This window comes from Gossypium arboreum, chromosome 11, assembly GCF_025698485.1.
Source record: "Gossypium arboreum isolate Shixiya-1 chromosome 11, ASM2569848v2, whole genome shotgun sequence".
Taxonomy (NCBI): domain Eukaryota; kingdom Viridiplantae; phylum Streptophyta; class Magnoliopsida; order Malvales; family Malvaceae; genus Gossypium; species Gossypium arboreum.
Genome location: NC_069080.1, coordinates 21147412 through 21217404, shown reverse-complemented (window position 1 = coordinate 21217404; position 69993 = coordinate 21147412). Strand labels below are relative to the sequence as shown.

Below are 69993 nucleotides of genomic sequence, written 5' to 3'. Positions count from 1 at the left end.
ACCGGACCAACAGGCCCATTCTGTCACTTAAACACGTAACCAAATACAATAGCACAACCTTATCACAGACCCTAACCACAATACCCAAAACTTCTAGCCCCAAAATTTAGAGTGTTAAAACTCACCCCTCTTTAAAGAAATTTTATCCCAAAATTTCCAACTAACAGAATAGTGGTATATCACAAGCTACACCACCATGCTCTCGCTTCACACTCTAGCCCGAACCAAATCAAACCTAAAACTTCATACACTAATCTAGAACACTTAACCACTGAAGCATGTGCACAGTTGTCCTATCACACACAACTTCATTACACTAATCTAAACATTAAAACATTCACAATTATACCTATCTTAAAATCATCGAGGGCACTCTCAGATTCGATGTTTGGTAGACTCGCATCGAAAACATGCTCCTGCTTTTTTTCAGCAATTGTCCGGATGATATTTCTTACAGTCCTCACAAAATAGAATACTCGCACCATTATTAACACCCTCCGCCAAACCTTTATTGCCACTCCAATACGTTCTAACACGCTTTGCAAAACAAGGCTCAAACCTTGGAGGATTGTGATCTCTTTTCTTTCTATAATCCACATACCTAGCTTAAAGCATTTCACTAATCCTCTCTAATCTAGCCTCAAACACTTCCTCTAACACCTTTCTCACCACTTGAGTCAACACCTCTATACTAACTCTCGGGTTATCGCTGCCCGAAGCTAGTAGGACTATATTGACTTCTGACTCTTGAACAAACTCACGTCCCAGAGGAGTAGACGACTCCTTGCATTCTTACTTACATTCAGAATCCATATCAGTCTTGTCGCTAACTTAGATTATCTACATTTTTAGAGAACAAACACAGAATAAATACAAAATCCTACATTTTCAATCTTATAGTTTCGAATTTCTACCTGGACCAGCATCGGAGTCTCAGGCAGTTCATTTTCGTAAAACTTTTCCCAAAACACAAATTATTTCAGCTTTCTGTGGTAAAGTTTCTCAAAAATTTCTTTTTAATACAACCACGTGCGCATACGAACACGTAGAAGCACAGGCCGAGTTTTTGCAAACCTAACTCTGATACTACTAAATGTAACACTCTAAACTAGGCCTAAAAGTTTAGACCGGATTCCGGATGTCACATTGATCACTGAAGTGATCGTGGGTAAATTTTTACAAAACAATTAAAATGTCGATTCGTAATATTTAATTGTTTAAAGTCCAATCAGTAAAATTACAATCAAGGTAGTATATAAAAGCGGAATAGAAATGAATAAAACTTAAATCAGAATTTGTACCACAGTTTTATAAAAACCTTACATTTCAAAACTGAATAACAAAATAGAAACTGAAAACACAAACTAATAGTTTATTTCCCACTAAGACTGTCTGAGACCTCCGCATATCAAGTCCAGCATCAAAGTTCTAAAATGTACCTGAAAAGGAAACACTAAGAGGGGGTGAGCCACTTGAGCTCAGTACGAGTCCGAATCAAGACTAAAAACAAATCACAAAAATCAATTCAATATTGCATCAAATTTACAGATATTCACTAATTCAGAAAGAAACTTGGAACTAAAGTCCCAATAGAACACAGCACTCGAGCACACCAGTTCACAAATAGACAGACAAAGTACAGTCAAATAGTCAAGCACCCAAAACATATAAATAGATGCGTATGAAATATAAAACACACCCATCCAGCTGACATACCTCTCCGTCCCCCGATCACACCTCATAAATGTTGTTTAACCTCAACCAATCGAAACATACCATATAGGACCCCGTTGGTCCGTTCAACTCTACACACCATATATGTGGACCAAGCCATTCAGATATTAATAGTAGCAGAGCTAACGTATATGTTTGACAAAGGTGCAATGCAAGAATCCAACATACAGCTTCATTGTAGTTATCTTGCCGATCGTAATATAGTACGCAGCAAACTAACGCACATATAGTACAGTACGATAAATCGCCATACTAATATATTACAGTAAAACTGCCAGATCATATTAGAATCAGACTCTCTTCACTTCGCAATCCCACCTAAAACATTATGCAAGTGTATGTATGTATACATTAACACAGAAAACAAAGAGCACGTCCACAGACAGTTAAACAGGAACATATATGTACATACACCTAGCTAATCGGGTTCAGAGTCAGATATCTCACACAACAATTACAGATATCACATAAGCTGCAGCCCAAATCAAAGTCTTAATTACCCTTTCTAAGGCTTAGCCAAGGGTTGAAACACACAGATACATTTTCGAATTGTAAAATACACATAAACTAAAATTTGGCATCTTAAGACCACACACCCGTGTGCTATGGCCATGTGGAAATGCCTAGGTCGTGTAGGAGGTTAAACGCATGTATGAGAAGGGGCACACGGCCGTGTGGTTAAGGCACACGCCCATGTGAAGAAGGGCACACAACCGTGTGACTGAGGCATACGCCTATGTGGACCAGGGATATGGCCGTAGGAACAAGCCGTGTAACTCTCTGTCCAATTGCAGTAAATTTGAGTACAGGGCTGACACAGCCGTGTGAGGGTCTCACATGCTCGTGTGCCCACCAAACACGGTCGCGTGTCCAAAACACACGCCTATGTGGGATCCTTAATTCCCCAAATTAACCACATGATCGTGTAGTACAAAATCACTCGAACCCTAATTTCCAAACACACACGTCCGTGTGCCCAAGGGACATAGCCATGTAAAAATCGACTAATTTCCCCAAATCGGCCACATGGCAGTATGGCCAAGCCATGTGACAATCAAATCAACCCGAAAACCCTAATTCCCAAAAGCACACGGCAGTGTGTATCGACACACACCCATGTGGTCACGAAACCATTCTAAAACAGCCCCAAAAATGTACTATCAACCACGAATCATTTCCCAACCCTCGATAGATAAAAAATAAACCAAAACATGCAACTTCTAAGCATAAGACAGCGAACACTCACGCACATGATGTTAACTTTTCATAAAGTCAAAATAGAATTTGTAAATAAGATAGAAAAAGATACGAAATCCACTCCTATTTTGTGATCTACGATGCTCCAACACTGACTTTGACGACGAAGAAGTGACTCTCCAAAATTCCCCAGCAACCCGTTTTGAAGAATAAAGACAATGGTGAGCCAAAAGGAAGAAAACAAAGAAAAGGGGAAGAACTAAAAAGGTCCAGTAAAAAAAAAAGAATTTCTAAATATCAAATAATAATAATTAACAAAAAGAAATAATATAATTGGTTATAAATTTTAACTTAAAAACCAACTACCATTTAACAAAACAAAATCTAAAATTTTTCCCGCAAAACACACTTATGAGAACTCGAACCCAAAACATTAAGTTACTCTAACACTCACTCAACGACCAGACCAACAGACTTATTCTGTCGCTTAAACGCGCAACCAAACACAATAGGGCAACCTTCTCACAGACTCCAACCACAAAACCCAAAACTTCTAGCCCCAAAATTAGGGGCGTAACAATATAGGTGGAGAAAATAAATATTTGACATATAAATATTATATATAAAGAATAATATATCAAAAAATTAGTTGATGTTTTTAAAGAATAATTACATATTTATTATTTAATTTTATAAATAAAAGAGTTATTGATTAATAAAACTTGAAAACAATATATTTATTAATTATAAACATTAATTAAAAATAAAAAACTTTAAACAACATGAAATAAAGTACATATTAAAACGCTTATAAGAGGAATTAAACTCGGGACTCAATGATGAAATGACGATTAGCTAACCAAAAGACAGAGGCAAATTTAGGGGGTTGGCAGGGGCCCCGGCACCCTTTAAAATGGAAAATTATTATTTTGGCCCTTTAAAAAATTTTAAAATTTTAAATTAATAAAGGTAAAATTGCACTTTGCCCCCTTAAAATTATGAAAATTTAATTTAATCCTTTAAAATTATAAAGATATTGACTATTAAAATTAAAATTTAACTTTGTCCCCCCTAAAAAAATTTTCTGGCTTCGCCCCTACCAAAAGAGCTAATGTATTAAAATATTAATTAAAAAAGTTTGAAACAGCATGAAATAAAACATACAAATGTGAGTCGGAGACGAATCGAACCTAGAACTCAAGGACAAAAACACCAATATTTAACTATCTAACCAAAAAAGCTAAGTTATCAATTTTCAGTAAAAATGCAGCTTGTACGCCGTGTTTTCAATTTTCTCTCTCCATAAACTACCTATTCTCATAAATATAAAAATGACATATATATATATATATATATATATATATATATATATAAAATTACTCTATTTATGTTTACACTTTAAGGAGTAGATTTGAGTTTAGATTTTTTTTTTTGAAGTAAAAAATTAATATTTCCAATAGTATGTTAGGTCAAATTTCCACAATTCCTTGACGATTTTGAAGGTTGATGGCTACTTTATTATTCATCCTAGTACCCTTTTATCTAATAGTGCCCTTTTATTGAAGAATTCTCCGATTGAAGGTTATGGTGAAAATTTTGTAAATTTGGTTAACAAAATATATTTTAAAAAAAAATTCATTTGATTATTTAATATGAATGATTTTCATTTTTTTTTAACAAACGATCTGTTAATAACATCAACTTTATCGAAAAATTTAGTATGATTGTAGTAGTTAGTGACAGTAGGATGGTAGGTGGGCTCATCGGGAAGGGTGGCATCATGGTCGTGATTTGTGATTGGATTCCCTCTTCTTAAAGAGAATTCAAATGTTGATAATGCCACTATTAAAATTTTCATGTTGCAAATAATCTTGTAAAAAAATATTTTAAACTAATTATAGAGAGGTCTCTAGGGTTAACGAATTTTTTAACAACAATTACCAATTTGAATAATTATCTTTTTAGAATGATTAAATTAACAAAAAATTAGAATGGTAAAAATAAAAAAACAATGCTATTTTAAGGTGACTTACGATGTAATTTACTCTAACAAATAATATTTAGAGAGTTAATTAGAGAGTTACCTTAAAATAATATTTAAATGCACTTAATTTGAAATTTAAAAATAAAAAAATATCAAAACAAACATCTATCTACTCTAATAATATAGACCTTTTGCACCAATTTGATTTATAAATGGAAGAAAAAATTATATATGAAAGATTTAATTATTAATTTATTAAGTGGAGTTGAATCAATAAACATTTATTTATGCACTTACTAATTTTGGGTTGAATCAATAAACATTTGGTTTATTTTTAATTGTTTTGTTTAACTATTTTATAAATATTTAAATATTTTAAATAAAAATATGAAAATATAAAAGTATTATTATAATATTATTTATTATTTTCTTAAAAATAGTTTTTAAATTTCTTTTTATCTTATAATACCAACTCAATTAATGTATAGATAGATTATAAGTCATTGAATATCTATATATACTATTATTAAATGTCGAACTGAGTTGATGGGCATAAATTTAGTCATTAAATTATCAAACATTTTTTTCTAATAAAAAATTTACTCAAAAAAATTTTCTTGATTTGGTGTCAAGAGTTAACCACATACCAACTTAGTTGAATAATAATAAAATATCATTACTTGAGAAGGTTAGTTGTATTATTTTAAGTGTGCTTTTATCATTTTATCCCTTATATAAAAATAGAAAAATACATAATAAAATTTGTACTTGACCTCTAAAGTTTTTAATATTTATACTTTACCATTCTAAAAAAAATTAAGGATAAGAACTCAACTCTTATTCAATAACCTCGTGTCCGTCAGAGAATCTGTTGAAGATGTTGAATACCCTAACCGAATCATATTACTTGTTTTTGTAAAAAAATGCTACACTTTTGTAGGCGATAAACAACTAGCATCAATAAGAACAAAACTTTTTCATGACCCATTTAGAATTTTGATTTCGTTCTACCAGGACATAGAAGGAGCAATAACTAAAACTTCAGCAGCATTGTTCAAACTTGGCCTAGTATTGATCTTATTGTTAAATGGTGTTTTTGAAAAGTCAAATTTTAATAAAAATTGTAAATGAATTTAATTTATTATTTTTAAGTGTTTAAGATTGATATTAAAATGGAGATATTTAAATTAGTTGATATTATGATATAAAAATATTGTTGTTAAATATTTTTAAGTAATTGATATTAGGTGAAAATTTTAAAATTATTTTGAATATTATAAAATTTAATAGTATAAAATTTTAGTTTTTAGATAAATAATTTTTTAAGTGGTCAGTAATATTTTTTAAAAAATTAGTAGGGAGTAAAATTTGGAAACTGGAAAGTGTGCCTTGTTCAATAACATTGCAGCTGAAAGGCAAGCTGCTGCTTCAATCAATCGATTGTAACTATATATACTTTTCAAAATGATAAATCGAATTATAATATAGTTTTCAAATTATCCAAAAATATATACACACATAATCATTATATTATGATATTGGAAAAAGATTAGAAATTTCATATTAAGCTGATAAAAATTTAAATTATAATTTTGAAAGGGTTAACTTTTTTTTTTTTTGGGGGGAGGGGGGGGGAGGGGAGTACAAAATGAGAAGAAACATAAAGACTAAGCTTTTAAGTAAAGGTTAACTAAATTCTTTAAATATAAAAGGCATAATAACTTTTTTAACTCTCTAACTTTATAAAATAAAGTTATTGTAGTCCCCATTTACTTTTTGATCTCTTTTAACCTTTGTACTTATATTTTTTTGTCAAATCACTTTAAAATAGATGAAAAAGTAAATTTTTTTTTTAACTTTGCTGATGTGGTATACACATGAATTACCACATGAATTACATGTCAACATTTAATTATTTTTAAAAATTTTAAAAATTATAAAATATTTTTAAAAGTTAAGAATTATTTAAAAGGTATAAAATTATAAAGATATTTTAATATTTTTAAAATTTCAAAAATTAATTAAATGTTGATATGTCATTTATCTGACAATCCACGTATATGCCATGTCAGCAAAGTTAACAAACATTAACTTTTTCACCTATTTTTGGTTGATTTGAGAAAAAAATGCAAATGCAAATGCAAAGGCTCTCTAAAAATAAATGGAAGGCTAAAATGATTTTTTTTTATAAAGTTGAAGGACCAAAAAAATCATTACACCAATATAAAAATTTGATAAACAGCCTGCCTTAATCAAGACCATGCAAGTGTTCTACAATCATAAATTCAAATCCTAATGAATAGGCTCTTGAGAATAGACTTGTTTATGGGTCGAGCCACCTAAAAAGTGAGAAGGTTTGGGCAAAAATATAGGGCTATAAAATGGGCTTGGACAATAAATAAGACCCGTTTTCTTCACGGGCTAGGCCTCGAGTAAGCTTTTTTTGACTCAGGCCTGACCAGAATTTGCAAATAAAAAATTTGTTACTATTTTTTTATTATTTTGATATCATTTCACTATTATATTGCTATTATTTTATTGTTATTATTTGGATATTGTATAAATCTTATTTTATTATTAATTTTACTACTATTTTAGAGGCATTTGGTTGTTAAGTTACAGATCTTAGTGTTATCTAAGTATATTTTAAAAAAAATTCATTTGTTGGGAAACACTTATTTTAATATTTTTATTGTATTTGATGTATTATATTTTAAATTTATTTTATATAAAAATAATATAAATAATTTTAATATAAGCGAGTCAAGTCGGACACGGATTTTATTATTTTTATCTGGATTGGGATTGAGCATAATTTTAAATCAATTTTTAAGGTCGGATCTAAAAATAAACTTAATTTTTTTACCCAACCCAACGGACAATTCTAGTAGAGAACAATGCACTGTATTTTACTTGTATATTTTCTTTAATTGGCTATATATTGTGTAAGTTTAAACTTTGCTGATTATTTTGCAATTTATTGATTAGTACCCAGTAAACATAAAAATAAAAACAAAAAGAATATCGTATTAATTTATATCGTACTATATTTTTTCCACCAAAACTAATACCTGCTAACCATACCACCTACTGCTATTAAATATTGCCTTTGATTTTATGAGCATAAAGAAAAGGTTTGAGGAGTGAGAGTCTGTTGTCTCATATACTACAAATTATGAACACAGATTTATGCAACCATAAATATTTTTTCATATTATTCAAACAAAATATTTTTCCATTATTCATAATAATTGAAAATGACACACAAACACAATATACTAGCATAGCAAGAAAAAGTAGTAAATCAGTGGCAATCTCTGTTGTATAGTGAACAATTTGGAGGTTTCTTTCTGCCTGAATTACTATCAGGAACGCAACGTTTGCCAGTATTACGGTCGCAGGCAGCTTGAGAACGGACAAGGGCTCTGGTAGTTGGACGTTTACTGCCGGCGAAGTTGATTGCTGCACTTGCTTCAAATACCATTTTGCTCACTTCTGAAGCCATCAACAACTCCATCGTCTCCATGTCGTCTGAAAGCTGCAGGCACTCCTCCTTATTTAAAGAACCACCGCACCACCGGCTGCCGATGTTCTTGTTCTTCTTAACCGCGTCGGCCGCACAGTGTCGGTCGGTGCTCAATAGCAGCATCACCATCAGGATTGCTAAATTGAAACCTCCCAAAATTCTCCTACAGTCTCCCATATTTCCCAGAAATCTCTAATCATAAAAATTCTCAGCGTTTGAAGTTCATATATATATATACAACCAATTCTGATCCACAGAGCAGCTAAGCAGGGCCAAGTTAAAAATAATCTACACATTCTGACTTTGCTTTCTTTTAGAATTGCGTAACAAAATTTTAAGTAAAAATGTAATCTTTCTTACTATTGCACCAACTTAATTAATTTTTTCCAAACCAAGCACTTAATTAATAAATCAAGATTTTAAAGCAATATGTTAAGAAAATTTAGTTTCTCAAAAATAAAATAAATTAGTTAAATCTGAGTATAGAGATTGTCCTTATCAAAGTGCACATGGGCAAAGAGCAAAGGTTTTAATTTCGTTGGAACAAAAGTTGAGAGTGCCAGCTAGCAAAAGAAAATGTATATAGTAAGTGTGGTAACCTAATTCTAAGTACAATCATTCTTTATAGAACACACTAATAGTAAATGCATTGTAATTCAAATTGATGCCAAAACTCATTTAGTGTCATCAGACTTCTTTTTGCTACAAATTAGGCTCTCTCTTTTTTTTATTAGTTTTTTTACTAAAAGTTATAAAATAATTATTTAATTATTTAATTTTTTTATTTTGTCACCTTTCAATAAATGGCTAACAAAAGATGACGTGATAACTTTTAAAATTTTCATAATATCAACTTTATACTTAACATTTATTCATTGTGTTAATTTAATCTTGACTCTAAAAAATTAACTTTCAACGTTTACACATTATGTAATTTGATCTTATTTTTCAATTTTGCTTTTCAATCAAAAAATCCAAGATGATAATTTTATGCAATAACATTCTTAAAAATTAATCATCAATATTTATACATTGCCATAATAGGTTTTTTTTCTAATAATAATAAAAATCGATCTGGAACGTCTTTTTGTTTATGTGGTCATGTTCACTCTTGTGTGTTGTATGATTTTGATATTGTATAAAAAATAAGGAGTGATATTTGATACATAAGTTCAATGCATTATAAACAGTGGCGAAGTCAAATTTTTTTAGGAGATTGGAATTAAATTGTACATTTTACAATTTTAATGACTTATATCTTCATAATTTTTAAAAATTAAATTAAATTTTTATCATTTTAGGGATTAAAATGTAATTTTACAATTATTAATTAAAATTTCAATAAATTATAAAGAGGTTTAAATAAATATTTTTCATTTTAAAGGAGTCAGGGCCCTTACTAGCCTCTTGACTTCACCATTGATTATAAGTGAATAATAACATGACCTATCATCATTAAATTAAATAAAAATATGAAAAACTTGTAAATAAATACTAATAATTCATTATAAATAAATTTTAATAATTTAAATTTAAAAATTAAAAGTTGAAGATATCTTAATATTTATTTATTTAAACAGAAGTGTGAAATGGTGAGATAGTATAGTTAGGATTTGCAGTTCTGGGTTTGTTTTATTGAGAAGTGTGTAGGATAAGCAAGAATAATACTCAAGCTATTGGAGGTTGTCGCATTATTCTTCAATCTTAGGCTGTAGAATGTCATTTTTGACCCTCGTAGGTCTGACAAACCATGTGTTGCCTCTTGTTAATAGGTAAAGTAAATTACAAAACAATCGACGAAGGTGAAACTTATAGCATAGGAAGAAAATATACAGTGCATTGTTCCCAAAGGCCTATACATTAGAATTTGATGAGAGTACTCCTGCTTGTCACATATACTACAAATTATGAAAAGACATTAACGAAACCAGAAATATTTATGCATATATTGAAAGAGAGATTTCTCCATCATCCTTATTCATATATATGTATATATCTGGATAAATTGAAACACAAAATACCAGCATAGCAAGAAAAAGTAGTAAATCAGTGGCAATCTTTGCTGTATAGTGAACAATTTGGAGGTACCTTTGTGCCTGTATTACTAGCAGGAAGGCAAGACTTGCCAGTATTACGGCCGCAGGCAGCTTGAGAAGGGTCAAGGGCTCTGGTAGTTGGATTTTTACTATTGGCGAAGTTGGTTGCTGCACTTGCTTCAAATACCATTTTGCTTGCTTCTGAATCCATCAACAACTCCATCGTTTCTATGTCGTCCGAAAGCTGCAGGCACTCCTTATTTGAAGAATCATCGCACCAGCGGCTGCTGATGCTCTTATTCTTCTTAACCGCGTCCGCAGCACAGTATTGATTGGTGCTCACTAGCATTACCATTATCATCAGCACCCGCATTGCTAAACTCATACCTCCCATCATTCTCCTGCTATGCATCTCCCACGACACTCTTTATCTTAATATATGCAGAACCAATTCTAACCCACTGACCATAATATACAATATTTTATATATAAATGAAAAAGAAATATTGTCTACTGGTGCATTCAATAATTGATCACGGGTGTAGATAATTTCTGTATTTTACTATTTTATTCCTATCTAGTTGTTTCTTAATTATTCTGAAGTAGGGCAAATTTAAATTATAATAAAAAGAAAAGAAAAGAAAAGAGTGAAGTTAATTTTATAATTTTAACTCAAAACGAATATAAACACCAACCAAGATTCAGGCCACATTCTAGCACACATATTTTACTTGAACATATAATATAATTATTGGTGAATGTATTTCGCAGGTTTCTTTAATATCGGGATTAAATTAAATTAGTTCCTCTATTATTTATTAGATCAAATTAGTTTATGTGATATTATAATATCAAATAAGATTAAATATTATGCTTATTGAATAAAGTTAAATTTTAATAGAGTTAACATTTACTATTTAAAAATGTTAACTTTGTTCTAATTAAATTTTATCTGATTATTTTTAATAGTACATGAACTAATTTAATCTAATCATTATAATAGAGGATTTTGCAGTAGTTTTATCTATAATTATTTGTTCAGGCACTGTTTCGTTAATTATGTTGGTACTATTCTTTCGTTATTTTAGAAAAGATGGGAAGAAGTAAAAGAGAAAACTATATTTAAAAATAGAAACAAAATAAGTGATTTTAATTATATAACATAATCAATTATCCCTATTTAACAAAAAAAAATAGAGTGACTAAAATAAAAATATCCCTATTTAGAGTGACTAACAGTGAAATTTACCCAATTATTTTTTACAATAACAAATAAAACATACCCAATTATTTTTACAATAACAAATAAAACATAATACAATTTTCTATCATAACTTTCTCCATGACAATGTCTAACGTCAACTATTGGAGATCTAATTTCAAATTCATTTTAAATTTTATAATTATTATTCTTTCACATAATTTTTTTAATTGTTCAAAAATTCAATTAATATTTTTAGCAATTTAATTTTTAAGTATGTTTGATAAGCCACGATGAAATTTATTGGATAGTAATTTTTTCACAAAAAGTATAAAAATAATAGGGACCTACTTATCACCTAATAGAGAATAAATTCAATTATTTTGATTTTATTCTATTTCATTAAGATTAAATATCATTTATCAAATAGTCTAACTATAATCAATATTTAATTTTATGTAATACACCAAACATATTTTTAACTTAAATTCAACACTTAATTTTTCAATACTTAATTTGTCAATTTATCAAACATAACCTAAATTAATTAAAGACAATATTTTAAAGACTTTTTAATAAATTAATTGATAAATGATAGTATTTGATATATATATATATATATATATATATATATATATTTTAGATCAAATTATGGCTACTATTTTTAAATTTAGGAATTAGTATTTATACTATAATTTGACATAAAGTTCTTCTACATAACATTTGGAAATAATTGACGACTTAATTATTTTGATTAAAATATTGAAGTCATTTTTTCTTAAAATACTCATCTTAATCTATCATTCCAAGCATCTTTTTTTTTGTGGGTTAGAAAGATTTAAAAAAATTATATCATCATTTTAACTGAAATAGTCAAGAATGTTAACTATTTAGATTAACGAATGTCATAATAAAAATAGAGGACCAAATTCTGTTACTAAATTAAATAATGATATTATAAAATTAAGTTATTAAATTATGTCAAAATTAAAGTATACAAATTAAATTTTAAATTTAAACAAAATATAAGGATGAAATTGAAATTTAATCACTCTTATAATGTAAAGAAATATAGGAATTCATTATGTTGTCATGTAAAAAAGAAACAATAGACAGGTTCCTTTTATATATATAGTAGTATAGATAGTTAAATAAATTAGAATAAATTTTAATAGGCACAGCTAGCAAAAGAAGTATATATTCTTTTGAAAATTTATGGTAAATGACTCCAAATTCCAACCATAATAATACATTATAGAAGAGACATTGTTCTATTAATACTGTAGAAGAGACGAACTTAAACATACTGCTAATTAAATTGATGCGAAAATTATAACAATAGCAAAGCACAAGACAAAAATAAAATAATGGAAAATGACAATAAATTATGTCATATGGCATGGAACACAACCCTTCTGGTCCTCATTCTCAGCAAGGGAGTTGTATCGCTCACTTTCTGCAATGACCCAAAATTCACGAGCATCGAAAAAAGTATATTATAGGGCTTCCGTCTCAGTAAACCGAACCTGTAAATAACTATTAGAAATACCTATGAGTCTAGTAGTGTGTCTAATTAGGTTTTAATTAGGTGAATTTAGTTTAATTAACAGTAATTAGGAAAATGGACTAAATTGAATAAGGGGCAAAAGTTGAATTATAGAATAATAAAAAGAAAGGGGGACCAAAATGGCAAATATGCCATTTGATATAATTGTGGTGGTTGATATAATTGTGGTGGCAATTAGATTGAAAAATTGAGATTTTTCTTAGGTATATATATTATATATTATTATTAATTGATTATATTATAATTATATTATATTATGAAACAAATTAAATAATTACAAATGTATAGTAATAAAAATATACATGTGTAAAAATTATATTTGTACAATTGTAATTTAAATACATAATTTACTTATAATTTAAGTATAAAAATATTTTATGATTATTAATTATATTAAAAGATTTTTATATGATAAATAAATAAATTCATGACAAGTGGATGGTGATGATGATATACAAATATAACAATGTATAAATGTACATTTGTAACATATATATTTGTGTATTAAATAGATACTTATTATATTTATTATTATTTAATTGATATTATATTATTAAATTAACGAATAAATTAATAAGTTGACAAATGTAAGGTGATAGTAAAATATGTGTGATAAACCATGTACATACAATTGTAATATTTTTTATTTAATTACTTTTTATTTAAGTAAATAGATATTTATTATTTATTAATATTATATTATTATATTATGAAATAGATTAGATCAAGATAAATGTAGGGTGGAGATAATGTACAATTTTAACATATATATTTGCTATCAAATAGATATTTATAAATTAAGTAATTAATATATATATTAAGTTACAATTATAAAGTAAATAAGAAAAAGAAACAAATAAAGGAAATAAAACATAGAAAGAAACAGAGAAAGCCATTCGAAAGAGGGAAAGGAAAGAAAGAAAGAAAAGGAAAGGAAAAACTAAGGTTTTAAAGCTTGAAGTTTAATTTGGTAAGTTAATTAAGTTATTTTCTCTTAAATTTGATGTTTTAGAAGCTTTAGAACAAAGTTTTGATGAAATTAAATTGAGGTTTTGGAAGTTTTAAAGTTTTTGAATATAGTTCATGTTGAACAAAATAGCGAATTAGGGATTTAATTGAATGAGTTTCAAGTTAGAATTGATAAAGGGATTAAATTGTAAAAGAAACTATAAGTTTTGTGATAAAGGGATTAAATTGAAAGAAATTTTAAATTAGGGTTTTATTATGAATGTTGAATACTTGAGTTTCATATGGCAAGAAATTAAGTAGAAAAGAAGTATGAATTAAGTTAGAAAAGTAAGTAAACTTAGTTAGGATTAAATTGAGAATAAGTAGGAATTGAATAAAATTCAATTATTTATTATAATTTAATGCTGTAATTAATAGTGAAAATTATTATTATTTTCGTAGCTAGCAAAGAACCTGAGGCATCGGTACCGAAAGGAAAGGAAAAAGTTGTCGAGGAATAATCGAACAAATCCAAGGTTGTATTACTATAATTCAAATTATTTATTTATTCATTAAATGTTAAATTAAATTATGTATTTGGTAGGTAAATTATGAGGTAATTTTTGTTATGGAATTGAATGATAATTGAAATGTTTAAATAAATTTTAGTATTGGATTATGATTGAATTGTTGAATTGAAAGAGAATTTGGGATTTAAAGTGAAGTTGAATTGAATGAGAAATATGTGTTAGCATTGAATTGTATTTTGATTGGTGAATGGAAAGTGTATTTGATTTTGAAAGTGAATTTTTGAAATGAAAGTGAAATTGTGATTTAAGTGGAATTGATGTCAATATTGATTGAAACAAAGAAAGTGAATTAAATATCCTATTAACTAGTCGGGCTGAGTCAGATATAGTTGGCATGCCATAGGATTGGAAGTGTTCAGGGATACTTCGACCTCGAGTCGATGAGACACTGAGTGTCACTATTGTACTTCGAATAGATTCGATGAGGTACTGGGTACTACTTTACTTCGGCTAGGCCGATGAGACACTGGGTGTCAACTTTGCTTCAAACTATCCGATGAGGCACTGGGTGCCATCCTGGTGTGTTTGGTTGGATTCATATATCCGCCAAAGTCTGGGTTTGTTAATAGGGTGAAAAACTGAAATGAGAAATTTAAATTGTAGATTGAAATTGAGATTGGAAATGGAAGGCATGAACTGAACGTTGATGGAGTGAAGAAAATTGAAGTCTATGATATTTGATTAAAACTGATAAATAATTGTTGTGTTACTATTATTAACGAATGAAGTTTAAGAATGAGTTAATATTTGAGAAAATTCAATTGTTATATGTTTAATATTTATATCTCATTATTGTTATTATAGTTTGAACTATAGTAATACCACTGAGTATTTCTATACTCAGTGTACGGTTATTTTCCGTGCACAGGTCAGTAGGAGTCAAAATCTGGTCTAGCATCCGAACTAATCCCGATCTCAGCAACCTTGGTGATGTTTATTTTATTTTGGTATATGTGGCATGTACCTAGGTTGTATTTTGAGTTAATGTGGTTTTGGATTGTAAGGATAATATGTGATGATTTAAATTGGTAAATAAAAGATTAAATAAATGAAATGGTATATATAACATTATGTTTGAATTGATAATTGAATAGAACTTTTAATTTAATTTGAATAATGATATGAATGATCATATAGTAAATTCTATTAATCTTGTTATGTTTTAGATGTTTACGGGTATTAATTGAATTGGTTATATCATTAGTATTGGATTGGTTTCGGTTTGAAATTGCAAGGAAGGCTAGATGTATATAAAGGAGGTAATATTGAGTTAAAAAAGATTTAAAATTTACGAAAATTCTCCGAGCACCTGGATAAGTCCCGGTCCACTTCTAATATGTGTTTTGGGCCTCGAGGGTCCATTATAGGGACTTAAGGATTAAATTTATACTTTGTATGTTAATTATTTGTGAGTTATTCGTAATTTGTTCGATATGTCCGGTAATACTTCGTAATCCTATTCCAGTGACGGTATAGGGTAGGGGGTGTTACACTTTCTTTTGAAAGACATGGATTTCTCACATCTATGGATAGTTCACATTCTTGGCAAACATCTTTAACAAGTAATTAGTGAATATTCCTCTTGTGTGAACATATTTTTAAAGGCTATTAGATTTCACTTTAGCATGATAACTTCGTACTGTCATAATAAAATGGGTTTTATTGTGCACGTCTTTCACATATGAGTTTGGCTCCAATTTATTACTTTTTCATCGATATATATCAAATATATGTTTAATCACCATTCATAAGTTGATTTTCACATTTAATAAATGGGCCTTGCACATTTGAAAGGTGATGGTCATTGTATTGACTATTAATGAATGAAAAAATAATAGAGTGGATCTTAATCTTTCACATACTCCCGGTGACAACTCTGTTGGGATCCAGTGTCCTTAGTGTAGTATTTTTGTCTATATGTATTTATATTTTTTGAATGAATTGGTTTAATAAAATATCTATCAGTTTCATTAATATATTCGTAAATTGTCCTTAACTGTTTTTTGCTCACAAAGTAAAATGCAAGTAAATATTGATTCATTGATTATCTATCATTTAACTAATACTAAGAGGTATTATGTGGTCGGATTGTACTACGAAAATACAACTTATATTAGTAAATAATCTAAATACTCATTTAGTCTAATCAAAATTGAACAAACCAATTGAAAGATTAATATGTCGTCTATCAAGTCCAATTGAGGAGATACCTTGTCTTGGGTATTGGAATAGATAACGTCTAGAAAATAGATACATAGATGAGATGAACTAGGTTGATAGTACATTGGATAGAACCCATGTAGAATAGATCCTAGATCTTTATGGATCTATTCACCTATGACTTTCATAGTGTAACATATTTAATCTTGAGTTGATGATGGATTATGTATGTGTAACTCATATACTTTGATGCAAATGAAAGATTGAATTCAAATAGATAAAGAACTAAAAGCTAGTGCGTTAGGTATACGACTTTTGCAATATGTAGCATCATTCACAACAACGGATTTCATAACTCAATTAAAAGGTAAATGATATCCTCTCATCAGCATTACATAATAAACGAAAAGTAATGTGACCACATATTATTTGTGTTGGGTAAATGATTTAATCACTATTTATTAGAAACTGATTTTCCAAGAAGGAAGATATAATGATTATAATGAGATAAATTAAGATTATATTGGGAGAACAAAATTATTTCAAAAAGATTAAGGATATCCTGTAAGAATAACACACTTATGACAAGGACATTGGACGAGCACTCAATGAGTACTTTTGTAATGATATATAATAAGGGAAGGCTCAATCACGATACTTTACTGAAATGTACTCGTGATTAAATAATGTTGTAATTAATAAGCGAAAAGTTAAAACTTAATTACAAATTTTTATCATTTTGGGATCAAAGTGTAATTTTATTATTATTAATTTAAAATTTAATAAATTATAAAGGAGTTTAAATAAAGATTTTTCCATTTTAGGGGTCAAGGCCACCAATAGCTTTTTCACTTTGTCATTGATTATAAGTGAATAATAACATGACATATCACCATTTAATTAAATAAAAAATATAAAAAACTTGTAAATAAATACTAATAATTCGTTTAAACATTATAACTATTATAAATAAATTTTAATAATTTAAATTTAAAAATTAAAAGTTGAAGATATCTTAATATTTATCTATTTAAACAAGGTGATCAGTATAGTGTTATATGACAGAGTAGTTGAGTGTGAAATGGTGAGATAGTATAGTTAGGATTTGCTGTTCTGGTTTTGTTTTATTGGGAAATATGTAGGGTAAGCAAGATTAATACTCAAGCTATTGGAGGTTGTCTCATTATACTTCAATCTTAGGCTGTAGAATGTCATTTTTGACCCCTCGTAGGTCTGACAAATCATGTGTTGCCTCTTGTTAATAGGTAAAGTAAATTACAAAACAATCTACAAAGGTGAAACTTATAACATAGGAAGAAAATATGCAGTGTATTGTTCCCAAGAGCCTATACATTAGAAATTGAGGAGAGTCCTCCTGCTTGTCACATATACTACAAATTATGAAAAGAGATTAATGAAACCAGAAATATTTATGCATATATTGAAAGAGATGTTTCTCCATCATCCTTATTTATATATATATCTTGAGAAATTGAAACATAATATACCAGCATAGCAAGAAAAAGTTGTAAATCAGGGGCAATGTCTGGTGTATTTTGAACAATTTGGAGGTACCTTTGTGCCTGGATTACTAGCAGGAAGGCAAGACTTGCAAGTATTACGGCCGCAGGCAGCTTGAGAAGGGTCAAGGGCTCTGGTAGTTGGATTTTTACTGTTGGCGAAGTTGATTGCTGCACTTGCTTCAAATACCATTTTGCTTGCTTCTGAATCCATCGTCAACTCCATCGTTTCTATGTCGTCCGAAAGCTGCAGGCACTCCTTATTTGAAGAATCATCGCACCAGCGGCTGCTGATGCTCTTATTCTTCTTAACCGCGTCGGCCGCACAGTGTCGGTTGGTGCTCAATAGCATCATCACCATCAGGATTGCTAAATTGAAACCTCCCAAGATTCTGCTACCATCTCCCATACTTGACGAAAATCTCTAATCATAGAAATTCACACCCTTTGAAGTTCATATACATGGAACCAATTCTTATACAGTGAGCAGATAAGTAGGACCAAGTTAAACATAAGCTACATATTCTGAGTGTGCTTTTTCTATTACAATTGCTTAACATAGCTAACAAAATTTATTAATAAAGTTACGACTAAATGAAAGTTAGTGCAAATTTTGTAATAAATTATCCAAATAGAATTGATTTTGTTTATCCAAATCCAAAATTGAATCTCTTTATTATAATTTTAGAAACTTAATTTTTTCATGCATTCTAAAATTTATATTCAATTGTACCGAAAAAAGATTTAATTAACGTTAGTGTCAGTTTTCTTGCACTGGAAATGCTGAAATAAGCATTAGTATATAGCAAGTGTGGTGAATATGACTCCTAATTACAAGCACAATCATTGTTCATGGAAGAGACCAAATTAAATGCACACTGATGCGAAAACTAAATTAGTGTCATAAGAATTTCTTTTTTACAAATTATGACAATTACAGGAACCAACCTTAGTTTTGGTTAGCTAGTAAGATTCAGTATTGTGTTGTATGCTTTGCCAAAATTTTTCTCTTTATACTGTATTCAATCAAACTGATGTTTTTTTTTTTTTCGTTCAATCATTAATCGATTATTTGCATAATGCAAAATTTAGTTCTCCAATATTAATAGATTCTATTAATTTATCCCTTTCTAAAAAAAGAACTTTTAAAATAATGAAAATTTATAAAAATATGAAAAGCTGAATATAATAAGATTTCTTAATCTTTCTCTTCAGTGAAACAAATGAGATCTACAGGAAATGGCTAGATTGATCGGATTCGGATCACATTTCAAAAGCATTTGGATTGAAGTATGATGCATGGCCATGGAAAGAAAAGCAAAGACATGATGCGAAATCCCATAAATTATTAATGTAATGAAGTTATATATGTATAGTAGATTTATGTTTCTAAGTAATGGTGTTTGGAGGGCAGGAAAATTATTGATCTGCTATAGATGAACTCGACCTGGTAGCCCAATTCCTTTCATTTGATTTACGTTTGGAGTTTCATGACTTTAAATGGGCTCATGGGTTAGAAATTATTTGTAATTTAAAATACTAGTAGGTATAATATTTTATTATTTAGAAAAGTTTAATATATTGATCAAATAGTTGTGTTATTTAATTCTATGAAACAACATCTCATTAAAAGATATATCCATATAAAAGGGTAGTTCATTAAAATTATAATTTTTTACTAAAAATAACAATACATATCAATTAAAGTCTAATGGTTAAATATTTTAAAAATTTGACTCCTACTCTTTTATTAGTTCGGTATGGTAATTCTTTAATAAAAATTTTATAATTTTTTATATTTTTATAATTTTATGATTTTTTAAATTCTAAATTGATTTTTAATTTGTTACTAATTTCTAAAATTTCTAAAATTAAAAAATTTTAATTTCAAAAATTCTAATTTGCTTTCAATTAAAAAGTAGGTGTCAAATTGAATAAATGTGTGAAGATTGAGAGCTAAATTTGTTATTATACATTATATACAAATACCAAATTTTAACGGATGAGCTATTTTGCTCACTCATCTAACGTACATGGGCTAATTTACCCATTTTTTCAATATCGAGGTTAAAATGCAATCCAATATATAGTTCAGAGGGTTTTGTGGTACTTTTACACAAAGAAATTGCAAGATAAGTCCCTTAGTGTTTTCCTATTATTTTTGTAAGGCCTGCCTCCTATTTTAATTACAACCTACGCCCTTCCGATTTTATATTTATTTTAAAATTTGACATTCCAGCATAATTAATTGTAACATTTGACCCTACATGTTTTTAAGATAATTTTCAAAGGTTTTTGTTAAATATGACTCCTATTTTCAGTCAAATTTGAAAAACAATCTTTCAGTTAAACTTTGTTTACTTGTTTCAATCAAACACTGATTAGTTTAGATTATTTTGTTATTATTTGACCTATGAATTTAGCCTATAAATAGGCTCTTTTACAACATTATAAAAATACGCCCATTAGAGATTAGAACTCATAACACATTTAGAGAATTTTGTGTTTACGTTTTGAGGGTTCTTTGTTTTCGGGTTTTTGGGGTTTAGTATTTATCTCCATCTTTTGTACTCTTCGTTCTTTTGCCATTATAGTAAAATTATCTTTACCCGTGATTTTTTATCCTCTTTGGAGGGATTTTTCTACGTTAAATTTGTGTGTTTAATTTCTCAATTTATTCCGCTATTTTTTTTATTCGGTGCTTAATCAGGTCGATCCTAACAAGTGGTATCAGAGCTAGTTCAATTTTCATAGATCAATCCATTTAAAGATGGCAGCAACAAGTTTTGAAATTGAGAAGTTCGATAGTGAGACAAATTTCAATCTGTGGCAAGTTCGGATGATGGCAATTCTAGTTCAATTCAGTTTGAAAAAGGTTGTTACTGGGAAGAAGCCTGAGAATCTAAATAAAACAGAATGGGAATAGTTTGATGAAAATACTTTATCTGCAATCCAGTTGTGCTTCGCGAATACGGTATTGTAGGAGGTATTGATGGAGAAGACCTCATCTGCCTTGTGGAAAAGGTTAAAAACCCTTTATGCGACTAAGTCTCTGGCTAACCGTTTAGTGTTGAAACAACGTCTATTTATGTTTCGCATGAACGAATGTGAGCTTCTTAGAGATCACATCAGTCAACTCATTACTCTTTTAAATGATTTAAAGAACGTTGAGGATCATATTGATGATGAAGATCAAGCTATGCTATTATTGTGCTCTTTACCTCCTTCATACAAGTCTTTCAAGGAGACCCTGATTTATGGCAGAGACAAACTCTCGTTTGAATATGTGAAGGGTCATTTGTTGAGTAGAGACAAACTCGATAATGAGCTTCATTTGGATAGCAAGACAGATAGGCAAGCTTCCATTTTGGTAGCATCAAAGAAATGAGACAAAATGTGTCGCTATTGTAAAAAGTTAGGTCATATCAAAGTAGATTGTTATAAACTGCGAAATAAAAAAGCTGCTGAGAGTAACGAGGAATATGTAGCTAGTGCTAATTTTGCCAATGAAATGGTGATGATTTTTGTTAGTGTCAACAAGCGATAACTCCAAGCTCACGTCCGAGTGGATCCTAGATTCAGGATGTTTTTTCCACATGTGTCCCAATAGAGAATGGTTCTCCACATACAGTTCGGTTGAAGGTAGAGTTGTGCACATGGGAAACGATTCATCTAGTAAGGTAATTGGTATTGGTACTGTTAAAATTAAGATGCACGATGGGACGATTAAAACACTCTCAGATGTCAGGTATGTACCTGATTTACGAAAGAATCTTATTTCATTGAGTATTTTAGACTTGAAAGGATACAAAATCAACATCGAGTCGAGCGGTATTAAAGTATCTCGTGGAGTTCTTGTTTTGTTAAAATGTAAAAGAACCAACAGTCTTTATATTCTAAAAGGTTCTACAGTGACCGGTGAAATCGAATGTCCCTCGTCCGTTACGGAGTTAAAGTCAACTCGTTTGGAGCAGAGGTAACTTGGTCATAGCAGGGAAAAAGGTATGACCGTTTCGTTGAAGAGAGATTCTCTTTTGGATGCAAGTTTTGAAAAGTTAGGGCACTGTGTTCGTGAAAATCAAACCCGGGTTAGTTTTGATTTGACAGTGTACAAGTCGAAGGCTAGAAGTCTTCCAGTTTCTAAGCACAAATTCGACTCAGTTAATTCCCTGCATAGTTCAAGATAGGCTCGTGGTGGGCTTTGGCAAAGACGGCGTTGTGAAAATTTGAGTCAAGGTGGAGATTTGTCAGATATGACTCCTATTTTCAGTCAAATTTAAAAAATAATCTTTCAGTTAAATTCTGTTTACTTGTTTCAATCAAACACTGATTAGTTTAGATTATTTTATTATTATTTTACCTATGAATTTAGCCTATAAATAGGCTCTTTTACAACCTTAGAAAAATACACCCATTAGAGATTAAAACTCATAACACATTTAGAGAATTTTATGTTTACGTTTTGAGGGTTCTTTGTTTTTGAGTTTTTGGGGTTTAGTCTTTATCTCCGTCTTTTGTACTCTTCGTTCTTTTGCCATTATAGTAAAATTATATTTGTCCATGGTTTTTTTATCCTCTTTGGAGGGGTTTTTCCACGTTAAATTTGTGTGTACAATTTCTCAATTTATTCCGCTATTTTTCTTGTTCGTTGCTTAATCGGGTCGATCCTAACAGTTTTCATTTTTAAACTTATAAGTTTAGTCCTCCAAGGTTTTAAATGTTTTAGAATTTTGAAATCATGGCTTTATTATTTGCCCAATAAGTTTTTTTGTCTCCACATTTACTATAAATTTTGAAATTTATCTTTTTTTTCTTCTCATTATTCACTATTTTAAAACAACTTTGAAGTTTTTCCAAAATTTTACATCAACTTACTTTTAATGTAATGATCCGAAAGTTAATAGTGTCGGAAATGGAAATTTCAAAATTCCATTTCCGTAAATTGAGCCTATAAATATTATAATTAATATTTACAAGGCTAGTATTAAATTGTATTAAAGTTTGGTCCTTTAATTTTTATGAATTGATAATTAATTAAGGTGTAAAGACTAAATTGTAAAACTTTATCGCTATAAATTTTTAATTAGCCAAAGTATCAAATTGATACTTAAACCAATTGCTATTAGTAGATAGTGTAAAAAGATGGTGGAATCCACCATGTTAGATTAATGGCTTAGTTAATTAAGAAAACTATGTTTTAATTAATTAAAATAAGATTATTTAACATAAATCAAAGTCTAAAAGATAACTTTAAAGCTTGTAATCTTTATTTTTTTCTCCTTCATCACCGAATCTATAAAGAAACAAAGGAGAAAAACCAAGCTAGGGTTCCAAGCATGCGGTCAAAATTGGATAGGTAATTTAAGTCATTTTTCTTGTAATTTTTATGTTTTTTAGGTCACGTGAGCTTGATTTAACTAGTCCATGTATCAATTTATAAAATTATTCAAGTTTTTGAAAGTTTCCATTGTTGATTTCTTGAGGATTTTGGTGTTAAATTGATAGATTTTAAGCTTAGATGTGAAAAAGGATTAGATTATAAAGTTCAATCCTTAGTTTTGTAAAAAAAGACTAAATTGAATAAATTGTAAAATTGATAGTAGAAATAAGAAATAGGAGGTCCTTAATGATAAATTGTGAAATTGGATTTTAATCCATGGGTTTAAATTGAAAGTTTTGCTTCTCCCATATTTAAGGACTAAATTGAATAAATTGTAAAACTTGTATAAATCAGTGATTGATTGTGAATTGGTCAGAAATAGATAGTACTATATGTTTTGTGATTATTCATAACTAACGTTGACCCAAATCCATCGAGAGGGAAAGGAAAAATCCAATGTGATCGACGAGTAGCTCGAAATTCTGGTTTGTATTTCTATGATCCAGTTCAATTTAATTCTTGTTTGTTAATGTTAAATTGCATGATTTAGTTATAAAGTAAATATATAATAATTGTATAAGTTAAATGAAGATGATTGATATGGTATATCGAGATAGAGGACTAATGAATAGAATAGAAAGTTGTGTGGCTTACTTGATATATGAAATTGAGTTGAGATTTGTTATATACAGTATTGGAATGGTGAATTGATAATGAAATCGGGATTGAAAGAATATGAATTAAACTTATAATGAAAATGGATATTGGCTACTTTTTAAATGTACAGGCTATTCTTCGATTTATCCAATGATGCACTATGTGTACCAATATAATTGCTTCGGTATATCCAATGATGCACTATATGTGTCAGCATAATTACTTTGGTATATTCGATGATGCACTATGTGTGCCAGTATATTGTTCTGATTTATCTGATAATGTACTACGTGTATCAGTATAATTATTTCGGCTTGTCCAATGATGCACTGTGAGTGTATTTCCTTTGGTTTATTCGATGATGCACTACAATGCCAAATTAGGATGCAAATTGGTTAATTCATATATCCATCTTGAAATCCGAGTAAGGTTAATAGTATTATATAAACATAATTTGGCTAGGCTATATGGTAGATTGGAATGAAATTTGAACGATCTGGTACAATTTCTCATATATGAATTGTGACATTTGATAACATGTAAAAGACCATGCAGATTGGCTAGAAACGAGCCTTGAGGGTCGATTGAGTATGTACAAGCCAATAGACTCGAAAATGATTGAATTGATGAGATGAAATTGAACATGTAAATTAATGAATGTGTAAGTATATATATACGTGAGTATATGTTTATTGTAACGCCCCTAGTTTCATAAGCATGGTATGTTATCTAATGTTAAATAATTTAAGTTAGATCATTGGATAGTTATTGTAATTATATGTGGGAGATTTGGTTTTTGAATATTGTCTTGCGCACGTCTGAATTATTTTTGTTTCAGCTAAATCTGATGGTTAAATTCTATTATTTATTTTAATTGATTTAAATCTTATCAAAATTCTTTTTATTTCTCAACTTAGTAACCACCCATTTCTTCTTTTCTTGCTTTCACGTCTGCTTTTGTTATTTTCATCATCTTCCTCTGCAATTTTTTTCTTTTTTCTTTTCTTTCTTTTTCTTCTTGAATATTTGGGATCTCTTTCAACAGTTTCTTGATTTATTCTCTGGGTGCGTTTCCTTTTTGGTTCAATGTGGGGGTTTAGTGTTGGATTTGTTGCAATTTTGGTTCATCAAAAGTGTAAATTCGACTATTATTTTTCTAATTTTCTAGGGTGTTTTTCAATGGGGTTTGAGTTTAAGTTTGAGTATTTGCATTATTTAATATCGTGTTAAGTATTTTCCATGGTTTTTGGATAGGTGAAAGTTTTGGGAATCAAGTTTCTCCAACGAAATAAGACTCGTCTGGGACACTATTTTTGAGTGGTAAGAGTTCGATTATGATTTTTAGGACTGAAATTTTGGCAAATCATATGTTAATTTTGATCGATTTTAATGGTTAAGTGATGTGATGTGTTAAACGAACGTAGGGTTCGTGAGTTTTGGACGTGTGGGAGATTGATTTGGATATCAGGTGTCTGAATGCAACTTAAAAATCGCTTTGAAACTCGATAAAATCGCAAAACAGAGGCTGTTACGAAACTGCCCAGTTTCTACATGGCCGTGTGGTAGGCCGTGTGAGGTACACGATCGTGTGCAATTCTATAAACCGTGTAGGTGGCACAGGCTAGGCTTTTGGGCCGTGTAGGCCACACGATCATGTGGGCTTTTTTGGCCAATTTTAGGGACCAGATAGGGGTCGTTTAGAGGATTTGATATTTGGGTTTGAGGATATTATAAGAGTCAAAAAAACCGTAAGTTTAGCATGTAAGCTTGTATGTGTATCATTAAAAACATGATAAACATTGTATGATGAAATTTAACTATAAGATATGTTATGCATAAATGAATTTTGTACGTAAGCATGTCATCTGTTTATGATTATATTATGTATAAAATATATGTATGTTTTGTTTATGTATAGGGTAGGATATGATATATTGGACGAAGTGTATATAGTAGTATTTACTACAAATATGGTAGCTAAACCGCAAAATTATGTGTAAGGCAGCCCAACTGCAATTATAAGGTGGCATACCGCCACATCATGGTGTCATTAGATGGACGGGCTTATGTAGTCCAACATGGTGTGATTCGTTGGATTGTGTTGGTGTGTAGCGAATAGGGGTAAGATATATTACGTATGATATGTTTAGTATGATATAGCATGAAATGCCACCGTATGTGAAGTTATAATGTGATAAGATATGAATAAGCTGAAATTTATGCGATATGTGATATACTGTATATATATCATTGATGTATGATCTTTGAACTTTGGGCCAAAATGCACACTGGGCTATTAGCTCACGTTTTTGTTTGTTTCAGGTGATCCCCTAGCTTAGCTTTGGACTGCGTCACTAGAGACTCGGATTTCACGATTTTAATATACTATATTATGGTTTTATTCTATGTGTTTAAATCGAACATTTCGGACTCTATTGTGGTTTATTAATTTTTGGACATTTTATGTTTGTTTAGTTCACAAGGTTTAAAATGGATAGTTTAAATAAAGCTCAAGTGATAAATAATTCTTCCTAAAGAGACCAAAACGAAACTTTAAGTTTTCAAGTAATTGTTGCTGCAAACTAAGTTTGAGTGATAATACTCTAGAACGACATATTTTATGTGCTAATTGCATGTTTATTTTGAGTATGATTCTACTAATTTGGGTTATTTTATGGTCTTTTATCTTTTAGGGATTAAATTGAAGGCAAAAGTAGATTTAAAGGCGAAAAGCGTGAATTTGGAAATAAGTGGGCCAACATGCGAAGTAGGAGAGAAGTGGTGCCGAAAATGCAAAGTGTGGAAGACTTTTGGGGCAAAAATACAAAAGAAGAGATTTTATAGCACAAGACTCTATTTAATGTTTAATTATATTAGGATAATTATTAAAGATAATTATTTAGATTTAAATTTAAGATTTATTTTTATTTATCTTTAATTATCTTTTAGAATTTAATTAGGAATAGGCTAGGTTTCTTAGTACTATAAATAGGGGATGAAGTGATACAAATTTTGTCCATCTTTTACTGTAAACACTCTCTCCCCTATAAATTTAGTCTTTTTTGTTCTTTCCATATTTTCTTTCAATAAAAATTCCCTTTCCATTATTTTTTGTTTTTCCCCAAAAATCATGAGCCACTAAATCTGATCTAGCCGAAGGTTTTCGAAATTCTCCAAAAAGGTTCATGAGGCTTAAAATCCGCACTTAGCCTTCTCAACAGGGTCTTCATCGCTTCTCCACATTACGAGGCTGACGCTTCCATCCATGTCCCTTAATAGGTGATTTTTTCAACTTGTGCAATGAATGGCCGCTTTGTACATTTTGGAAAGGTTGTACAGTCGGTCCATTGGCTTTCTGCATCAGAGGTTGATGAGTCCAAGAGACAAAATGGCGTGGTATCGTCATTGGGAAGTGATGATCTAGCAGAAGATAGTCCCACAAAAGCGATTATTGGCTAGAGTAAGGTTCTGCCAAATCATAAGTCTAAATCCTTGAAGCTGGTGGTCGTAAGCATCCTCTTCCACTATAAATGGCTTATTCTGCTTGAAAAGGGTCACTTAAAAGTCAAGGATCGAACTCAAGGCGAATCGAGACAACCGGAGGCTAGAAATCCACCATAAGAAATCTTTTTCTCAACTTTATTTTTATTTTAATTTCTGAAAGTTCAATTCAACTTTTAATTTCGTTTTTATTTTATTTCACTTCCAGATCAAAACTTTAAAATTTTATTTTTTTTATTTTTTTCAGGAACGCAGGTTTTTTTGGGCAAGATTCTGTCCAGGATTTCGAGAAACATGCATTTGTGCAATCCGATCCCTGAGGATTTGACCCTACTTCCCCTTTACTATTCTTTTTCATTGTTTAATAGGGAATCATATATTTTTTGTGCTCTTAACGACCGCATCATTCATTAAAAATAACTTTAGCGGGCTACATTTATAAGCGAATTTAACTTGATCTTTTGACATGTTTAAAATGTTTTTTTTTCAAAAAGCAAGACAATGAAGTTTTAACCTGGTTGAATTGGTTCTTCAAAACAACAGTACTTTCTTTTATCTAGTTATGTAACCTCCTCCATAAACCGACCGTAATGTCTAGGCCGGGTTTGGGGTGTTACATTTATAAATGGTGATATTAAATGATCAAGTATGTATAAAGTGAAGTCTGTATGGAAAATGGTTAGATAGGTGCAAGAAAGTAAGATATGAAATAACCAAATGAATTGATCACTAAGTCTATGTTACAATTTGGTATACGAATTAGTTGAACAATAGACTTGAATTGATTATTTACATTTGAAAAATATTTATGTTATATTGATTTGAAGTATAGAAATACCATTGAGTTTTATAGCTCAGTGTATGATTTGTTTTTCCGTGTATAGGTTAGGTCCTAAACGAGATTCCCAAGTACTGACTTCAGCATCCAATCAAGATCCCGAACTCGAAAATGTTTGTATAAATCTATTTTGTTGGTTATAAAACATGTACCTAGGTTGAGTCAAATTTAGTATATAAAGTTATTTGTATATACACTTATGGTTTAACGGTTAATGTTAGAATTTGGTTGAATGTATATGGCTTGTAATGGAATTAAAGGTAGTTTGAATTGGTATGAAATGTTGCAAATAAATATATATGAAGTTGGTGAAATAGGTAAGTATGTAAATGATTTAAATGGTTTGCAACAGGTAAATGGCTTGTAGGTGGTAATGTATTGGCTTAATATTGTATAAGGTATTGAGTTGCAGTAATTGAGGCTATATAGTTGCAAATATTGGTTGGTTAAAGTTTGAATCTGTTTAGAAACTTGGTTGGAAAATTACAGGTTGACAATCATTATAAAATTATAGAAACAATATGTGACGTTGTGACGAGAAAATGCTTATAATGTCCTGGCGAGATGAGGAACCCCGTCGTCTAGACAAAATCAAACAGTTTGTCACATCGAGATGAGGAACTCCCTCACGTCGTTATGTCAATCCTGTATTTTGAAACTTTTGCAATTTTGTCCTGATTCTATCTCGAGTTAACCTTAAAGCTTCCATAAACTTGTATAAGACCCGAGAATGTTTACTTATCATATTGTTTGCTTATGATGTTTGTATTTGAATGTTAAATGGTTTGAATTGTGTTGATTATAACATTAGTTGCTTTAGCAACGAATGTGGCACATTGTAGCTCGGACCCGACAATGGAGTCGGATATAAGGTGTTACATTTTAAATGCTTTTGCAAACCTATAATATTTTTAAAATCTAAAATGTAGAAAAATAATTATTAAAAATTAAAATTGAAATATCATTTTATCAATAATATTAAAACTAAATTGTTTTAACAAATATTTGGAATAAAATTTTTATATAATTTTTTGGAACTTCTTAAAAATTTTAAAACTATTTTTATGTTTTTAAAATTGTTTTCTATTTAATGCTCAAAAATAAAAAATATATATATTATAAAAGATTAATTTATAAAAAAATTTATACATTTTAAAAGTTTAAATCAGTTTTAAAAATTTAAAAGCTCAAAATAAATATCTTTATCAAATTTTAAATAGATTACATAAGTTAAAAATAAATTTGTATGATTATGACTGTTAAATATTTTAATTGTTATTTAAATAATAACAATTTTATAAAATCATCAGCAACTCAAGTATTGCAGGGAAAAGAATGTGTGTGTGTATATATACTGAATAATTTATGGAAATTATCTTAGTTGGCTGCGTAAAATATTGACAAGTGGCCCTTTCTCTAATTAACATGTGTGTATTCAAAGCATTTAATATATTTGATTAAAGCATTTAATTTTTATTTATTTACTTTGAAATTTTAATTCAAGTAGAATTTGTAAATTATTAAATTTCTTTCTTAAAGTTACCAAATAAGTATAGTAAATACAACTAATCCTATATGTATACATTTATGGAAATTATCTTAAAATATTGACAAGTAAAGCATTTAATATATTTGGTCTTAAATGTCAATCATTTAATTTAATTTTATTTTTTATTTTAAAATTTTAATTCAAGTAATCTTTATAAATTATAAAATTTCATTTTTAAAGTTACCAAATAAGTTTACTTGATTTACGTATAGTGAATATAATTAATCATGTCATGAAAACTTAATTTAGTGGCATGTGATATATCTTTCGTGATGATATATATTTATTTTCATTATATAAAATTTATTTACCTAAACTTTTTAATATTATTTATATATTATATTTAAACTTTTAAAGATTGCGTAATATCCAAAATTTGTTCTTTTTACGTTCACTATATATTTTTAAATAATAAAATCATTATCACTTTTAATCTATTAATGTTTTTAATTTGTGTTGAACGAATTTTATTTTTAAATCATTTTCACATTTAATATAATGTAAAGTTTTTATATTCAATGATTAACCTTACAATTATACATAATAAACCATTGTAATTTTTAAGATTATTTATTAAGTTATTACTAAATTAAATACACTATTAAGATTGAAATAGATATTTAAAATAATAAATATTGTTATAATAAATTATTTGGTGGTCACAAGTATTTAGATTTATTAATTAATAATTAAAATTAAGTTACAAATTATATATAATGATATTACCAATAAAGAAAATGGATTTAGGTTTTCTTTGGTTTGTAAACTTTGATTTATCAATGAATAAATATTTTAAAGCAATTGAGATAAATTATTTATTTGTAAAATTTAATTTAAATATGAAAATCCCATGCATACAACCAATTTCTTTTTCTTTTTGACATAAAGTTAAGATAGAGACATAACCCTTACAATCTAAAAATATAAATATTAAAAAATACATCCATAAGTCGAAAGTGCATTCCATCCAGCTTTTTGATTTGATTCCAAAACAAAAACTAGGTGTTTAGTGTGGAATAATTACCTTTTTCTTTAAAGGTAATGGTCCCTTTGCCTTGTATATCTATCACTTTAATTGATTGAAGTTTGAGTGGCAATGAGAATATGGAATTCTCCATGTGAGTTAGGTAATTGCCAAATATAAGCCTTCCATTAAGGACACGATGGAGACCTACAAAATAAGGACCAAAGGTAAACAGATTACATCAATTGGTCCATTGTAACAATAATGTTATGTATAGTGCTAAACACACTAAGTTATACTAAATTATAGATAAATGTAACAATTTTTTAAATGTTGATATAATAATTAAATTTAACTTAAAATCGTAAAATTGAAGTGTTAAGTATTATAATATTTTGAATTCAAATTTTATTAAATGTAGATATTTTTTTAAAATTTTGTATGAAGATAAAATTACTTTTGGTAACTTTAGAATTGAGTTGGAACATGGATTGGTCGTCCTCACCATTTCCAACAACAGGATGAAATTTGTATATGGTCAATGCTTTCATGGCTGTATTTTTCTTGAATTTGTGTTCTTTTTGGACATAAAATTTTCTGTTGAATCATAAAGGACTGAGATTTGTTCTCAATATATATACGTGAAGTTTTTTTTTTTTTTAATTTGATTTAGTTGAAATATGTTTTTGTTAAAGTTGTGTGACTCAAATACTTGTTAAAATAAAATATAAGAGACAAAATAGTGGGATCTGTGAGAGCGGAGGCTGAGGGCCGAAGGTATTTTAACCTTATTGCATTACTTCTATTAGATTTTGATTAGAATATGATTTTACAAACCTATAAATAGACATAATCTATACTCCTCTTGTATCATTTGAACTCGACATAGTAGATTTTCTTCTCATCTGTTCGTGATTTTTTTCCCGACATGGTTTCCACATAGAATTCTGTGTGTTCTATTTTCTTTCTTTTTTTGCGATTTATTATCATTATCGACGTTCAACTTTCACAGTTTTATTGTTAAATTTGAAAGTAATATTTAAATTAAATTTAGAAGTGAAATTAATAATATTCAGAATATCAATATCAAAGAATATAAAAAAATTGAAAAAATGTAATAAATAAAACAAAGTAATATCCAAATTAGCTGAGGAAATGAGGAAATAGATATTAAAAATAGCAGTGAAAATAAAAAGTCAGAGAAATGGAGGGTATTTTTTTCAGAAAATAAAAGAAATAAAGAAAAAGGGAATGAAGACAAAAGGGGTTAACTAACTTGAGGTCCCTCTCATTATTTGGATTTTTTAATAAAAAAGTGACACACGACATTTTATAATTGGGTCACGTATTGCGACAAATCAAGAGTTAACACTGTCACTTTAGAGATATCAAATTGATTAACAACGTAAAAGTACAAATACAACATTAAAAGATTAATCAAAATTCAAGGAACAAATATATCATTATCTCTAAAAATTAAAGAATAATATTTAATATATGATTAAGTTATGAATTTCATGCGCTATCCATGTATAATAAAATGTTAAATTTTCACCCAAAAAATGATAATGCATCATTAATTAAAATAAAAAGCAATAAATGAATTACAAATAAATATCAATAACTTAACATAATTGTATTAATTAATAACTATTACAATATGTTTAATTCACCTTGTAATAGGCCAATTTTGGCCTAGCCCAATCTATAGAATAAAACTCAAAATAAATAAAATATCCAAGTCCAAAACAAATTTAAAACCCAAATCCTAAAACTAACCGAAATTAACCCCAGGCCCAAACTAAACCCTAACCCACAAAACCTAAAACATTTTCAGCTAGAAGAAACCCTAGGTCTGCCTAATGCTAGCCGCCGCCTCCACCTCCATGTCAACACGCCTGTACACCACCAAGTGCTAGCAAACACCTCCGTACCTGCAAAAACAGACAGCAACAACAGAAGATAGCAGCACAAAAGAACAAAAAGAACAAAAAAGAAAAGGGTTGTAATGGTTCGGCTATAAAGCCATGAACCTTTCGTTGTATTTTTTTTACATACACGAAATATATACAAATATCAAAGAATCAAAAAAAAATTCTAAAGGTTTTTCTTTCATCTTGTTATATTCTCTTTTTTCTTTCTATTTCACTCTGTTGTTGTTTCATTTTTTTTTTTACAAAACAAAGAGTAATAAACGAAAGTATAAAAAGGGAGGGCGAACTAACCTGACTCTTCGAATCTCGATGCCATGGGTTGCCGAGGTTCGTCGTTTCTGATGAAAAACGACGCCTTTAGGCTTGGAAGCTGAAAAAAATAAAAATAAAAATAGTTTTTTTTTTATTTTTCGGCCCCTGTGTACGGCGGCCGCCACGGTGGACCGACAACCGGAGCTAGCCCGGCCATGGGGGTTGAGGGAGAGAGTTGAGAGCTCTTTCTTTTGTTTTTTTCTGAAGAAGAGGTTAGAAAATGAAGAATTTTTTTTTTTTGATTTAAATAGATTAAGCAAAACGGCGTCGTTTTGCTTTAGCCATTTAAGGGCTAAAATGGCGTCGTTTAAGGCTGACCCGTGTAACCCGACCCGCTTGAGCCAGGATCTGCGTGTTTTTTATTATTGGGATATTTGCCAGTTTAGTCTTTCTATTTTTTATTTTTTTGCAATTAAGTCTTTTTTTATCTTTAATTTTGGCCTTGTAATTTATTTCAGTTTTCAATTAAGTCCACCTTGAAGCTGTGCGTTTTCGAGGGGGATTATTTCCCATTTTGGTCACTCCTTGTTATTCACGCATTCAATCTGGTCCTTTTCTTTTATTTTATTTCAGATTTGCCCCAAAATTTTGTTTGAAGGTTCGATTTAGTCCTTTTTTGCTATTTTTTACTATTTTGTTATTAAATTCACTAACTTAATATATTATCACTATTATTATATTTCTGTTTATATTTATTTAACTAACTTTTCTTAAAAATACATTTATTTTATTATATCTTTTCATTATTATTTTTATCTATATCCTTTTAACTATAAATTACTCATTATTTATATTAATCTTATTATCTTTTTTAATACACGTATCTTATTTTATCCTCACTTTTATTTTTATTATTTATTTAGTTATATCTTTTATATAAAATTTAAAATTTAGATATTTTATTATGTTATTATTAATATCATCATCATTATTATTAATATTATTTTTTAAAATTGTTTTACACAATATTTATTTATTCATTTGTTTAATATTAGTTTTTTTAGTTTCAAATTTTTAATTTTTGCTTATTTATTATTATTTATTGGCTTGTTTATTTTTATTCTTGCCCTTACTATTATTATTTTTATTTATTATTTTACTTTCAATTTTTGTATTATTCATTATTATTGTTATTAATATTGCTATTTATATTATCATTTTCATCATTATTATTATTGTTTATGCATATTAACATTATGATTTATTGATGTCATTGCTATATTTTATATCTTATTATGTATGTCATTGTTACTTCAAATGTATGTTGCACTATCATTATTAACCACGCATGACATTTTACGGTTTAAACAATTTTTTTTAATATAATCAATTAATCGTATATCTTTTTAAATATTTCATTACTTTTTATCCAAATTCGTAAAAAAGAGAAATTTTGAAAATAAGTAATATTTCGTATTTTGAGAAAACGAGAAATCGTACCCTCACTTACGGGGTTTCGATTTTCTCGTTGAACTGCCAAATATCCTTTCAAATTAAAATACATTATTTTTAAATAAAAAAGGCAATATTCCGTGTTTAGAAACTCGAGAAAGTCGTGCCTTAACTTATGAAGTTTCGATTTTTCTCGATGAATCTAAATAACTGAATATCCTTCTAAATTAAAACACGTGGGATTTCAAAAATAAAAAAATAAAAACAAGCTCATTCTCAAAGGTCCAAGGTGTCGTGTCCTAATTTACGGGATGTGACTTTTTGTTATCTCAAGACGAGATGATCTTTAACGTTGTTTTGATTTATTCAAGCCTTTTTTAGTAAAATTAACATTAATAAAAAAGGGATCGTAATGCAATTTCTTTTGAGTTTTTAAAGACGTTAAGACATTAATTAATTAATTAGGTACCAATTTTGGGCGTGTCGAGGGTGCTAATCATTTCTCGTACGTAACCGACTCCCGAACCCGTTTTCTTAAAATTTGTGGATCAAAATGTTCTATAAGGTGGCTCAATTACACCTAAAAAAAAAAGATTGGTGACAACTCAATTTTCGTTTTAAAGTCGATCTCCGTTTTTCAAAATAAAAATGATTTCGACAGTGTTCATAGGTGGTAGTAGACGACGATGGAGGTGACGGAAGAAGGCTGAATTTTGGGTTTTTATTTTTCTGCTTTTTGAATCTGGACGAGAGACTGAGACCGAGACTATGAGAGAGAGGAGATGATTGTGAGGGAGACGAGAGAATGAATCAGAAATGTTAATATATAACCAGGCTAAAAGCAAATTATTTTAACATTAAATACTATATAATATTTTTCATTATATAATTTTCCATTAAATCTAAAAGATGATTGTTTAATTATATTTGCAAATAATTTCTTAAGTTTAATTTCTTAAATATATTTAATTCTGAAAGCATAACTATTTAATTCTTGTGAACTAAACGTGGCGTCGAAGTTAATAACATATGCAATACAATGTTAAAATACAGAGACGAAGTCAAAAATTTTTCTCGAGATTCCAGAATTAAGTTGCATATTTTTATGAGAATTGAAATGTAATTTTACAATTTTAATAGTTTATATATTTATACTTTTTAAAAGAATAAATCAATCTTTTATCATTTTGGGAGATAAAGTGTACTTTTATCTTTTACTAAATTAAAATATTGTAAAATTTAAAAGGCCAAAAGTTAAATTATACATTTTAAGAGCTATGTTAAAACATGATATATTTTGAGAATTTAAACATTAATTTACTTCAAGAGTGTGATTGATTAGGTATATTTGTCGTTTCAACTTATTATAAAAAAGATTAAAGGATATATTTATCTTTTGGTTTTTAATGTTTTATAAAAATAAAGAGAATTACTCATTAAATTCTGTCTATTTAATTTAATTATAATCCTATTCTATTTTTACAAAATGATCATTTCATTATAGTCTTATTCTATTGCAATAAATCAAATATTCAAAGATGCTGTTATTGTAAAAGGATTGGCGTACACAAAAGATGAGAGAGCTCAACCTCTCGACATTTTCGCAATTAAAGATACAAGGAAACCCAAAATTTAGACAGAATTGAGCTGCCCAGTCATAAGCCTGTTTAATACAAGTAAGCAAGCTTGGCCTAATCTCATAACAAATTCTAAAACTTATATAAGTTTTTCGCACAGGTTGCAATTGATTAAATTTTAGGATGGTATATGTTCATAATATTATTTATTATTTAAAATATTATTATGTTTTAAAAATTTGGATAGTATTTCTATTAGTTTAAACACATAAATTTTAAATGATTAAGATATATTTATAGGTAGAATAATAGGAATTTGCTGAAAAATAAATTTTTTTATTTATAAATTTACTTTATTTTAGAGAAAGAAAAAAGTTTCCATTGTCACATTAGTGAAAATCGATCCTTTAAGATGCGTTTTCAAAAGAAAGAATAAAAACGCATCTTACGGTAATTATTTTAACTGTAACTTTTCTAATGGCTAAAAAGATTTCAACAACCATAACTTTTCCAATACAAACCCCTCTAAACTTAATTTTTTTCAACCAAAAATACTCAATACTCATTCCACAATCCTAAATTCTTAATCATCAATTCTCCATTCTTAATTATTTTTAATTCTTTTCTGAATTTTATTTTCTTCAATTTTATTTTATTCGTTATAATTTTAAATACCAAATCAACTTATTTATTTGGATGACAAACATATCTCCGACATTCAATTACAAACGGTAAGAAAATTAATTATTATGATGTTTAGATTTTTTTTTTTATGTTTATATATCAACCCGAATGTTGGATTTTGGAGACGTACATAAACAATTTAAGCAAATGTGCATCGAATGTCATTTATGAACACTTGTGAGACACATGATTTTTAAACGTGACTTCGAGCCTAAATGGCTTTATAATTAATAGGCAAAAAGCTAGAACTTAATTATAAATCATTTGAGCCTTAACTACATATGTCTAATCGGTCCCTCTGCTATCTCGTTGAAACTAGAAATGAATTGCGTGTTTGAATATAAATGAATAGAATGAATAGGAAAAGAGAAATGAGAAACATTCAAGAATGATTATGGTTTTCTCTGAAATGGAGAAATGGAATCATTTGGAAATGAATATAGGTTTCCAAAAATATAAATTGAAATAAAAATGAAAATGGAAATGATTCATTTCCAATCCTATACGGATTACTTAAAAAATGACTGCAAGAATGAGTTTATGTTTTTGGACTATTTTGAAACCCGAAAATAAAAATAAACCATCGGTCATAGTGAACATGTTAAGTTGTGAAATATTTTTTTAAAAAATAAAACCTAAATTAAAATCCTAAATCTACTGACTAAACCCTAAAAACAGTACAGGTTGTGGCTCGTATTTTTAGCCGAACAAATAGCAACGTTACGATGAGAAGCTTCCCGACGTTGTGATTATGGACGACGTAGTGGCGATGCGAATGGGGACGTTGCAACGTGGCAACATGTTCCCCACATAAATTAGGTTTCTTCTCCTAGTTAAACTCTACTATTTTTTCCCAATTAAACTCTTATTACTCCAGGGATATTTTAGTATGATTAGACCTCTAATCTTAGCCTATTTAAAGGGGCTTTATATCCATATTTTTTGCGGCCAGCCTATTTAAAGGGGCTTTATATCCCTATTTTTTGCGGCCAATTAAGAGGAAATTAAAAATATATATTATAAGGCTTTTCTTTTGAGGGCGACAAGATATAGTCGCATATGGAGTTTTGGTGAGAGTTTGAGAGAATTTTGTGAAACCCTTTTTGTGAGAGCTTTGGGTGTGAGCTTTGTATTCGGGGCTTGGGTTTTTGTATTCTCATTATACTCTCGTTTTGTTTACTCTATTAATGTTAAGTAGATGTCTCATTTGCCCATGGTTTTTTGTTCTTCTTTGAGGGGTTTCCACGTAAAGCATTTGCGTTTGTTCTTCTCAATTTTTACTATATATTTGTTTATACAGGTCGGTCCCCAACAAATGGCTTGGCCAAAAGCTCCAGAGCTTAACCTATGCTTAACTATATATAGGCAAAGTTGTTCAATTTAGGTAAAATACAAGCCTTAATCACACTAAATATAGATTGTGCAGACTAAAACACCCTTAATTAATTTTTCCCTCCATTAAACATGTGTCGTGACACACAACTTCGAATAATAATTCTAGAATTGGTTTAGTTGTGTTACGACCCCAAAAGTTTATGTTGCAACTCGACCGTCATTCCTAATGCTTTTGGGCTTAAAAATAGGTGTCTTGCACACTTAATGAAGCTCATTAAAATCACCTTAAGGTCGGCATTTGCCCAATAGGTCAACTAACTCGAAATATGGTGCAAAAACACTTATTTTGCAATAATTTAACTTTAAGCTAAGAAAACTGAAAATGCAATAAAATATACTAAAATAGCTAGAAAACAAACTCATTAAATGCCAAAAAGTACTTAAATTGCCACTACAATTTGTTGTGGTAGGCCAACGGTATAATCACCAAAAAATGCACTAAGAATGAGGTCAAAATATGTTACTTTTGACACTTATCAAATATCAAACTAACCCTAAAGCAGAAATCTTGCATTGGCTTTTGGGTATGGCTACTTTGATCACTTATGCAAATATACTTTGTCTTTTATTAGTAAAAATACCATAAAGGTTCTTGTATTAAGTGTTAGACTGCAATTTACCTTCTTTCACTAAAAAAAATGGGTAATAGTCCCTATAAGTTAGATAAAAAATTTAATAGAAAGAACTAATGTAATAATTAAAGAGCTACACATGATGCCATGTGTGCATCATGATGATGTACATGGACCTGTTTTTAACAATAGAAATAAATGATACTTTTAATAAAATAACTAATTTGCTATTTGATTTAATATACAATAACTAATTTATCTATTTTTATATAAAATATATAAATTACAATTTAACTCTTAATACAAAAACTCGCATCATTTTATTTTTGTGTAGGGAGAAATGTAATTGAATAGAAAGGATAAATGATATGCAATGTGGTGAAGGTGTTTTCCTTTAGGCTTTTTTTACCTAAATAATACAAAAAATAAAATTAATAACTGAAATGGTATGCCCATAAGATTATTTACCAAAATGGTATAGTTTTACTTGTGCCGCCTATCAAATTGACAGCATCGGACTAAAATATAATGATCTAAAGTATTCAGGGACCTATTATGCAATTTTTTCATTTAGAATGGCGGCTAAAAAAAGGGAAAGGGTGCCGGTTGACAGTGTGGCGGTACTAAACTTTAAATATGGCCAATTGCCTTGTAAGCCCTCCTTATTTATTATTTTCTTTTTATTCTCCTTCAGCTTACTATATTGTGTTTAAACAAGCCCTTAACCTATTTTTGTAGTTAAATAAGCCCTTAACTTATGGTTTTTACTCATAGAAGCCCTTTATTTTAATATTAAAGTAAATATATTTTACCCAAAGTAAAACTATTTAAAAAATATAAACTAATTCACATTTTATGTTGATGTGAATGGTTTATTAAATAAAAAATAAAATTTTAAAATTTATTGAGAGTGCTTATATACATGATATTCTTAGCTGCTCTTTTAAAAATTTTGATTACTTTTTAGATTTTATGTTGATGTTAAAGTGTATATAATTTTATTGCATCAACAAAAATTAAGATAAGAGCTTGAACTTCAAAATATATTTACTTTAATATTAAAATGAATGACTTTTATGAGTAAAAATCATAAGTTAATGGTTTATTTAACTATAAAAATAAGTTAAGGGCTTGTTTAAAAATAATATAATCATTGAAGAGGAATAAAAAATAATAAATAAATAAGACTTACAAGACAATTAGCCATATTTAAAGTTTAATCTTCTTACACTACCAAAGAACACCTTTTTCGTTTTTTTTTTCTAACAATCACTCTAAATAAAAAAATAACATAACAAGTTCCTAAATTTGACACACGGCATCAATAAAACTATACAATTTTAATAAATAATTTTATGGACATAACATTTCAATTATTAATTTTATATTTTTATTATTTAGGTGAAAAAGCGCTTCTCATATTTTAATCTAGTGTTATATTATAGGACAAAACAAGCCACCTACCGTTTTCTGATTCTCCATTGTAATAATGCCATGTTGATGTATCTCTCAACCTTGGAAGAGATGCTGTACGTTACTTTTTCTGGTTTTTGAGAATTGGACGTTACTAATTTAAACACAGAATTGTTCAATTTTTGTTTTTACTTCAAATTCAAATAATAATAAAAATGGTAAGCTGCTAATAATCTCCACTTAATAGTAAAAAATTAATATCTATTTCAAATAATTTCATATCCCACCTCCAATTATAGAAAAACAAGATGGTGGTGTTAATCTTTTAACTAATTGGGCCATCTCCATTTGACAGCACTAGCCTTAACCTTCCTAATCAGTAGAGCAGAAAAGTCCCACCTACCACCTATGGGGGGCAATAATGGGAAAACACTGCAGCAGCCAATTTTCTATAAATTGAAAGGCCATAAACACTGTTAAATGCAGTGAACAATTTGGATACAACAATGGTGGTGAAGGTGTATGGCCCAGCCTTTGCTTCTCCAAAGCGAGTGATTGCATGTCTTATTGAAAAGGAGATTGAATTCGAGACTGTCCCTGTTGATTTGCTTAAAGGAGAGCACAAAGACCCTGAATTTCTCAAGCTCCAGGTCACCTTCTTAAGCACCCCCCTTTTTTTTTTGTTAAAAACTCCAGTTTTCAGTGAAAATTAATGTTAAACAATCAATCATCTCAATCTCTTCTTTGCAGCCTTTTGGAACAGTTCCTGTCACTCAAGATGGAGATTATGTTTTATATGGTAATTTATCTCCTGTTTTTCTTACATGTAGATTCAGATGCTATCTTCTCCCCCAAATTTTTTAGGGTCTTTGAGAATATATAAGATTAAAATAAAGGGCACTAAAATTTATTCTTATTGATTGATTTTTTCTCTATTAAAAACTAAATATATTTAGTTGTATTATTAAGTGGTATGCCATATTGATAAGTAAAATCAATTTTTAACAATAAAAATAAATAAAATTTTTATAAAATAATCAATTTATTAAAAATTAATTTATCTATTATTTAGTAAAAATGGTAAAATACAATTTTACTTGCCCTTTTATCAAAGTGGTTGACTGGTTCCAGCGTTTCATATTATAATACAAGTGGTAGTCCTTTTCCTAGAAAACAAAGAAAGCAGTGGTGCCGGTGAATTCCATATTTTTATAATATAGAGAATACGATTGATAGAAGTACCTAGGAAGACTTTAATTTGTGAGTGCTGACTCTTTAAGTCTTTAGCAAAGAAAGATGACATTCTAAACCACTTTCTTAAAAACAAATCTTTCTTACTTTAATATCCATAATAATTAAACAGCACCAAATGATGATTTTTACAATTTGAGTTTTTGCAGAATCCCGTGCAATCATAAGGTACTATGCAGAAAAATACAAATCACAAGGGACTGATCTACTGGGAAAGACAGTAGAGGAAAGGGGTCAAGTGGAAAATTGGCTAGAAGTTGAGGCACACAATTTCAACCCACCAATTTACGCCTTGACCCTACATGTGATGTTTGCTTCCAAGATGGGGTTCCCTCCTGATGAAAATTTGATCAAGGAAAGCGAGGAAAAGCTAGGCAAAGTGCTGGATATTTATGAGGAGAGGCTGTCAAAGAACAAGTACTTAGCCGGTGATTTCTTCAGCCTTGCTGACCTGAGCCACCTGCCATTTACTCAGTACTTGGTGGGTCAAATGGGAAAGGAATACATGATAACCAGCAGGAAGCATGTGAGTGCTTGGTGGGATGATATTAGCAGCAGACCGTCCTGGCAGAAGGTTCTCCAGCTCTATGCTCCTCCTTTCTAAGAAATGAAAATGATGCAATCTGGGGATGGGATCTTTTCAATACTGTCTGCTTTGTTGTTTAGCAGTTTGGTTTGGTTTGGGGTCTGGTCTTTGTCTGTTTTAAGAGGCCAACTAGGTATCCTATGTTAGTTACAGTTCAATAAAATGTTGATAGGGGTAGGGGGGTTACAGTTATCGTTGTGTTTGCGTATGTTTGATGTTATGAATAAAGATGAAGAAATCCTGGAGATATCAAAGAGAATCAAGTGCTCAATTGAATGTGCTTCAAAGGCAATTTTTTTCTTTTATTTTCTATGGTTTTATTACTTAATTGATATTCTTTTCGTTGGTTTAAATTTCCGAAATAATTGTCCAAAAGGTTTTGGTAGTGTTGGCATTGGCATTAATAAAAGTTGAGGTTAATAATAATGCGATTAACATAATTTAAACCTAAGTCACATTTAAGATGATAAACACCTTATTCATTAAACTAATACAAGGTTAAAGTTAATTATAGTGTTTATTTATTGTTAATAATTTATACAAAATTTATGATTATAAGTAGTGTAAAAAGGTAAATTATATTTACTATGATATCAAACAAGTGAAGTGGCTTAAAAAGTTAGGATCCTACCATTTAATTCCTCTTTAGCGAATTTGCTGCTCATTGAGCTTAGCTTTATCTAATTTTCGTAAACACATCACTTTCTTTTACCGTAGGAACGAGGTAGAAGCTTATTAATTATATTCATTCAATTTGCATGTAAAGATACATAATAAAAACTTAGATATAGTAATTACTCATTCAATTTGCATGGAAAGATACGTATTAAAATTTAATAATAATTTAGTTTTAAACTTAATAACAATATTTATAATAATTTAATAATATAGAGTGTTTAGAGCAGTGCCATGAACAATGCCCACTACTATCTGGCATAACTCATTCCCATAACTTGGGTCGTTTTATCCAAAAAAGTCCTTTAAAAAATATAATTACAAAAATGTACTGTTTATTGGGTTATTTATTGGATTAGGCCGTTTTCCACCAAAACGCGTCCATGTCAGCGCAATTTCAAGGAATATGCCAGCAAAGCGCTTTCTTGGAGGAGTGTTTTTGCCATGTCAACAAAAATCTCGCCCTCGTGGATGCGCTTTGCTGATATGGAAAAAAACGCTCCCCTAGGGACACAATTAATATGAAAATAAAAATTATAAAGCAAATCTTTATATAGACTCAAAATCTCATTTCCCTTGTTTTCTTAAGCAATGTGGGATATGAGATATTTGTATATATAGACTCATGAATAAGTTTGCAGCTTGTTCCTAAACAATGTGAGATTCCTTCCTCTTTTAACAAACAACATGAAACTAAATGCTACATTATATTTTATAATTTTTTTACAAAACAATTTCTATTTTTTTATATTTTGTTAACATTTTCTCATATTATAAAATTATCTTTTGAGATATTTAATCTTATTGCATTTTAGAATTGTTAACATATACAAAAGAACTATTAAAAAAGAGAACAAATTGCACATATGGAACTTGTACATGCAATAATCTTCTATTCAACTTTAAATGTTTGAAGTTAATATCAATGCAATTCTAATTTCTAAAATAATTTTCTATTATTTAAATTTAAAAGTTATACTTTTAATTTTTTTAACTTTATTTTTATTTTATATTATGAATATTTGACTAATAAACAAATGGTGAGTATTTGGCACTCAAATAGTATTTTTTGTAATTTAAAAATTGATATATCTTTTTAAATATTTACTTATTTTTAATATTTTACTATACTAATTAATTTTTTAATTCTAATTTTAATTTAATTTTCATCACCTAATGAATGCTAATAAATTTATTTTAGATGTATTTTGACTAGATAGATAATTTATTTAAACATAGTATATAATTATGTTAAATAAGTTTTTTTATAGAAATATATAATATACATAAAATATAATAATTATTTTTCATATTTTTATATCTAGATTAAATTACATTAGTAGTCACTTAACTATGATTTTTAGCTATCGAATTATAAAACTTACAAAATGATCAGTCAACTATTAGTAATTTTTAAATATTTATTTTAATATTTTACCATACTCATTTTATATTTGATAATTTTTTACTTATATAGTTTAAATTTTTTATTTATAATGTAACAAATGTTAAGTTTTGTAAAAATTTAAACTCTAAGTAAAAAATATAAAATATAGTGTAACTTTTAATCTCATGTTGTTAGTTAAAAGAGCAAAGAATCCAACATTGTTAGTAACAAGCTGCAAACCTATTCATGAGTCTATATATACACATATATCATATCCCACATTGCTTAAGAAAACAAGGGAAATGGGACTTTGAGTCTATATAAAGATTTGCTTTTTAAATTTTGTTTCCAATTAATTGGTAACACTTTAAAAAAAATGGTGTTATCATTTTGAGCCTTTTCTAATGTTTATGCTTGTAAATTTAAAAAAAAAAAAGGATCTATTTTTATAATATTTAAAAAATGACATTTTTTGAAAATTTATACTCGGGCTAAAAGGCTTCCTTTGGGGAGCGTTTTGTCCATGTTAGCAAAGAGAGCCCCCAAGGACGCGATTTTTGCTGACATGGACAAAACGTTCCTCTAGGGAAGCGTTTTGTTGATGTGGACACTAAAGTGCGTTAACATGGACGTGTTTTCCTGGAAAATGACCTAATCCAGTAAATAACCCAATAAACGGCCTATTTCATAATTATATTTTTTAAAGGGCCTTTTTGGGTCAAATGCCCCATAACTTGCCATGTTTGCAAGTTGGTAATTTTCGTAAATAAATATCCTTAAGGTATGCTCTTTGTCGATATTTTGTACCCATCTTTGAACAGCAAGACAAATCTATCTTCAAGATTGATTTGGGTTTTGATCAAACAAATCAAATTTCTATTTTAAGGAGATTGAATAACTTGAATATTTGAAAACTTATGCTAGACTTATTGAAAATAATTTCTATACTCATTATCATGCTTTATTTGCTTTATTTATGAGAAGATTGATTGTAATTAATTTAGTATGTTATAGCAAATCAAAAGTAATTTAAATGCTTGAGATTTGTATAGCTTTTGTAAAGAGAGATTTAAAACTTATTCCTCCTTACTGAGTAACTTGATTTCGGCAAGGAAAACTTAGAAAAGAGAGATTCTAACTACAAAATTGAGGATAAATCTCAAAATTATACACGTGAAACTCTAATTGTGTTCAAATCTATACTTGAAGTTTTAATTTTGATTTAATCTATACTTAAAGTTTTAATTTTGATTTAATCATACATATTTAAAGAAATAAATCATCAATTCATTTTTATATTGGATAAATATAATTGTTTATGTATGCAACATATAAAATAAAATGATGTTATATCAATAATTGTGTTAATAATTTATAAGAATTGGACCAAATCAAAATTTCATGTATAAAATTACACAAAATCAATTACACATTAAAATATTATTCATGTATAATTTTGAGATTTATCTCTATAAAAGTTATTGATTTGGTGAAAATTAAAATTTGTAGTACTTGTATGGAATGTTGAACTAGATAAACATATAAGTATGTTCATGTTTTGTTATTTAGCAATCTATAAAGCAATTGGTAATTCACACTGCTTCTAACACTTCTTAAATTTCTTGCAAGTTTTTAGCTTTATAATCTGATTCAATTAGAGTTGAGCTAGTATATATATATATATTGTTTAAGAGGAATACTTTATTTTTAACGAATATAAACTATAAATAAGTATATATATATATAAACAAATAATCACACATTTATTAAATATTCATATTAAATTAGTATTCAAAATTTTTTGATGGTTGCCTATTGAGTTTTAGCTCGATTGATATGAGTATTGTTGTCAATATAAGAGGATATAGGTTTGAGTGCGTTGAAACACATTATCTTTCTATTTATACATTGAGGAGGGTGTTGTAAATTATAGATTGCAAATTAATTATTCATGAGCACTATTTAAATTAAAAGTGATGATTTATTATCTTACAGATTTAATTATTCATAAGCACTATTCAAATTAAAAGTGATGATTTATCATCCAATAGATACATTTCCATAGGACATGTTTCTCCCAAGAAGTATATCCAATGTGAAGGGTTGTAACTGTTCAAAATTGTATTCATTGGGTGCATATAAATAGAGACATTATGGTGCTCACAAATTACACAATTACAATCAATCCTATTTTCAGAAGCTAGAGTAAGAGTTAGGGAATTCCTCTAGCTAATCAAAGGAAATTCAAAACTTCATTGTATCTCGAGAGGACACATCCTTAACACATTGTCTGATCAATTGTATGATCTTTACATGTCGATGCAATCCCTAGTGGAAATATGGAAAGTTCTTGAAGAGAAAAACAACACCGAGCGACAAGGTACTGATAAATTGTTAATGATGAAGTATTTCAAATTCAAAATACTCGGTAGTATCCCGATCATGGATCAAGTCCATTAATTAAAAGTCCTTGTAAGCAGGCTTCATGATTTGAAAGTTGTTATTCCGGAATTGTTACAAGTCGGGGTTATCATCTTGAAGTTGCCCTCGTCTTGGAATAATTACCGAAAGAAACTTTTGAATATGGCAGAGGACTTCACTATAGAGAAAATACTTAGGCATTTACGTATTGAAGAGGAAACTCAGAAGCATGATGCGGTGTATCTTCCCCAAAGTTTTAAAGTGAACCATGTGAGCGAGTCTAAGAACTCTCGAAATGGTAAACGAATGGCCACATCCGAGACTAAGGACGTGCAAGACAAGAAGAAAAAATCTCACAATTGTTATAATTGTAATAAGAAATGACACTATATTAAGGATTGCAGACTTCTCAAAAAGAAGCAAGATGTCACAACTTCCAAAGCCAATATGGTAGAGGACGTAGACTTAGTAGCCATGGTTACGGAAGGGATTGAGAGTTTAAAGATTGGTATGATTACTAAACTCAACATAGCCATGATTGGTAAGTCCTGTAATTGGTGGCTCGACTCCGAAGCTACTGTCCATGTGTGTAATGACTGACAACAATTCAAGAGTTATAAACTAGTGGCAAATCGTGAAGTGCTTATCGGCAACTATCAATCGGTTAAGGGACGGTGGAACTCAACTTCACATTTGGGAAGAAATTGACTTTAACCAATATGTTGCATGTTCCTGATGTGAGAAAAAATTTAGTGTCCACGAGTATTCTGTGTAACAAGGGCTTCAAGATTATCTTGGAATCCAATAAGTTTGTCTTGCTTAAGGGTGATATATATGTAGGAAAAGGATATTGTAACGAAGGTAAGTTCAAGTTGAGCATTGATATGAATAAAATTAATTCTTTTGCTTATATTGTTGAATCTTATCCTTTGTGGCATGCATGTTTAGCATATTTTAATTTTAAAACTTTACAATATATGTAAAAAATGGTTATATAAGTCTAAGTAATGATGAGTTTGTGGATAAATGTGAAATTTGTATTCAATCAAAAATGACCAAGAAGCCGTTTCCTAATAAGTGTGAAAGGAATTCACAAGTGTTAGATTTAATTCATTCGGATGTTTGTGAATTAAATTGAACACTAACAACAGATGGAAAATGATATTTTATCACTTTTATAGATGACTTCTCTAAATTTACTTATGTGTATCTCATGAGAAGTAAAGACAAGGATTTTGATATGTTTAAATATTTTAAAATTGAGGTTGAGAATTTGTTTAGTAAGAAAATTAAAGTGCTTCATAGTGATAGAGGTGGTGAATTTTTTCAAATGAATTTAATGTATTTTGTGAGGAACAATGTATGTACATGAATGTTTCGCACCTTATACTCCGCAACAAAATGGTTTTGGCAGAAAGAAAGAATTGTACTTTAGTAGATATGGTTAACTTGATGTTGTTAAATGCTAAACTTCCATATAATCTATGGGGTGAAGTATTATTAACTACATGTTATATTCTTAACAGAATACCACCAAGAAAATTCAAAGTATCTCCATATGAGTTACGGGAGGGTTGGATGTCAAACTTAGATTATTTCAAAGTGCGGGGGTGTTTGGCTTACTATAGAGTTCTCGACCAACGGAGAACAAAGTTAGGTCCTAGAGCCATCAAAGGTGCATTCGTTGGATATGCCCAACACTTTAAGACTTATTGTGTTCTTGACTTAGTGTCAAATACGAAAATTGAAACAAGAGATGTTGTATTCATTGAAAATAAGGTTTTCAATAATTCACCAGATTCAGAAAAAGAATATCAACCAATGATCTCAAATGATCAAACCAAAAGAAATATTTGTGATAATAAGGATACAGAGCTAAGGAAAAGTCAAAGAGTGAGAAAAGTAAGTGACTTTGGTCCTGATTTCATTTCCTCGCAATCTTTAGCATTCCTTATTGAGGGAAATAAAGAATCCATAATTAGGAAGATCCCCATAATGTTAATGTGGATGGTGATCCATAATCCTATGAGGAAGCTATGACTTCTAAGGACGCATCATTTTGGAAAGAGGTGATCAATGATGAAATGGATTCAATATTATCCAACAATACTTGGATTCTAGTTGATGTTCCTCAAGGATCGAAGCCTATTGGGTGTAAATGAGTGTTTAAAAGGAAGAATACTCCAACAGGAGGTTCTCCAACCTTTAATGCTAGGTTGGCAACTAAAGGATTTAGGCAAATAGAAGGCCTAGATTATTTTGACACTTATGCACCAGTGGCTAGGATGACATCTATTCGAATTCTTTTAGCACTTGCATCTATCCATATGTTACATATACATCAAATGGATGTTAAGATAACTTTTTTGAATGGTGATCTCGAAGAGAAAGTCTACATGGAGCAACTAGAAGGTTTTGTGCTTCCTGGGAATGAACATAAGGTGGGTAAGTTGATCAAGTCATTATATGGTTTAAAATAAGCGCTTAAACAAAGGCATGAGAAATTTGACTCGGTTATCTTGTCATATGGTTTTTTTCATAATGGTTCAGATAAATATATTTACACTAAATTCACCTTTAGGTATGGTGTAATTATTTGCCTCTATGTAGACGATTTGTTGATTTTTAGTACGAACATAAAAGGTGTTCGTGAGACCAAAGAGTCAGTCGCCTCAAAATTTAAAAAGAAGGATCTCAAAGAGGTAGATACAATTCTGGGTATAAAGGTGAAAAAGTATAAAAAAGGGCTTTGCACTAAGTCAATCTCACCATATCGAAAAAGTATTAGAAAAGTTTAAACATTTGAATATCAAGGATTCAAACACTCCATACGATTCAAACTTCAAGTTAAGTGAGAATAATGGCAGGGTTATAACGCAACTTGAGTATGCCAGTGCAATTGGAAGTCTAATGTATGCAGTGCATTGCATTAGACCTGATATCACATTTATTGTGTGTAAATTGGTGAGATTTACAAATTGTCCTAGTACTGATAATTGGAAAGACATTTGTAGGATTTTTGACTATCTTAAGAAAAAAAATTAGTATTATTCTATAGTGATTATTCCGCAGTACTAGAAGGTTACTTGGATGCAAGTTGGATTACAAGTCTAAGTGACAATAAGTCCACATCGGGATGGATTTTTACAATTGGAAGTGGAGCCGTTAGTTGGGCCTCCAAGAAACAGACTTGCATAAACAAACTTGCATATCACATTCAACTATGGAGGCTGAATTTATAGCCTTAGCGGCTATTGGCAAGGAAGCGGAATGGTTAAAAGATCTCTTGCTAGATATAAAGTTGTGGCCATAATGTAAGTTCCATTTTCGTATATTGTGATTGTGAATCTACTATGTCTCGAGCATATAATAAGGTGTACAATGGAAAGTCTAGACATATAAGTTTGATACATGAGTATGTGAGACAATTGATTAAGGACGGTGTGGTAGCTGTTACCTATGTTAAGTCAATTGACAATTTAGCGGATCAATTGACAAAAGATTTGTCAATGGATTTGGTTAAGAGTATCACCACTAAAATGGGATTAAAATCATTCTAATCACGTCGTTGATAGTGGAAATCCTACTTTGTTCTAGCCAAAAGTTAATTTCATGGTTTAAAGGGTAATAACAAGTTATCAAATGACAACGTACACTAAGAATCAGGATTTAGTGTTTATATTTTAGGGGATGAGTTTTTCTCTTAATGGATGGACATTAATTGCCATGAAATCCACCTATATGCACATGAAGTGGTGCCGCTTCAACGAGATTTTCTTTATGGTTTTCTCTTGTACATGTTAATGAAACGGGATGAGCACATGGACATTACGTGCTAAAGAAAATTAAACTCTTACTTTAATACTTTACGATTATGTGTGAAATTTTTTCAGTATTGACTTTAAGAGTGATGGTTCAAGCGACTAGCCACCATTCATTTTGTTGATACTCTGAGAGTTTGCACTAAGGCTCCGTTTGGAAGTCAGGAAAAATATTTTCGGGAAAATGTTTTGTTGATTTTACGGTGTTTGGAAGCATGTAAATATTTTTCATTTGTAAAATATTTTCCAGAACACAGGTAAAATCTCATTCATTCTAAGGAAAATGTCTTCCGATTTTTTTTCTGTAAGACATTTTCCAACTCTCACCATGTTAGTTTCTCCTTCTTTCTTCCGTTCTTCATCCCTTCTCCTTCTTCATCAGGTAACTTTCCTCCTTCTACTTCTTCCTTTCTTTATCTTTTATAATCTCTTCCGTTTTTCCTAAGCTGTGTCCGTCGCATATCTTCTCTTGGCTTAAGGTATGGCATCTTCTTTATCTTATTTATCATTTTCGTTTCTTCTTGTTCTTTATCTTATATACCGCTACCAATCATAACCCTAATAAATCATTTGAGGTATTCATTTTTCAATTCGTATTAAATACTTCATATGATTCACATTGTTCATTTTAATTTTAATTTGTTGATTACAAATTTTTTAGCATATTTTTACCGTCGATGCTTTTACGATTGAGCTTTATCATTTCCTTTCTTTTTTTTGTCTATAAGCTTGTAAGTAAGAAAGAAGTTTTTTCTTACTGTATTTTTTTGTGATTTGGCTTTTTTTTTTGATGTTACAGAGGAAAGAAAGAAAAACATAAATTTTATTCTTTGCTTTAGTTAAATAATAGTTGACTAGAGATACTAGGCTGATGCTTTGCTCTTTTTTTTTCCCGAGTTTTTTGAGATGAATATAGGCAAGGATCAATGTTAGTGATTCAAAGAATGATACTGTTGTTGAAAAGAATAAAAGTAATTCGAGCTTGGTTGAACTTTTGGTACAACAAGGGGTTCTTACATGCAATTTTTTATTGTAGGTTGCTCAACCACCCAGTGATTCTGTTTCAAGCCTTAGCTTCAGTCCCAAGGCCAATTTCTTGATTGCTACTTCATGGGATAATCAGGTCTACTCACTTTTCTTTGTTTCTCTTAATGATTATGCTATGTCTCAATTTTGTTCTTCTAGTAAGATGATGAATTATTAAAATTTAAGAAATTAAACTTCTTTCCTTGTTGTCTCCCCTTTATTTTGTTAAGGTTAGCTGAAGTTTGATCCTCTTTTCCCATTTTGAATGATTATGCAGGTGAGATGTTGCTAGTACGCCAAAGGCATCAATTACTCATGATCAGTCGGTAATGAGTCAGAGTGTATTGTATTTAGAGACGTATTATTCTATTCGTCAATTTGTAGTTGTAGTAAACTAATGCTGTTTTCTCCTTGCTCTTTTGAAAGGTTTTGTGCTCAACTTGGAATGATGAGGGGATGATAGTCTGTTCTAGAGGCTGTGACAAGCAGGTCAAAATGTGGCCTTTATTATCTGGTGGTCAACCAATGACAGTTGCCATGCATGATGCCCCTATTAAAGAAGTTGCTTGGATCCCAGAAATGAACCTGTTAGCTACAAGAACCTGGGACAAGACATTAAATTAATACTCTCACCTTTGCTATTTTTTATACCATTGGGAAATATGAAGTCTTGTTTTCTAGTGTTGCATCCTAGTGATTAACATCATGTCAAGTAATGCATTTCATGTGAGGGCACTCTTGCCTTCTTTCTAAGTAGTGCCTGCTTATTTGTAAGTTTCATGCTCAATTCATAGGAGGTATGATTATGTGGTAGTCACAAGGTGCTTGTCCAATAATTGTTCACATGGTGTAATCATGTGGGATGTGTTATTGCTTGTGTTTTAGACATCTGTATAATTATGATGTGATAAAAATATATATTTGGCTTGGATTTTAGGGCCACATGTAGGAGGTTTTTGTGACTGTGGAAAGAATATTTAACTTTAGGAAGGGATCTCTCCACATTCAAAGTTGTACATTCTGAAGCATCAGTTTTAATGTTAAAGCTGAATATTTATGGGCAACATTAATTTTTGGTCTATTATTTACCTTACTTTTACATGTTTTTTGTGTTATTGGTCATTAACTAATGAGTTTTTCCATATTTGCTTTTACTTCATCTATCAATGTCAGCAATTTGATTCTTTTATGTTACTGTGGCTTTTAACCAACTAGTGGTTTTTTACCTTTACCTTCAGATACTGGGATACAAGGCAGTCAAACCTAGTGCATACTCAACAACTTCTTGATCGCTGCTATGCACTCACAGTGAAATAACCATTGATGGTTGTTGCTACCGTAGATAGGAATCTGATAGTCTTTAACTTGCAGAACCCTTAGGTAGTGTTTTCTTATAAATCAAGTTATGGATTAAGGTTTTTCAGTATTTTCAAATCTCTCCTATAACTAGCGCTCCTCCAACCCCCCAATCATTTTGGTATAACACTTCGAGTTGACGTGTTGCATGTTTTATATTCTCGTCAGTATATTATGACATGTGGTTCATTTCTGCAGAGCAATATGAGAGGGATAAGGCTCGAGTCCTTGTTCACTGCATGTCAGGAAAAAATAGGTTGATTTTTATTTTACTGCTCTATTCTTTTGTTATCCAAGTAATGCACACTAAAACAAACATGAGTATGTTGAAGCAGTGTTTTCCTCTTTCTCTTTTATCTTATATTATACAAGAAAGAAAATTCAAATTTGAATGCTGAAAATAGGATTTTGCATATAAACTACGGTGGAAGAACCTAATTGGACCGCACTCTTGAATCTTTCTCTATAAGATGTCTTACACCGAGGTGTGTTTTTGCAAATAGGAGATTACCTGCTTTGTATGTGTGTAATACCTCCGTTTTCTTTTAATTGGGGAGGGGGGATTGACAAGTATTGAGGCAAAAATGCTCAAGTGTGTTTACACTTATTTAAGTAGGACAAGTTGCTAGTGAGGATGATTATATTCTTTCTAACAGGTCACCAGCTATTGTAGTAGCTTTCTTGATGAAATCTAAAGGATGGAGGCTTCCACAAAGCTACCAGTGGGTGAAAGAACGGAGACCATCTGTTGATATAAGTCAAGGTATTTACTAGCTTTGACTTAGATTACCTAATATTTATGGAAGCCATTTTATGTTGTTACCTTAGCTGATTGAATTCATTCACTTAATTTAAAACTTAAGAATGCCACTTGGTATTATTTGGAAGAGGATTCAGGTCTAGTGCTGCTGCCATCACTATAAGGTCAGTATGATTGAAATTTAGTTTAGATATTATACACTTTTGAAGCGCTGTCCGGGGATATAGGAAATTCGCACTTCAGAACTTGCGTACATGATTGCATGACTCAAGCTGAACTTTAGGTCCAGTAGACATAATAGTTTGTGATGTTTATTCATATGTGAGTTTCACTTTTAACATTCTCTAACAGAAGAACAACTTACAAGTTAAAGAGTTTCACTTTAGTTTAGCAATATTTCAATTGCTGCTAATTTATAACTACTTACCTCGCTATAATTTTATAATTTTCAGTCTGGATTGAGATCAAATACAACATAGTCAGGTCGGACATCAACTGCAAGCTCTTCAGTGAAGTTGAAATCACTAAATAGGAAACGCCAAACTGGTGGAGATCCTGTAAGTACACAAGAATTAGTTGTAAATTACAAGCAAACAAAGAGCTTTGGTATTTTGTTAGTTTGATATTGGATATTTGATTTGGTTGGTTTTAGTAGAGTTTGTTCTGGTATAGCCACTGTTTTGTTAGTTTGATATTGGATATTGGATATTTTGGTGTTGGTTGATATTGCTATAGGCACTTTGTTATTGTTGGGTACTTTTTGCTTGTGCAAATGCTGGATGGGTTGATAAAGACCTACAATATTTCCACTCAATAAAAGACATACAAGGATTAATCCATACTGCTGATCATTGTATTTGTATAATTGACTTATTAGCTCGATGTAGAAATATATGAATTAACACATACTTCTAATCGTTACTATTGTATAATTGACATATTAGCTCGATTTTATTGCTTTGGTTGTTTTCAATTTATGAAAGTTAATATTTTAGCTTAATAATTGAGTATTATTATATATTTAATTTGATGGATTTATTTATAAATAAATCATTGTAATATATGTAAAAATAATTTAAAATATAAATTTATTAATATATGTAAAAATAGTTTTTCGGAAAATATTTTCAGGTAATCTGCCAAACAATAGAAAATATTTTACACAGATTCATTCAAACACCAGAAAATAAATCATTTCCAGAAAAGTAAATCATTTTCCTGAAAACATTTTACTGGCAAACAATCGGAGCTTAAAGGAAGGTTCAATCTGTGGACACCTTCTTTATTGATAATCGTTGTGTACTTATTTTCTGAAATTAACAATCTAGTGGGGGATTGTTGGAAATTATAGATTGTAAATTAATTATTCATGAGCATTATTTACATTAAAATTGATGATTTATCATCTTACAAATTTAATTATTCATAAGCACTATTCAAATTAAAAGTGATGATTTATCATCCAATAGATACATTTCCATGAGACATGTTTCTTCCAAGAAGTATGTCCAACATGAAGGGTTGTGGGTCTTCAAAATTTTATTCATTGAGTGTATATAAATAGAGACATTATGGTGCTCACAAATTACACAATTACAGTCATTCCTATTTTTAGAAACTAGAGTAAGAGTTAGAGGATTTCTTAATTTTGCTAATAAAAGGAAATTCAAAACTTCGTTGTATCCCGGAAAGACTTTTGTTTTAACCCTCTAGCAACTTTGTATGGATATAAATAGTTCTCTTTAGAAAGCGTCATTCACGCCTCGAAATTTACTGTTTATTTTCATATAAGTCTCCGATTCTATTATCTAAATTGATGGTTTATAATAATACTATTCAAAAAATTGATGGTTTATAATTTATATTTATATTTTAGAACCTTCCATAAGATTTTTCAAATACATGATTCAAAACCTGTTTTACTTTATATATTAATAAATATTTTTAAATATGTATTTTATATTAATTTTATTATTAAAATTAAATAATTAAATCATTTAAATTCAAACATAATTAGTTTTTATTCCTATATTTAAATTCAAATAATTTACTTGGAAGGTGTTTTTTAAGAGTTTTAAATTTTTAATAGCTCATCATTTTAATTTTCTGATGAGTTGAAGTATCGGGTCAGATGAGTCACTCTGTCTGCTGCCCGACCCGTAAATGTTATAAGAAAGAAAGGGAGGATGAGGATGCGGTAACTTTAGGCGGCACTTTTTTGAAACCCCAACACCAAAAATACCAGTCTTAAGGATTTGAGTTCGAAACCCCCCCAGAGCCAGACATAAACCTCTCCTCTCACACTCGCTTACTATAACTCACTAACTCAGTTATCAAATTTGTCAAGTCTATTATCGTGGGCATGGCAGGGGTAGTGAAAGCGCCGGGTGCCTTTGCCATAACTCCACACAAAGTTTCAGTCTGCATTTTGGTTCATATCTATGCTTCTCCTTCTCAAATCTCAGTCCCTTTCCCTTTCTCCTCCGTTTCTCAGCACAACCGCCTCGGCTTGTATTTATTAGCTCTCACCAAGGTATTTCCAGCGTTTTCCCCCTTTTCTTTCCAAAAATATCCTTCGCTTTTGTAGCTAAATTTTGCTTTTGGAATCAAATGGCAAGTGAAGCTTAAGTTACTGGTCTTGATGTTTGCGGTGTCAAATTTTGATGTTGCAGTCATGTGATGACATTTTGGAGCCAAAATTAGATCAGCTCATTAACCAATTGAGGGAGATTGGTGGTTTACTGGATCATTGGTTAACTGATCATGTAACTAGTCGGTTATCTTCTTTATCATCTCCTGATGATCTGTTCAATTTCTTTAACGAGTTGCGAGGTTAGCTTCTTTTTTTATTCCTTTATTGTTTTCATCACTTTTATCTTCTTCTTTTTTTGCTATTATTACTGCTATTTATTTATTTTTTGTAGAAACACTTGGGGGACCTGATTCAGGAGTTATGGAAGATGACCAGGTTATTTTGGACCCAAACAGTAACCTGGGTATGTTTCTTCGCCGCTGCATACTTGCTTTCAACCTCTTAACTTTTGAGGTATTTCTATCCTGCCTCATAAGTTGTACATAAATTTTGAATTCAATTTTATGCTTTTGTTGGAATAATCATTTGTTTTCTGTGACTAAGATATATATGAAATTGTGATGCAAGAATCAGTATAGAGATAGAGATTAAAGCATATTGTTGGTATCACCTTATGGGCTTCGTTGTGGCCATTGAAGTATAAATCTGTCAATCTATATCCTGATATTGATGGTTGGATGCATATGCTTATGAAAGTATTGAAAGGTCGGGAATTTAATTAACAATGTAGTCACTGCTGTTCTAGGGGAATTTAGTTACATTATTTATTGTTGAGTTTGTATATATTATACTTAAATGTTATAGGCCCTGTTCTGTGCTTTTCTTTTAAGTATTTATAATTTTATTTTTTCAGTTAATTTTCATGATCATTATTCTTTTTATGTATAAATAGAAGGTTGAATGTACAGTATAATGGATTCTTGTTTAAGCATAGGCTATGTTTATGACACTGACATTTGTCATGTAATGCAGGGTATCTGCCATCTTTTGACAAATATAGGGATCTATTGTAAAGAAGCCATTTCGAGTTGTTCATCTTACGAGTTGCGTAGGGTAGACGACTCTGGTAATGACTTTGAATCTTTATCTGAGTATGAGAATATGGATCTCAATCTTGTTTTCAAAAAAATAAATGAAGAAATGGAAGCAAGGAAAAGAGCCACTGAGCAAGTTTCTTTTCATCTTCATCTTCCAAAGGAACTTTCGACATTGGTGGAAGGTAGTTCCATTCTTGTAAAGAATTTGTTTGTGTTTGTAATTATTTTATGCTGTTTCAACAGGAGACTAATGGTTATACTTGTCATGATGATATGGTTGTAGTGTAATTTTTCTTTGACATATTGCTAATGATATATGCTAGATCACAAAAATTGTACAACAGAAGCCAATGAATCTAGGTGTTCACTCCAAATCTACTTTCTTCAATCTTAAAGTGAAATATAAGGGATTTTTGTGGGGCAATGTTAAACCATGGCAAGCTCATAAGTAATTCAAAATGTCCTATGCTGAAGATGCCTCAGTTCTTGTGGTTGATGCAACTTTGGTTTTAGTTCGTCTCATTCTCATAACCTTAATATGCACATAATTAGGTTTCTTGTTCTGCTGTCTAAACTTTTCTTTTAAGCAAGGTGCCTTGAACTGGAATTGTTGGTTTTGAAATATGCTTTATTTATCAAAATTGAATGACTCTAAAGTTATTTTTGGTGAATTTGTGTCAAATCTTTACCATTTTACTGGTATTGCTTAGCAGTTTTGAAACTATGCATGCAGATATTGAGGTTTCTGCTGATCCTAAATCAGAGCACAATGACAAAGGCAGAGAATCTTCTTCATATGCTTCTGGTGAATTATTGAGAGATGTTGATCCGAATGGTGGGGTATTTTTGCGCACCAATTGGCAAATACAAGGCTACTTAATGGAGCAAGCTGACGCAATCGAAAAGTAAGCCACTTATTGACTTAAAATCTTTTGCATTCAACTTTTGAAATGCTAATTAAATTGAACTAAATTGCATGTCTTCTTGTGGCAGGCATGGCAGTTCTTTCACTTTGAATGCATTTGAACTGACTCTAAGGCAGCTTCAGAAGTTGGCCCCTGAGCTCCATCGTGTAGGTTGACATTTTTTTTAAGTTGCATGTGCTCTTTCTTTCATCTTGCTTTGAGTTGGTATATGACTTGTATTACATTTTGCCTCTGTTTTATTGTGGTGCAGGTCCATTTTTTGCGTTACTTGAATAATCTTTATCATGACGACTATTTTTCTGCATTGGAGAATCTTCATCGTTATTTTGATTACAGGTGACTTGGAAACTTATTTTCTTTTTGTTGTGAATTTGCCACTATTCTATAGGTGAATATTGAAATTTGGCTCTATATTTACTTTGATTGATACTTGTAATCATACTTTTGGGTTTAATAGTAAATTTACTTACTATAACTCATTATTGAAATTTGCCACTTTATTTTTGTTTGATTGAATTTTCCATTTAAATTTGATTTTTTATTGAATTTTTCCACATTATCTGATGCTTTAAAATGTTTAAGAGTTCATAGGGGCTATTCTCCTTAAATATTGAAACCTTTTTGTTTTTCCAGATGTGTCCACCAATATTATTATGGTCTGCAGGTTCATATATGTCTGAGGATATGTTTCTTTTCTGGCTTATCTTTTTTTGTTATTCTCTTGGCTTCCAAATATAATCTTGGATGGAAGAAGCTACTTGCTTGAAATTAACCATTCTGATAAATTTTGCCAAAATAGTGCAGGAACTGAGGGATTCGATTTTGTTCCTCCTGCTGGTTGCAATAGTTTTGGAAGATATGAGATTGCTCTGTTATGTTTGGGGATGATGCACTTTCACTTTGGGCATCCTAAGAAGGCTTTGGAGGTAACATGAGAGGACTTTATCCCCTACAATATGCCTGATTTTTGCATAACCTGGTAATTATGAAACAGTGGTTGGTAGGACTGTTGATTGGCTGAGGTGACTAAGGCTTGCCCATCTGTACTGGTCTTTTGGGCTATGCATTTGTTTAATTTAATTTTTTTTTTTTTTTGGTATTTGTCCTAAATCAAAATTGCCTAGTCTTAGGTTGTCTCAATATGCTGCTTTGGCTCTCTATGCCTAGGCCAATCAGATTTCTGATGTTATTGCTTTTAGTTGTTGAGCTCAGTTGATGTATAAGATGAGAATTGAGGTCTTTTTTTTTGGCAAGAATTTCATGTCCCAAGCGTATTTGTGGAAACCATTGTAACTTGCCCCAACCTCAAGCTCTGCACAGCCTTACTGACAAGCTCACTGGAAGCTGACTTTCATGCCACATTTGTTTTGAAATGGTGATTTTTGTGATGATTTCAGGTCCTAACTGAAGCTGTTCGTGTCTCCCAACAGGTAATTTCATTCTATCAGTCTGATGGTTTTGAATGTTAACCTGTCATATATTTCAATTTCTTTTCATACTACTAGGTCCAATGGTTTTGAATTTTTGCAGCACAGCAATGATACTTGTCTGGCCTACACTTTAGCTGCTATGTGCAACTTGTTGTCTGAGATTGGTTTCTCAACCACTAGTGGAATACTTGGATCGCCATTCTCTCCTATGATCAGTGTAGGCACTTCTTTGTCTGTTCAGCAGCAATTGTTTGTTCTCCTGAAAGGATCTCTAAAGAGAGCAGAGAGTTTGAAATTGAAGCAACTGGTAGCTGCCAATCATCTTGCAATGGCTAAATTTGATTTGACGGTAAGAATATTTACCTTTACTTGGCAAAATTTCCTTTACGACTTAATTACACAACCCCCCTTCTACATAGGTTATGCATGTTTGTCATTCATGCTACCTTGATTGAAACAGAACTATTTTCTTAGGAACGAATTTTGATGTTTTTGTCTGTAAAATGGACAGCTCTTTGTACACTATTTTTTGTGCATAACAAATTCTCTTATTAAAGAACTGTCTACAAACTGAAATGTCACTGCACATAAATCTGCAAAAGTACAAGCTTTTTAGGGCAAGTGCTAGATCATTTGTTCAAGGCTGCATCTCAAAGTGTATTTTTGCATTACCCATCTTCTCAACTTTGTTTTCAGAGGCCTCTAGCTAGGCCTCTTAAAAATCATCCCCGCGGAATGTGGATGACATCATAGCGATTTGACTGATTGATGATGGAGAATATTCTAATAAAACTTGGAGCCATGCATAGTTTCCTTGGGTGCCATGCTCATGTGTTTCTTCCTATAAGGAGATAGAGAATATCTTGGAGCCGTGTATGTTGGAACTCCATATATTATAGGATACTTTCTACAGTTAGGAAAGAATGCATTTGGAACTTCAGAATTTCTGGATTTGTCTCATTTATTTTCAGTTCTTTAAACCTTTACACTATCTTATTTTTTCCAATTTATGGTGTGAATCCAAAACAATCACATTTCTTTATTCTGGACTTGCATGGAAATACTTTTTGGGTCTTATGAGCAAGTGAGCTTGAGTTATGGTTCAAATAAGCTGCATGTGCATAAATATCTCATTTGATTGGTTTAATACAATTGATTTTTAGTTATGTTGATAATTAGACTTTAGAATACTAAATTGAAAGGAAATATTGTACAGCCTCTGTTCACACAATGATGTGAATGAGATATTCATGCACACAAAGAAGCCCGTGCATAGACAGATTAATAAACTTTATGGAAGAGGGGACTGATGCTCATAGCTTTTATGATGGGTCAAAATTTATTTCATTTTCTTTTCTCCTTTTATAAGCACACCATCACCTATGTAGCAGCATTAGAATAATCTTTTCTTATTGGTACTTTTAAGAGTTCTTTCCTTGTAACATCATAGACTCGAAGTTTGTCATGCTTTAGTTTGTATTTTTGTGGGGAATATTCCTGATGAATGTTACTATAAACCAATTCTAATATGATTTCTTCATGAACTTGTGTTTTGGTGTGAAAATGTTTGACAGAATATTTGGAAGGTATTTTCTTTCTCTTTCTCTCTCTCATACGTCATAAGTAGTGAGCATTGAAAAATGCCAAAAGTACGCATTATAAGAACGTCAAAAGAAAAAAGGGAAGTATCAGTAGAAGAAAGGTTCCTAAAGTCCAAAACATGAAGAACTCCATATCGGAATAAGCTATAGGCTTGCTTGCATATCATGGCAGTTTCAGTCTTTAAATTGTTAGCTACTAGGTTTTTATTTATGGGGTTCATATAAACCTAAATCAAGTTAGGAAATTTGTCCTTTTCTCCAAGTTTTGTACTCTTAATATGCAAGAAAGAGCTAAATTTCATACAGCAAAGAGAATTTTCAGCCTTGATATCAGTTCAATCTTCCATTTTCATATAGCTTTGGTTCTCTGCTTATCCTTGTGTCATGTTTCCTATTGGAGTAATGAAGATATCTTTTAAGATGTGGCAGGGAACTTATATACTTGGTTCTTGTAAGGTTAATGAAATCTGTTGTACATAGGGTTCTTTTTTTTTCTGATTTTTTGTTCCTTTAATTTTTGAATCTGTTATTCCTTTAATCTCTTCTATTGTTTTAAAATGTTTAACCTTCTTATTATCACATGCAGCATGTGCAGAGACCTCTGCTGTCATTTGGTCCCAAGACTTCCATGAAGCTTCGGACATGCCCAATTATTGTTTGTAAGGTTAAGTGCTGTTCTTTATGGCATGCTTGTTTCTTGTATGTATGAGGACTTCTGCAGTTGAATTCTATTTCATAATAATATATTATCTTTGCAGGAACTACGATCTGGTTACCACTTAATCAGTGAATTTTGTTGTGAGGGCTCTACTATGACTGCAGATGGTGCTTTTAGTACTGCATGGCTTAAGAACTTGCAAAAGCCCATGGGTTCATTAGTGCTGTCCCAAGATAATGGTTCTAGGAACAATTATAATCCTTTTCTATTCTTTACACAACCAAGTTCAATTCCTGGATCTGTTATGCAGTTAGTAGGTTCTTCGTATCTACATCGTGCTACTGCATGGGAGATATATGGAAGGTGAAATTTAACAAGCACGTTTTACATTTTTTTTTTTTGTTTTTTGTTGCACTGCTTACTTAAGATTGTCCAGCCTTGACTTGTCATTCTTGACCCCCGCCTGGCAATTTGCGCATTCGTGCCATGTTTGTGTATATTCTCACGTCATAATTGTGTTTAAGTTATTTTATATGGATTGTCATATTTGTGTAGATCTGTCGTCTTTGTGTTTCTTTTTTGTCTTGTGTTGTGTTAAGTATCTTGTCTAGATTATCTTTTAGTCTAATTATGCTCCCAGTTCTTGTACTCTTTGCATATTTGAAATTTAGTCACTCTACTTTTAATTCCAAGACTTTAGTCCCTCTACTATTTTGGTTTAACAATTGAAGTCCAGTTGATATGATTGTAAAAATGTCTTTAAATTGGATTATGTGTCATTTAAAACAAACAAACAAACACAAAAGCTCATCTGACCTGTTTAAAACTGTGTGGAAGTCATGTGAGCAAAAAAAAAAAAGTATTGAATTTTACTCCTCTTGAATATTGCTGACTTACAACCCCAAATTTAGAAAGCTTACCACTCTGGATTCAACATTTTTATTTGCTCATTTGACCTTCATGCATGTAATATTTTCCTTGTGAGCAAATTTTATTTTAAAAATGTCAAATAGTTCAATTTATTGGAAATCCTTTAACAGTGTTATCAATGGACTTTTAATTATTAAATTGAAAGATTCAAGGAACTAAATTCTTGGGACTAAAAGTAAAGAGACAAAATTTCAAAAGCATGAAGAGTACAAGGACTGGGAGCTTAATTAGACCTTATTTTTTCCCTTGTCATATTTGTCTCTTGCAATCGTGTTGTGTCCAGCATTGGCAGGTCTGTGATTCTTCTATTGCTGACATTCTTTCCAAGTAATTGACATCAAGGGATTCCTTTTCTAAAAATGATACCTTTAGGCATTGTTTGATAAAATGAATAAATTCAATACTGAAAATTCAAGTACTATTCTTTTAACTCTGAGAATTTTAAGTACTGAATTCAGTTATAAGTTGTTCAATACACTATTGAAATGTAAAATTTTATTAGATTTTTCATTTACAAATTTGTCAACATTTCCAATTCGTAAAAAGTTGAGGAAACAAATCAGTAGTGAACGTAAAGAATATAAGATTAGTATTATTGCATATATTTTTTCCTTAAATATTCAGTTAATACATTAAGTACCTGAAAACTGCTTAGCATTCAACATTTTTCCTTTGAAAAATGTTCCATTAATTGGTTTCATAAATGCTGATGATTTATTAAATGCATTGAAAAAATTGAAAATTTTCAATGGTTTATCAAGCACTTCCATGGTCTACAAGCGGGAGTTGATCTGGTGATGTAAGCTACTGGTCCTCTTGGTAATACTATCAGAGTTCTTGATGCTAGCATGGACCTTTGGGTGTCTTGGTGTTTCATGACTTCCTTTCGTCGCCTTTCTTTTCTTCATTGTATCTTGTGGCAAGATCAGTAGAACTAGGAATTTTGCTCTTTGCATTTACTACCTTCACTGCTCTTTATTCGTTTACCATTTATTTTGTTTTATTATCTTTTATGGTTCCTTCACCCACACTTTTTGCGCTTTCTGAGCTTCGGTGTTGCCTCACTCTATCATTTGTTGGTACAATTGGCTAAAGCAGGAAGATTCATATTTGAATTATATGTTTGTTGTGTTTAGGTTTTGGTCTAGCTCAAATAAATCTAATTGCTTGTTACAATTGATTGCTTGATATTTTTCTTCTTTTTCTTGTCTATACTTGTCAGTGCTCCACTTGCTCGGGCAAATGCTTTGGTTTATGCAACTTGCTTTGCTGATGCTTCAAGGTAATAATCATGCAAACCGACCTAGTATTTGGCTAGGTTCTGTGTATTTCGTTTTTACTATATTTGTGTATCTAAGTCTTTCTTAACTTGAGGTTTACCAAACATTGGACATCCCAGTTCATCTGATGCAGCATTAGTGCATGTGAAACTTATTCAACATCTGGCAGTATTTAAAGGCTACAAAGGTCAGATAAAATGTTGTAATGTGTTGCTGCTGGCATTATATTCCTGCATTTGTTTTTCCTACTCTGCCTTTTGCTTGACACAGGTTGATTTCTTTTTAATTGATGATTGTGTATACCTGGTTCCACTTTTACTGAAATTTGAGACTGCCTCCCTACTTATATTTGCAAATTGAAATATTAGTTAATGTCTGGTTTTAGATAATATTAGCTTTAGGCAGAATACATCATGTTTATTCTGTATCCAGATTCTGTTGTCTCATGTTCATCTGGTCACTGAGACATAACCAAGGATGTGAAATAGTTAGAGAGAATGAAGTGAATTGATCTATCTGATTATTTCAATTTGGTTGAAATGCTCTTGCTTCTATAGAATTTCTTGATCACAACCATGTGCACATTCTAGCCTATACCTAAACACATGTATATCTGTTGTTACCTCTGTAATTACTTTATCATCGACTTTTAGTAATTTGTTATTTCCATACATTTTTAGAGGCTTTTGCTGCTCTTAAAACTGCGGAAGAGAAGTTTTTATGTGTATCTAAATCACGTATATTGATAATGAAGCTACAGCTGCTCCATGAGCGTGCATTACATCGGTAAGGTTACATAGTAAAATTTATATATGCAGAACTCTTCCCATATTTATTGCAAGTTTTCAATTGCTTTCATTTTTCTGATGATACTAGAGGACATCTCAAGCTTGCCCAACAAGTATGTGATGAGCTTGGAGTATTGGCATCATCTGTCACTGCTGTGGACATGGAGCTGAAGACAGAGGCAAGCCTTCGCCATGCTCGTACATTGCTTGCAGCAAAGCAATTTAGCCAGGTATGTGCTTGATATGCATGCCACATTCTTGTGTTGAGGTAAGTTGCTCTATTTCCAAAAATACAAGTTAGAGGCAAATTGTAATGCAGTTTGGATTTACTATTTTAATTAAAAGTTGCTACAAATTTGAAAGGGAAGGCAATCTGAAGCTGATTCCAGGTCGTAGTTTTTCTGATGCATATTAGTCCTCAAAAACTTTCATCACTATGCTCATGCAAAAACATGAAGCATTTTTGACACCTTTGAGTTGATAACTGGAGTGTGGAAATATCAAACGCAAGTATTTGAGATTTTATAGAGTATCATCAAGAGTTTGACAGCTTAGGTTGTCAGCAAGGCTAGAGGCTATCAAATGCAATTAACTATGACCAATAAAACTGATTGATCTTTATGTTTCTTGAACAACTGTGATTTTTCTGATTTTGTGTTGTTAGTTTTTAGTCATCCATTGGGTCCTTAATTTCTAGCATTAACCAATATATTTTTACTGTTCCTGGATTTCCCATTTATTATTGATGATTTTTGCAGGCAGCTGCTGTGGCACACTCCCTCTTTTGCATGTGTTACAAATTCAATCTTCAAGTTGAAAGTGCAACTGTTCTTCTTCTGCTTGCTGAAATTCACATGGTATGATCATGTATTTGACAGCTATATATGCAATTTGAGATGGAACATAGCTAAATTGAAATTGAACTATCTATAGTGCTATTATAAATTGTAACTGTATTGCATGAAACTATTTTAGACATGATATTTATATAAAGACCATCTACATGTCCATTCTTCCTAAATAAGGTACATATATGTTTTTTCTTTTCTTTTTTGGGGAAGGGGGGGGGGTGATTGTAAATTGAAACCACTGATGTTTCAGTGGCTTGCGCATTGTCATCCAACCCCATTAAATAAGGAGAAATTGAACACCATACTTTAAGGCATCTTCTTTGTGTCAGTTTCATTTTGATTATTTGGTCTTCCTTTCTTCCAACATAGGCATTGTCTTTGTGTCACATATTTGTCAAGGGGAACTTATACAAGCATTTTGTGCTTGTAATATCTGTACCTTCTATCTACAAGCATTTATTTACAATCTCATCTTTCCCTATAGATCAACAGAGTGTTTTATACCATCCTTATCTCTGTTAGACGTGTCCAAGATAGGGAAGAAAAATGGATTATTGTATAGACTAGACCTCAAAGTGTTGAAATCTTGATATTTTCCTTATTTGGTGTCACCAGAAATCAGGAAATGCTGTCGTAGGCCTTCCCTATGCATTAGCAAGCCTTTCGTATTGTCAGACATTTAACTTGGATCTTCTTAGAGCGTCAGCAACTCTTACACTGGCTGAATTATGGCTTTCACTTGGATCCAATCATGCAAAGACTGCTTTAACTCTTTTACATGGTGCTTTTCCAATGATTCTTGGCCATGGAGGTTTGGAACTCTGTGCTCGGGCCTATATTACAGAAGCAAAATGTTATCTCTCAGATCCAAGCTTCTCAGGTATTATTTTTATCATCCTCTTACGTCATTTATACCTAATTTTATTAATAAGTAGAGCAGGTGTGCTATATTTTATTTCCCTCCTTCCTCTTCTTTTAAGGTCTCACAGGATTGGGGATGTAGGAAAGGTATATCATGACTTGTTAGATTGACAACTATCTGGCTTGTTTACTTTTCTCCAATGCATGTATTGATCGACTTACCTCTCACCAATTAAATTGATTAGCATTGAGGGTTCTAGATTTATTGAAGTGAATAGACCTCTATCTTTGGTTGAAAATGAGAAATTATGCATTAAGATACATATTTCTATGTAAAACCAGACAGTTACTTAAACTAATAATTTATGCTTAGAGGCAGTTGAGATTTACCATGCTCATTATCTAGGTTTGGATTTACATGAAAAACGAAGATTAAGTTCTTTTGGACATAGAGAACTAGCTACAAAGGTTATGTTGAATATTTGCAGAGCATGGTATGTTGGAATTCAAATCTAGATTTGACTATTGAGGACTGGGAGCAAGACATTAGTCCCTCAATAAGGGGTCAAGTTTAAGATGAGTGGAATAATTGTTGTTTGATTATATAGAAGATGCAAATAAAAAGTGCAGTTACAAAATAGGATTATTTAATAGAATTTGAAATTATGAAAAGGAAATTAAGTGGTATTGATTTGACTGGTTTAACAATGGAAATGGATGAGGTAAAGGCTGTGAGAATGAGGATGTTTCTTAAACTTGATGGAGGATATGCTTACAAAGAGCATATTGGACAAGTCATTTTTCCAACTACCTTGTATGGTTTTAGGTGCCTAAAGTGAAAACTCTTGTCGAAGGCATTGGACTACTGCTTCTGGTCAGATGGTATTCGTCAATGGGTGGTATGTTCTTAGGTCATTCTGGATTGAGTTGCAAACAAGTTAGAAGTGTTTTAGTTTAAGTTCTTTCAGAACAGGCTTTGGAACAGTCCAAAGCAACTTTTCTTATCGAATGATGCTACAAAGCTCTAAAAGTAATTCATCTGATCAGAGTGGTTAAAAGTTCAATATTTCAACAAAGACATAATTATCATTTTTAATGACTTGTAATTGAAGTATGGAGTTCTTTTTGTAAAAGATCCCAACTTTTAGGATAATATGAAATTGGCCCAATGTTTTTCCCTTTTCCTCCATATCCTCCTTTTTGTTAAGCTTGTTTGAATTGTAAATGTTATGTACTTACACTGCACTAACTTGTTGAGTTTCCTCACCAGTTTCCAAAAATCCAGAACTTGTGCTGGATCCCTTAAGGCAAGCTGCAGATGAGTTGCAAGCTTTGGAGGTTAGTTGACTTTTGATATGGAATGTCTACATCCTCCTTTCTCCTTTGGAATGCTGAGCATTTATGTCTTCAAGTCAAGTTCCAGTATATTTTCTGCTCTTAGGTTTAGCCATTGACAGAAGTAAGAATTCCATAAAAAAGAAAAAAAAAATTGAAACAAGAACCTATGCATTTCATTGGTCGTTAGTGTTCATATGATCCAATTGTGGGTACATATAGTAGCAGCAACGCATCATCGTTGCTTACTTTTGCTTTCATAGCAAGTATTGGCATTGTTATTAATGGGATGAAACTTGTTTTGGTCCTCAGCATCATGAATTAATGGCCGAAGCTTTCTACTTGATGGCCATTGTATTTGACAAGCTGGGGCAACCAGAACAGAGGGAAGAAGCTGCATCTTCTTTCAAGAATCACGTTATGTCTCTTGACCATCCTCATGACGTGGAAGATCCCATCCAATCCGATACCCTCTTAAACGCCTGAGCCCCGAGGAGCATAATTAAAGTAGGGTAAGCGGGTGTTTTGCCCATTCCTTTTTGATGAATTAATTATAAGGCTGATTATATGATTGCTGAAAATTGGATGGTCTTTTATTTAACACAACTGATTGAAAAAATATGTTGATTATATATGGTGATTAGGTTATTGTGTTTGGTGAAAATTCAGTGATTTTAGGCGAGGTTGATCATAGATTTGCTTTGCCTTTGACAGTGATTTTGTTTGAATATAAAATGATCAATAACTTGTAACCCGAGTAAAATGAAAAATTAATTATACCGACTTTAATATGGGAATTAAAATTTTGTTCTCCCAAAATGATAGATTAAAAATTATTTTAATTTAATTAAAAGATAAAATATAAGGATGGATGATCCATGAGTCCTTAAAATTCGATTGGTTGGAACTCCATTACAAAAATTAAATTGGTGATTAAATGACATCATAAATATTAAATGATGTTGATTGAGTTTTAGTTTGGTTAGCATTAATATTGTTGTAAGTATCAAAAGACATGAGTTTGAATGCATTATTTTCTTATATAATAAGTAGAATTACTCAAAGTTCATTTCTAGCCTTGAAAGATAATCTATAAAAGTGTGTTTAATTTATGTTTTTTGCATTGATAATAATATCAATTATATTAAGGCTCAATTTACAATTTTAAGCAATTTTATATAAAAATATATAGTTATAATCATTCGAATTTTGACATCTCTCTTATCAAATTTCAATTATTTACCATTAAAATTTTGAAGTCATTTTATCTCAATAGTAAAAAATTACGTATTCCATAAACTAGTACAAGTTTTGATGGAAAAGAGAAATTGACTTGAAATCAATTTTACCTTTATTAAATTTGATAAAAACAAATTATTATTTCCAAGATTATATATTATTTATAAATAGCTCATCATTGACAGCATTATATATTTTAAGTTCTATAAAACTGAATCTTACAAAGATATAAAAAATATAGATGTTTAATATTTTATAATGTTATTGAATTAATTTTAATTTTTAAATATATAGCGTTATAAATTATAATTTATTTAAAAATAATATTATAATATTAAAATGATAGTTTTATAAAAATTGTAAAAAACTTTGGGTGAGAAAAGAAAACTTTTATGCACATCCATCAATTAGTCATTTTATTATCACAAGTTGCAGATTTAAGTTCATAACCATTGTGCACAGAAAGTCCCATGGAGGTCAACCAATTAAATAGGATTTATTTGACCCACTTGACTTAACTTGATTCGTCAAATTCATGAAAAAACTCATT

General features: G+C 30.3%; 3 protein-coding genes and 1 long non-coding RNA gene across 10 annotated transcripts; 3 read left to right on the top strand and 1 right to left on the bottom strand.

Annotated features, from left to right (window-relative positions):
• Nucleotides 1–32969: 32969 nt before the first annotated feature.
• On the bottom strand, nt 32970–33807 carry LOC128283447 (uncharacterized). The gene is made up of 2 exons (XR_008273795.1): nt 33578–33807; nt 32970–33286 (listed from the first exon to the last, which is right to left on the bottom strand). It is a non-coding gene; the product is annotated as an uncharacterized LOC128283447 (long non-coding RNA).
• Nucleotides 33808–40874: 7067 nt separating this feature from the next.
• Nucleotides 40875–42727, top strand: LOC108473920 (glutathione S-transferase F9-like). The gene is made up of 3 exons (XM_017775743.2): nt 40875–41281; nt 41382–41430; nt 42032–42727. Exons 1-3 carry the CDS (start codon nt 41138–41140, stop codon nt 42484–42486), a joined length of 648 nt encoding a protein of 215 aa, XP_017631232.1. The 5' UTR covers nt 40875–41137; the 3' UTR covers nt 42487–42727.
• Nucleotides 42728–50886: 8159 nt separating this feature from the next.
• Nucleotides 50887–54670, top strand: LOC108473061 (protein RAE1-like). Of its 7 annotated transcripts, none has more exons than XR_008274294.1 (8): nt 51010–51154; nt 51809–51895; nt 52076–52124; nt 52225–52385; nt 53037–53178; nt 53353–53410; nt 53811–53917; nt 54367–54670. XR_008274294.1 is itself a non-coding variant. In XM_053021480.1 (6 exons), exons 1-4 carry the CDS (start codon nt 51056–51058, stop codon nt 53113–53115), a joined length of 426 nt encoding a protein of 141 aa, XP_052877440.1. In that variant the 5' UTR covers nt 50887–51055; the 3' UTR covers nt 53116–53178; nt 53811–53917; nt 54367–54670. The 7 variants fall into 7 exon arrangements, 1 of the variants encoding a protein (XP_052877440.1); XR_008274295.1 differs by having other exon boundaries at nt 51011–51251; XM_053021480.1 differs by lacking the exons at nt 52076–52124; nt 53353–53410 and having other exon boundaries at nt 50887–51154.
• A 1371-nt stretch (nt 54671–56041) lies between these two features.
• On the top strand, nt 56042–68868 carry LOC108473800 (anaphase-promoting complex subunit 5). The gene is made up of 20 exons (XM_017775566.2): nt 56042–56447; nt 56587–56746; nt 56839–56960; nt 57480–57726; nt 58278–58449; nt 58538–58616; nt 58721–58806; nt 59270–59396; nt 59868–59900; nt 60001–60249; nt 62088–62165; nt 62260–62522; nt 64312–64371; nt 64489–64556; nt 65050–65155; nt 65246–65387; nt 65916–66014; nt 66624–66888; nt 68140–68207; nt 68517–68868. Exons 1-20 carry the CDS (start codon nt 56277–56279, stop codon nt 68688–68690), a joined length of 2769 nt encoding a protein of 922 aa, XP_017631055.1. The 5' UTR covers nt 56042–56276; the 3' UTR covers nt 68691–68868.
• The last annotated feature ends 1125 nt before the right edge of the window (nt 68869–69993 follow it).

Coding starts and splice junctions, on each gene's coding strand:
- LOC108473920 (XM_017775743.2), top strand. CDS start 41,138: ATGGTGGTGAAGGTGTATGGCCCAGCCTTTGCTTCTCCAAAGCGAGTG. Junction 41,282..41,381: donor CTGAATTTCTCAAGCTCCAG/GTCACCTTCTTA, acceptor TCTTCTTTGCAG/CCTTTTGGAACAGTTCCTGT. Junction 41,431..42,031: donor TGGAGATTATGTTTTATATG/GTAATTTATCTC, acceptor GAGTTTTTGCAG/AATCCCGTGCAATCATAAGG.
- LOC108473061 (XM_053021480.1), top strand. CDS start 51,056: ATGTCTTCCGATTTTTTTTCTGTAAGACATTTTCCAACTCTCACCATG. Junction 51,155..51,808: donor CCCTTCTCCTTCTTCATCAG/GTAACTTTCCTC, acceptor TTTTTATTGTAG/GTTGCTCAACCACCCAGTGA. Junction 52,386..53,036: donor TGGATCCCAGAAATGAACCT/GTTAGCTACAAG, acceptor CTTTACCTTCAG/ATACTGGGATACAAGGCAGT.
- LOC108473800 (XM_017775566.2), top strand. CDS start 56,277: ATGGCAGGGGTAGTGAAAGCGCCGGGTGCCTTTGCCATAACTCCACAC. Junction 58,617..58,720: donor TGGCCCCTGAGCTCCATCGT/GTAGGTTGACAT, acceptor ATTGTGGTGCAG/GTCCATTTTTTGCGTTACTT. Junction 59,901..60,000: donor CTGTTCGTGTCTCCCAACAG/GTAATTTCATTC, acceptor GAATTTTTGCAG/CACAGCAATGATACTTGTCT.